Source organism: Nuphar pumila, chromosome 11 (assembly GCF_984573655.1).
Source record: "Nuphar pumila chromosome 11, dmNupPumi1.hap1.1, whole genome shotgun sequence".
Taxonomy (NCBI): Eukaryota; Viridiplantae; Streptophyta; class Magnoliopsida; order Nymphaeales; family Nymphaeaceae; genus Nuphar; species Nuphar pumila.
Genome location: NC_143259.1, coordinates 11,360,513 through 11,432,601, shown reverse-complemented (window position 1 = coordinate 11,432,601; position 72,089 = coordinate 11,360,513). Strand labels below are relative to the sequence as shown.

The following is a 72,089-nucleotide window of genomic DNA, read 5'->3' as shown; positions in this document are numbered from 1 at the left end:
TGGCCGTCTATTTTTGCATTACCAGAAAAATCTGCACACACATTGGATTCCAGTGATGCAAATGCTGATCCCCACTAAACAGAACATGCAGATCACGTTGTAGAGTTAAAAAAAAAAGTTTGGTAGGTCAACTGCACATAAATCAGTCAATCAGTCTATATATATAGGGTAAATATTGGCTATTAATGAAGGTACGGAACTAATGAGCTAGAAATCATAGGTGCAAGTTGTATCGACTCAATCTAACCACATAGATGTATTCAGCATGGTTTGTTTGCTAAGAATAAAACATTGGATCGTGCTTTTCTGATGTAGAAATGTGATCTTTTGAGTTATGAAATTTTGGCACATTGTGGGTCGTTGATTTTTGGACCCCTTTAAAAACCTAATCACATGATTCAAAACTAGTATGTGTGATTATGACAAGTAATTAGGTTTTTAAAGGGGTCCAAAAATCTACGGCCAACAATGTGCCAAAATTTCATAACTCAAAAGATCACATTTTTACATCACAAAAGCATGATCCAAGGCTTGATCCTTAGCAAGCAAACCATGTTGAACACATCTATGTGGTTAGTTTGAGTTGATACAACTTGCACCTATGATTTCTAGCTCATTAGTTTTGTACCTTCATTAGTAGCCAATATTTACCCATAATATATATATATATATATATACCGGGCCATGGGCCCAACACCACCCATAAACAGCGCTTCATTAGAGACATTCTTTGAGAAAAATGGATAAGCACTATTACACATATCACATTGTGAACCACTCCTGATACTAGAGAAACCATAACAATGAGATATGAAACAATGTTGTGATTTGAGCAAGGTTTTAAAACTCGCCGAGTCAACTCGGTGGCTCGGCTCGGCTCGGCCCTCCAACGAGTCAACCCGGCAAGGTAAACTCGATTTGCGAAAACTCGGCCTTGAATCGGGCTGACTCGGGCGAGTTTTGGGCGCTTTTTTCTTTTTTCATTTCTCAAAGGCTATGGGCAATTTTTTCATATGTAAGTGTTCATTTTTCAAAGAACAAATAGCATCATAACAATAGGCTTACCAACTTAACCATGTTTTTTTTTTCCTTCTGGGATTTAAATGGACATCGGAAGAATATACAGATACTTCCAACAGCTCCAAATTTATAATGTTAGCTTGCTGACATACAGCATTTCATTCTATACTGTCTGAAAGTAGATGAAACCCAACCAAAAGAAAAGGACCAGTAAGGCATCAAGATTTTAAAGACATCTGAGCATAATGAAACTCACACAGAGCTTACATAAGAATGACCTACTACGCAGAAATTTTGTTAGGTTAACAACCAACCAGAAGGTGTACATTGCAATATAGCACAAATTCTCTCACTTGAAAAAAGGTAACTTCGATTCTCTCATTTAAAAAAGTAACTGCAGCAACTAAATGGACTTGCAATAGAACATGGATAAGATCCTAGAAAGCTTAAGGACCATAATAACCATTATGAGATGAATTATAGTTAAGAACATAAAAATCCAACATTTGACAAATAAGACTATACAAAATGAGATTGAACGTTCAGTTGTGAGATATCTTTTATCGTATTATGCCAAATATAGTTTGCTAAGCCTTCACATAGAAGTATCACCATATGATGTGCAGAGTCCATGAAAAAAGCCAGAGAATTACTAATAAATTCTTGAAGAAATACACTGGTAGAGCCCTATATGCTGCACCAAAACATGCCAAAAACAAAGATTTACCAATAATAGGTCCGATGTCAAAACATGAAAAGCAGAGCCTGAATATGTAAACTATACTATACAATACAGATAAACGAGTAACTGCTATGAAGAGAAGTTTGATGTAGTTATCCCACTCTGAGGTAAATTTTATTGAAAGAGAAAAAAGAAAAATGTTTACAGGTTGGGAAGTTTGAGGAAAACTTCCACTGTTTCCAGCTGCTAAGTTATTGTATTGGGCATACTTTATAGGAAAAGCAGCATGTGGCATGGGAGAGTTGAATTCTATCCCTGGCTGAGCATCCATACAGGATTATTTGTAAGAAAATATGAAAGACTTGTTCCTGCTTGTGTAGTTTCTTTAGTAAATGTGAGATTTGAATTAAGAGCAGTTTTACTTGATGCTATTTTACTTATTAATCAACTAAACTAGTAATTAAGTCATTATACAAACCTTTATATGTTTAAATGACAATTTATATATTGTCTTTCTTTTAAAATCAAAAGTTAACAAAACCCGGTCCGAGTCACCGAGTTGACCCGCCGAGTCACGAGTCAATAAAGAAACCTTGGATTTGAGCATCACAGGCCTTTTATTTTATTTTTCCTTTCCATGATGGACAAACATCATGGGTGTCTATTGTATGACGCACATCATTTAATTAAATGGAAGCGACCATGAACTTAAGACATCATAGCCACTAATATGGCAAAGGTACACAGACTTAAACCAGAACAGCAACCACAAATAGTCCATGCAACACACCCCCCACCCACCCTCCAATTGAAAGAATAGCCTGGACGAAGATTCTGAACAAAGCAATATCATTGATGAAATTGTCATTTAGAAAAAAAAAAAAGAACAACAACCATTCTATTCCAGTAAGCTCTTTTTTTTTAACTGTCCGAATAGCAAACACGGCATGCACGCTGGTTTCACCTACAAGATTGCAAGTGCAAAGATTTCCATAGCTACCCAACAACTAACGGATGAAATCACACCAAAAAAAAAAAAGTACTATTGCAAAATTCTTTGTCTGCAAGGGTAATAAATCTCCTGCAGCCCTGCTCAAAGCAACCCATTCAAATAGCTTTGAGTCACACCATCATGACATATGCCATAAATATTATGCACGAAGACAACCAAATACACAACGACAATTATAAACAACGCCATTCTTATCTTTCAAAAGATCACCAACAATCATAAAACAATGGAAATCACCCGAATTTTCAATCTTAACATAGAATTCCAAGATTCATCCATCCATCAGACAAAAAAATGATAAAATTGACGTGATATTAATCATTTCCGTGTATCCTTAGTTTCCTTCCCTTGAAATTAACATCAACCAAATACTAACACCCTACAAATGAGCCTAGCAATCAGATCTACGCATGAACCTGAAATTCTGGATCCAGCGACCAGAATATCGTAACATCAACAGGAATCACACCGATACCAGCAGAAAATCCACATCAAACGACTCTTCAGAAATCAAAAAAATGCATGGAGAATCGAGTTTCAACCGAATCACGTAGTCAATACAAATCTACTGTACACACCAGATACAAAACTCAACCACAGACCAGTAACAAGACGATACAAAACCGATAAACGATATTTCAAAAACCCTAATTCCGCTATAAGAGTTCCGGCACAGATCGGCTTAGAAAGAACGAAACGATATCACAATCCTAAGAGAAGCGAAGCAAAGAAACAGGAAGACGACACATACTATTCCGGATTCATAGCGGAAATATTCGGGAAATCAACAAATTCAAGGCTTCGGGAGATAAAAGCGCCGGTGATTCTCACGATCCCGGCGAACTAGCAGGACGGATCTTCGGATCTTCGCCGGAGAAACACAGAAAGAAAGGACGAAGCTTTCCTTCTTCTTCTTCCGATGACGAGAAATAGAGGGAGATCTGAATCGAAATCGAGGAAGCTTCCCCACGAAGGAGGCCGACAAAACTGAAGAATTTTGGAAGAGGAGCAGATAGACTTTATATTTACCCAACTACAAGTAAACGCCCTTCTTTTATCGAAAACTTTCAATAATGCCCTTCCTTGGCATGTGGACCGTATCGTTAAACGTGGATATGGGTCCAAATTGATTGAGGAGAACCAGATCCGAAAACGACTAGTAGGTTTACTATTTAGCTTATTTAGTTCGGTGTTTTATATTGATTTTGTTAGCATAAAATGGATCGTGGAAGAGCAACTTATTGGATGTGGCTTTGGAGCTGGATGCAGATGGACAAAGTTCTTCTCAATCAATCAACTCTCAATATGCTCAAGCCAAAATGTTAAAGAGATAAGCAAGACCTTCAACTCAGAGAGAGAACACATGAATGTGACACTCAACAACCATATATGCCTTTATGGTATTACTCATCAAACTATCACAGACCTCTCATATTTTATAGAATGAGCATTAGTGGAGGTCCCTAATGAGCATGAATATAATTATCCCAAAAGCCTCTTTTATGTATGTCCCTTGATGTGTTTATTTCAATATAGGTTATATTTAGGTTGAATCCGATCCTATCCGATCCAAAATCCAACCACTCCAGGTTCTTTTCTTTTTTTTGTGAGGTGAGGGGGGTAGGGGTGAGATTGTGACCCGTCACCCAAACAGCCCAATTAAATTGGTTTTTAGCAAACCAGAGGCAATACCACATAACATTCTTTGCTACTTCTCATTATTCATTGTTAGGACATACTTTGTGCATCATGATTCAAATTGCAAAGCTATGCTAATATAACTTGGTATTGGGAATCATTGAGTTTTTCAACACCTGAAAGTAGTCTCATTATTTTAGCAAAAGTTTAGGCAGCTTGAGCTAGCTTTGCACCTTGAACCTAATTACATTCAATTTCATGTACTTATGTTCCTATACATATACTAGGTCAAGAGTGTCATTTTAGGGATACATAATTTTTTTTTTTTTTTAGGATCAGAAAACCTTCACCGAGAACCAGACCTCTTAATTGGCTCACCTTTCTATGAGTTATTGATAGAGCTTTCCCTCTGGTTTTAAAGACAGATTCTCCATTAATTGTTCTTATCGTGACATGCCTTAATCCAACAATAGGATGTATAGCTTGCCATCCAATTGTGGAAAGATGAGCCCTCGAAAACAGGGGTGACATATTGCATCAATATGGATCAAATAATCCATTAGGTGAAGCTTTGCATTACCTAAAGGGGCTTATTGAATCTAGGCAAATGGAAGTTGGTAGGGATGAACACGATCTGGGTTCGAGCGAGCTTGGGCAGGCTTGGCTTTAGAAGAAAATCCAGTTTTTTCAAGCTGGGGTTGAGCTTGAACAACCTTGGCTCAGGATCCACTTGACTTGAGCTGAACACTTTTAATTTAAAAATGTTTTCAAAGTTTTTAAAATTTGTATAAAAAAATCGTTTTGAAAGAGAAAAAAATGGTGGGATTTGAACTCACATCACTTTCAAAGGTGCCACTTACCCATTAAGATAAGACCTCTTTTTGTAAACACATTCTGAACAAAGTGCATACATATGTAAAATCTAATTTCTTGAGTCGAGCTTAATCGTCTTTACCGAGCTTATCCAAGTTGAACTGCCAATTCAAGCTCTACTCATTTACATGTACCGAGCCTAAACCCTTGTTCAAGTTAGAATCATTTATTTTTTTCAAACAAGTTCCAACTGAGCTTAAATAGGTTGAGCTTGGGCTAGCTCGACTCATTGTTCATCCCTAACGGTTGGCCAGTATTTAGCTCGTACCCATTTGTTTGACCTTCATGTTTCCACAAGTGGGGCTACCAATAGGCTGAGCTTAAATAGGTCGAGCCTGGGCTAGCTCGACTAGTTGTGCATCCCTAACAGTTGGCCACTATTTGGCTCGTACCCATTTGTTTGACGTTCATGTTTCCACAAGTGGGGCTATCAACAGGTCAGATATCTGACCCATTAGGGTGTATGGACACCTGACTAAATACCATATAAGTCAATGAGAATTGTCCTCCCGTAATGGTGTTGTGATCATTGGCATTCCTCACATACAAGCAAATGTTTGAAAATGAGACAATTAGTTTCAAAAAACATATTTAGGGACATTATACTCATTTTTCATGTGATTCCAAACCCAACTAATTAGAATTAAAGAATGAAAGACCACCTAACCCACACGGTTCTGGTTGAAGTTGGGGTTTGAAGTATGCAGGGTCATTAACATGGAAGCTCAAACCTGACTCTTATAATTTAAAAATAAAAGGGAGACTGTCCTACGCCTAGTTTTTGTTAAGTCCTGTTTGGACCCTTTAAAAGTTGTACTTTCAAGTATTTGTTGCTCATTATGAACCGTTAGATGTGTTTATCATTGCTTATTTATTAAAAAATAAGTTTTCTTTCAAATTGATTTAATGAAAAAACATAAATATTTTATCATCAAATTTTAGTATAATATCTACTATTGATTTGTTTACCTCTTTAAAATATTTATCTCACCATAAAAATTTTTAATCAAATACATGTTCTCTTTTGAGTAAACAATGATAAAACTCGTCTAATGGTATATAAAGATATTTGCAAATAACTTTGTGAGATCGTGCATTATATGTGAATAAGTAGGTTATTTACGAATTTAGTGGCATGTAATTTAAAACATAAATTTATGTGATTTCAAAAAGTATATGCGAAAATGTAAGATATTTGAGAGAAGTGTTTCGCAAATATATTTATGAAAAATATTTACGTATATATAAAAAATAATAAGATATTTGCATTTTTTATGGTTTCAGTTTCACCAAAAATTCACAAATAAATTTATGCGAGTTTGTGAGGTCCGCATAAAAACCCTTAGATTCTGAATTTAAGTGTCAGTTAGACCTAACCTATGGGTGGTATAATTTTATCACAATAAAACTTCAATTTTCAGTTGCAAGAAATAAAAAAGTCCCAACGCTATCTAATATTTACAATTTTGGATGTCGAAAGAATATTGATAATTAAAAGTTTTTACACGGGTCAAATTATCTCATATAGTACAATCATTTTTCATATTTTTAATCAGTAGTATAAAATAAATTAGTTATAACTAGATATTGTTCCACATTTAATTTGACTACAAGATGCAAACCATAACCATATATGTCCGGACAGATCTTATCCGATGTATTCCTTATATGGTTTGGCCTGAAAATGGATATGGGTCGTTTGGGTACTTGACCCATTTTCACCCTTATCTCTAGACTCTAGTGTTGATTATTCACAACAATGGGTTGGATCTCTACTTTGTGGTAGGGCAGCCAATGGGTTGGATCTTTCTTAGCGTCAAACCCAACACGAACCCAAATTTTTTATTAGGAAAATATGTGGCAGTGTCACACCTGTCGCCACACGGACATGTACAAACATTGTTTTTGTTTTTAAATATTATTTAGTATTTTAATAATGATTCAACATAAACAACTTATATGTTAAAATATAAAAAAATTTATTTTTTACCACTGCAGCCTATTTTTCAAAAGAAAACAAAACTCCCATGTTGGGTCGATGTTTGAACATATAAATATCAAAGTGAATAATTTTTCTGATCTTCTCAAAGATGTGATGCTGTCAGATATCCAACCGGTTCACAAGAAGGTTTATATTTAATATTAATATTTGCAAAACCTGCTATTTATGCGAATCGGTGAGGTCCGCATAAAAAAAACTTATGATTCTGAATTTAAGTGAGAGTTGGACCTAGCCTATGAACAGTACAATCTTATCACTTCAATTCTCAATTGCAAAAGTTAAAAAGACCATAACAATATCAGATATTTGTGATTTTGGATATCGAGATAATATAAAAAAAAATTTATAGATTTTTTAAGAAATCGAGTCAAATGATTCAATGTTGTTATTTTAGTTTACTCACTCTGTCATTAACACGGTTTTAGACTTTGGAAATGGGTTTGCATATGGATGTAGACAGACGGACTCAAGATCCGTCCCATACGCGACCCAGTTTATCCTAGTTGATTGAAAGACGGAAATGCCATCACGGGATACAAGAATTTCCACGCGTAGGTTCGGTCATTTGGACAAGAATTTGCATTTTTTGGGAAACTGGTGGTAGTTTGGTAGTTTTGTGCAAGAACAGTGGCATGGTTTGAACCTGAAAGTTTATGCTAATTCAAACTTCAAAGAACGCCGTCGGTGGAGCATTTGACTTTCTTAATGACTGATTCGTTCCCAAACTAGAACCTTATTCCCATTGTTATGCCCTTCCTTCGTGGGCAATAACGTCATTTGGAAAGCAGTCCTTGCGTGTCCAAATCGTGAAGGAAATACCAAAAATTACGCCAAATTTGACCTTATAAGAGACCAAATTACTCCTGCAATCTTTTTCTTTTTTTTTCACATAAAAGTTTTTTATATTGTTAAAAACACAATGTCAAGACGGTCATCATAACGATGGCAATGGACACGGGCGAGTGCGAGAAAACAAGCTCTCTACCCCGTCCCGGACTCAAAATTTTGTCTTCTATCCACGGGTCCCATTCTTACATAGGTTTTGATTCTCACTTTCATACCCGGTTCATTCCTCACCCCAAATGAACATAAATTCGGACGGATCTCTATTTTCCCCGATCCACTATCATTCTTATTAGAAAAATATATATGAGATCTAAATGTTATTTTATAAAATATTAAGGATACAATAATAATTTTAATAATGAAAATCAAGGTCGAGGCAGGAAAAAGAGTAAGTCCACCCTCATCTCCATCTCTTAAAAGGTTTTGATTTTCAACTTCATCCTCGGTTTATTCTTCATCTTCACTCCAAATAAGATGGGTTCCAATGGATTCCCAATTTTTTTCTAATCCACTACCATCCCTAATCATAAGTAGGGCAGACAGAGCCAACATAGCTAGGTCTTTGATCCTTGTCGCAATTTCTCCGTGTAAATATATATAAAAAAAAAGCACACACACATAAGTTTAAGTTGTGTAATTAAACATGCATTGCCGTCATTTTGAATTGGGTTGTCATTAACTCAAATTTGTGTTAATAAGATAAAGTTACTAATTTGCTCTCAGAATAATAATTTTTGTTTAAAAGAGTTTTAAGAAACAAACTTATTTTTTTTACTATTAACCTAACCAAAAAATACACTTATGTTTTGGCAATTGCGCTGCTTATTTTAACGGCAATTTTGATGCAAATAAATCCTATTAATTAATCATGACAAAGCTGGGGCGAGGCGGACACCTACCAGTTTAATGCGCAAAGTTTAAGTGTGTTCTTTTTATTTTTTTATTTTTAATAACCTGGGGGTTGATCGACTGACCACCATCACTTGGCTCGATTAGGCCTGTATGGGCATGATAGGGCATGGAAAGACAAACCTCTTGACTGGTTTCTATCACCACCTGATTTGTAATCACTAAGGGCGCGGTTGTGTGCTACGAAAAGTGGATTATTTTTTTAGAAAACTCATCGATGGTAGTGCGCTTCTGCAGGGACCTATAGTGACAACACAAACAATAGAAACCAGTATTTTCACGAAAAACCCTTGACAGGCATGCCATTTTACAAGCTGGAGGTGGGCTTTCCGCAAAAATGGTTCCCGTGTTGAGGGTCCCATTTCATTTTCATGGCAGTGGAATCTACAATAAAAGATAAGATTCGAAACGAGATACGTAAGAAGGTAGGCGTTGCATCTATTGAAAATAAGATGAGAGAGAATCGTTTACGATGGTTTGGACATATTCGGCAAGGCCTAATGATGCTCCAATTAGAAGGATGGAGAAATGGAAAAATATATTAGTTAAAAGAGGTCAAAGTAGGTCTAAGAAGACTTAGATGAAGATGATAGGAAATGATATGAATGCTTTGAACCTCACTGAAGATATGTCATTAGATAGAAATGATTGAAGGAGAAGGATTCATGTGAAAGACCCAGAATGATTTTCTTTTTTGGTTCATATTGTCAACCCCAATTGTTTGGGATGAAGGCGTAGTTGTTGTTGTTGTTGTGACAATGGAATCTACGAAAGGATTGCCATACAAACGCCCCCCAAGTTCAATCCTCTCTAACTCCAGCTTGCTAACAAAAAAAAAAACTAAATAGCCTTAGTCACCTTGCCCACTGAAGAGTATTCTTGGTATTAACTTTTCAGCAACAGATGTCAATGCGCGTCTCCTTGTGGTGGGACTTTATAGGTTCAAAACTCGTTGTACCTTGAATACTAACTGGTGGGGTCTGCCTAACCCCAGCTTGACTTTCCAAAAAAAACATTTATAGGAACCTTTGTGGGCAAGTATATATATATATATATATATATATTGAAGTTGTGCAATTTCTCGTTTTTCAAAAACTCACAAGAAATTGAAAGCATTTCATAAATCTTGTATTTTTTTGTCAAAATCTTGGCAATAAAAAAATAAAAAAATCTAAACTTTATTTTTTATAAGAAAATATTAATAAAAAGTATTTAAAAATAAAATACATGATTGTTTCATGATAAATAGGTGTTTAAAATGTAAATATCGCATTTAAATCAAGGTATTTATGTTTTTTCATAAATCTCGTGATATTTTGAAAATCTTGCAAGAAATTTCCGTTTTAAACTTTTAGGCAATTTCTCGCGATATTATCGCCATATTTTCATAAATCTTGCCATATTTGTCACTATGCAGGTCACGTTGTGACGTAGCAAGTTCAAAACCCAATGGTACCTTGTACAACAGGTGGGGTCTGCCTAACCCCTACTAAAAAAGTAATTATTTTTTCCTACACCTTATTGGGAAAATAATCACCTATACGACACACCTTCCTTTGTCGAATTGCCAACATTCCTCTTGTGAATGGCATTGAAATATGGTGTTGGAGCTTTCAACTCTATTCCAATCCAGTGTTTTGGCAATACCACTGCCTCCAAACAGCAGAGTGCATGACATCACACTGGGCAAACGGAGCCTTATTAATTGTATCATAAGGAGTTGGGTATATAGAAAGAGTTTGAGATACTGTAATCTGATCTTCATCGAGAGATGATGGCTATTTTGGTAATTCAAAAAAATCAGCTCTCCATATGTTATACGCCAACCGTTGAAAGATCGTCTTCCAGTGGCAAATCATAAAATTGCACCAAACGTTTAAGTCAATCACTAATCTAGTTTTTATCTTGAATTCAAGAATTTTTTTTTCGACAGAGAAAGCTGGGGTTAGGCAGACCCCAACCAACCAGTTATACAACCATACCATTTAGGGTTCGAACCTGCAACGTCCCAACACAAGGTGACGTGCACTAACTGCCCCTGCCAGATAAGCGGAGCCCCCTTTGGTTGAATTCAAGAATTGGGAAGTCAGATAAGTTGGCGGGATGTTACGAGTAAGAAACCCACAAAGGGCGTTTAGTGGGACCTATCGGCCCTGAATCGATTGACCAACCATTCAGGTCAATCGGCCAATACCAATTCTCAAGTGAATCATTCTAGGTCGGCTAAAAAAATTTAAAAAATATTTTTTGTCAATCAGAACACATGACATGTATTAAACCATTAAAACAGTATTTAAAATATAAAACAATTAATTTTAACTATTTTTTTTTACATTTATTAACAAATAGCCCATATCGATTTTCTGTCAATATTATATTTATATTTATAGGCCGATACACACCAATACTGACAACATTGGACAGCCGGCCCGCTAATGGACCGGGCTGATCGGGCTGTTGATTGGACCGGCCTGGCCCGTTAGTAAATGGGCAGGGTTTTACCCAGGTCTTAACTAGCTCAGGTTTAAAGAGAAGCCCATGGTCCAACCCATTGGCCGGTATGAAGCAGGTCGGGTCCGGCCCAACCCAATCTTAAAATGCATAAATGCTTGACTAAAATTATAGGTTAATGAGAGAATAACAAGTTTCCATGCAACTAATTATTAATTAGTACAACTAATTAGGTAAATAATAATAATTAACAAATAGCAAGTTCACATACAACTAATTAGGTAAATAATAATAGTTATTCAAGTTACTATGCAATAGTTAATTTTTAAAAAAATTATATTATTAAAAAATGTAATAAATAACAGCTGGTACAGTAGCCTGTGGGCTGGCCCGAGGCCGATAGCCCATAGACCAGCCCGAGCTTGGTTCACGTATATAATGGGCCGAGTTTCAGCCCAGTACCTAATGAGCCCGTGCCTAAAATCATGGCCCAAACCTGGCTCATAGTGGGCCAGGTTGGCTTGGCCCATCAGGCTATCGGGCCGGTTGCCCACCCCCAAACCTGAAGTTTAACTCATACTCCTTCGGCCCATTTTTCAGCCTTTTTTTATAGTCAAGATGGGGTTAGGCATAAAAGGTAAAAAGGAAAAAAAGATTACGGTGCTAAGTGGATGTCAATTTGGAGGTTGGTCAACCTACTCATGATCACCCTACGCCAATATCAACCTATAGCGACGGCTCCAAATCATCACTTAAAATGTTGGAGCCATCACTATAAAAATAGTGCTGGCCTATTCTTCTATACTATAACTTTCGTCACTGTTACTTATAGTGACGGCTCAGGCAGTCGCTAGTTCCTTATGTGACCGTCATATGTTCTACATTCACTAATACTCTTAAAAAAACAATAATAACTTTTAATAATCATTATGATGCCAAGGGAGGCTTCTTTTACGTTTCTCCACATGCACATCTATATGACTAAATGACTAGGCCCCACCTCCATTGCAATGTCCAACTTAAGCAAGAAGAGTTAAAGTGGTTTGAACTCTATATCATGAACAAACTGAATGAATGAATCAATAAATAATGAACATAGCCCATAACCCCTTAAGCCTAAAAGTATATAAGAGTAACATTGGGTATGTCAAATAGATTGTACATAGATACATGTAGACACAAACACGGTCTGGATATGGGTCAGATAGTAATTTTCACCAAAATTACACATTGAAAAACCTTCAATAAAAGCCACAATTACATTTTCTTTGGCACTTTGCAAATTATCAATGATGATTACATCTTTCATCTCCCCTAGCATCATTAGCTCTTGGTACAAGTATCTCTGATGAAGCATAATATAAAATTTATAACACTGGCAGTAGTCTTAAATGTGAAATTTCCAAATCCTGACTTTTACTCTCTTTTAACTCCTTTCACAATGAAGGTATTTACAACTCCTGGTTTTGAAGGAATCCTCTCTCTCTCTCTCAGTTATGAAGATCTTGTGTTGGAATATCCGGGGACTGAATTGCCCCTCCAAACGTCTTTTCCTGGCGAGTTGGATCCGTCAAGAAAAGCTTGATCTGATTGCACTTTGTAAAACAAAGATGGCAGATATCCCGAGATCCGTCGTCTCTTAAATCTGGCGTGGGGCAGAGTTCTTCTTCAAGCCTGCGATTCAATATGCATGAGGCATCCTCATCCTCGGAAAGCAGTCTCTAGCCTTACAACAGGTGGATGAAGGTACGTTTTCCATATCCATTACTCTTCCACTTCCTTCAAACACAAATCCAGCTGTGGTCACTATGGTGTATAGTCCCCACCGTCAAAGTCGGCGAGAGGAGTTTTGGTTGGACTTGAATAGGGTCATTGCTTCATTTGGGGACCATCATATTATCATGGAAGATTTCAACTGCCTTCTGTCTTCTATCGATTCAAGTATTCTGGTGCCCTATTCGGCTTCAATGAGGATTTTCCAAAACTTTATTCAGATAAATCGGTTGTACCACGTTCCCCATGTAGGTGAAGTTTTCTCGTGGACGAATCGACGATCTAGACCATGCTTTCGTCTGCTAGACAGGGTGCTTGTTTCGTCAGATCTGCTGAGTTCTATTAATGACATTTCATGTTACCTTTTTTCACCATCTGTCTCGGACCATAGTCAGATTGTGATCCGATGGGGACAAGGCTTCACCGGCAACAGATCCTTTAGATTTGAGCAATGGTGGCTTAAGGAGGCGGGTTTCGAGTCATTAGTCCAACAATCTTGGAGTCCACCTTGCTATGCGGTCCGGGCGGCTACTAGATGCATGGTTAAACTTTTTCGCCTATCCCGCGATATCAAATCTTGGCTTATCTCCAATAAAATAAGCAAATTCAAAAATATGGAGGATTGGGAGCGTGAGCTGTCTTCTATAAATCAGTATCTCTTGGATACGACCTATATGAATGCATCAGATATTGAAAGTCTCAATGCTAGATCGGTCGAGCTGACTCTTCTAGTGCAATCTTGGCGTCTAAAGGATGAGATTCGTTGAAAGCAGCGGTCAAGGGTGATTTGGCTTAAAGCGGGTGATGGGAATACAAGGTTCTTTCATTCTTTAGCGTCACATAGGCATCGAAGACATGTGATTCATTCTATGTATATCAACGGTGTCTCCTTTTCGGGCGATCAGGTAATCAATGTTGTTACCAACTATTTCTCTAACCTGTATTCCTGCAACCAAGCTGCAGGTGGCAATATGAGTACGACTTTATTTTTGTCCTTGGATTGAGCGCTCTCCAACTCGATTCAGGGGTTATTCACCGAAGAAGAAATCGTCTCGGCGGTGCATGATTCGTCTGGGTGGAAAGCTCCAGGTTTTGATGGGTATCCAATGGATTTCTTTCGCTTATTCTGGCAATGTGTTAAGAGTGACATTCTTAGTGTCTTCGCTGAGTTCCATCGCAATGGCAGATTGCCAGTTCATGTTCACCTAGCAATTGTGTCACTTATTCATAAGGAGGAAGTCGCATCGGATATCTCGCAGTTTTGACCTATATCAGTGTTAGAGAGCTTATATCGCATTATTTTCAAGGTCTTGGCTAATAGGATGCGGTCAGCCGCTCCTAGGATTTTTTCGGAGGCGCAGTTTGCCTTCATTCCTAACAGAAGGCTTCAACATTCCTTCATTTTGGCCACATAAGTGCTGCACTCTCTAAAGATCAGCGGGGGGGCCTTTTTTACTCTTAAGCTTGACTTTCATAAAGCCTACGACTCGGTTCATTGGCCGTTCCTCTTCATCATGTTGGCGAACCTGGGCTTTGGTAGGCGTTTCTCTAGCTGGGTGCATGAGCTGGTTACCAATGCCCAGTCACAGATTCAGATCAATGGGGTCAAAGGAAATCAGTTCAAACTTGGTCGTGGTTTTCGGCAAGGATGTCCTCTGTCTCCGTTACTCTTTAACATCGTCTCTGAAGGCATTGTGGTTTTGGTTAAGAGAGCAGTGGAGGATGGTCTAATTGAGTCTCTCGGTATACAGGAGTGTCGTAGTCAGATCCTGACCTACGGAGATGACATAATTATCTTTGGAAGGGCGTCCATCCAACAAATGTTAAGATTCAAGCTTGTCCTTCTTTTTTTCCTATCGATGTCAGGGTTATCCATCAACTATGATAAGTGTTGTCTATCAATGGTCAATGCTCTTCCGTCAATGTTGGACATGGGCCAGCGGATATTTGGGTGCTCGGTATCGGAAAACTCTTTTTCTTACCTGGGTCTGCTGCTTCAAATCAGTCGTGTAACAACGGTAGCCTGAATCGCTACTATTCAAAGAGTTCAGAACAAAATATCGAGCTGGCAAGCTTCTTACCTTTCTATCGCAGGTAGACTGACTCTCATCAAGCACGTTCTTTCTGCTATGCCAGAATTTTTTATGTCTATGTTCTGGATGCCTATGAGGGTTAGTAAGAAGCTAACTCAGGTAATGGCAAACTTTCTGTGGTCGGGGCGAGGTACCAAAAACAAACGCCACCTCATAGGGTGGGACTCACTTCGACTTCCCCTATACAGGGGGGGTTGGGAATCAAGGATCCAAGGCTGAGGAGTATGATTCTCGTCGTGAAGCAGAGCTGGCTTGCACACCAACCTGGGTCCTCGTGTGCAAGCATGCTCCTAGCTAAATACAGAGGTGTGGAATCCTTGGTGGGGGCCACTAGCGTGCGTCAGCGCACAATGTCAAAGCTTCGTCGATCATGGATCCAAGCTTGGTCTGCGGTTCTGTTTCATAATGAAAATGTTGACTCGCAGTCTCAGTTCGTTGGACGCATCTTTGCTCCGAACGGATCTTTCCGCTCAAAAGAAGGCTACCTCGCTCTCCTTCCGTCGGGGGTGGACCGGTTTCCGACGAGCCTGCTCTGGGGCAAGGGTCCGACTCCGAGATCATGTTTCCTGGCTTGGCTAATGTTACACGATCGGGTGCAGACTGACAATTTCCTCAAATCCATCAGATTTCATCAGCCGAGTAAATGTATGTTGTGCGAGGCGGCCGAAGAATCTGCGTTTCACCTTTTTTGGGAGTGCTCTGTCTTTCAAAACATTTTCAAGGTGACTTGGAATAAGTCGGGGGTCAGCGTGCGCCAGGAATCGTTCGCCAGCGATTTGCTGTGGGGTCCTAAGCAAGTTCGTCATTGCAACTATTGGCGGATCATTTGGCGAACCTGACTTCTCTCGTCATGGTGGGTTGTATGGATGACTCACAACAATGCTATCTTTCGGCATATTCCGGCAGTGTTCAACAAAATGGTGAATCTTATTTTGGCGGACGTGTATGCCATTATTCGCATCAACATCCCTGATCTACATCACAATCTGCCCACTAGGACCACTCATGATCCAGGGTGACGCTCGCCGACAAACTGGAGTTGTTCCGTGTTTTTCTGTTAACTTTTCTTCCATTTTTTTTTCATTTTTCATTTCTCTTTCTTCTACTTTTTTTCCTTCGTTTTGAGGCTCCTTGGCATGTCCTGGGCCTGGTGGGTTATCTGGTAGGTTCAATGTTGGTTGAACCTGTTTCGTAATGTTGATGGTTATAGTTCGGCTCTCTCTCTCTCATGTTAACCTTTTTACCCAAATCCCCCATAATCGTCAGACATTGGATTTGGATAAAAAATAAATCTTATTAGCTCCCTAACATTATCAACTTGGATCAGATGTAAATTATTTGGATTTGGAGTCATATTAGGACATAAATTACCTATATCAAATACATATCTAGGTAAAATATCAATAAGATATTTTATTTTTATCAAATCTAACTGGATGGATTCAATCAATTGGGTACCTGACCCAGATGGGTTCTTAATAACAGGGTGAAAATGGATTGGATTTGGTCAAATCTTTGGTCCAAACCTGAGACTCTGTTTGAGATGTCAATTTAGATTTACATATTCTGTGTGTTTTCAATTAAAATCATTGTTTCAAATCAGATATATGATTGGATTCAGATCTCATCCAATTCATTTATAGCTTGCAGATGTAAGTTTTTTTGGCCATTATTATTAGGAAGCTTGAGGTTGATACTTGGGTGGGCCTAACAAAGTTAGGTGTAAACTTGTTTACCAAACAAGACAAAAGATTCAAGTGGACTTGTAAACCCAATTCCAAACAATCAAAGAAATCCATATTTTCTTTCACGTATACTTCCCTTGAATTCCAGTATTTATATTTTCCTTAACTCCCATTGAATCCTACCAAATGCCTCCTATGCAACCAACAAACCCATTTCCGATCTCTCAACTAGCCTTCTTTTTTAAAACTTCCTTCTTGAACATAGCATAACTAATAATCACGAATCATGTATCCTACTTGCCAATTTTGATGATAAATACTTTAAATGTTAAATATTAAGCTCAATAATTAAAAGTCAACGGTATATCACAAGTGGTTCCATGGTCTAGTGGTCAGGACATTGGACTTTGAATCCAATAGCCCGAGTTCGACTCTCGGTGGAACCTTTTTTTTCGTTTGTATTTGTCTTTTTGAATTTGCTCTTTTTGATGGCCTTTCCATTTCTTCGGCCTAAAATTTTCCACGCCTGCACTTATGTTTCGAAAATTCCATCGCAGGAGGACGAGGGTAAAAGTCTTGCATGCCCTCAAATATTTGAACAATGACCAATAGCTACTAAGAATCTAAAGTTTTTTTTGACACAGGCATCCATACCCCTGGTGGGAGTCGAACCTGAGACGAAGGGGTCAGCACTTTCTCCCCAGGCACGTTACCACTCGGGCGACCAGCTGGGTGGGTGCACTAAGAGTCTCACACAAGACGGCTTCTTATTCTATTTGATTTCTGCCTAACATGTTGGTTAGGCAGAAGACAAAAGAAAAACTAACAATAAATTTTCCTCTAAACAAAAAAATTCTAACCAGATCCTAAATGAAAATTTACCGAAAGGAAAAAATTGCTGCTGATATTTAAGGTTTTGTCGGCCAGTAAATTAAAGTATGTTAAACAAAAATACCAATATTTGTCACTATCTTTTTTTTTTTTTTTTGAAAGGCAAGCTAGGTTTAGGCAGACCCCTACCAGATATCTCTTAAGCCCCATGTGGCGGCAGGATTCGATCCTGGGCCTTCAGCTTGGCAAAGGACCCCCGCTTACCATATCGGTGGTATCCCATCACTATCGTTTATAAACAATACAAGGCGTGAACGTTTCATGTTTGTTTGAGTAAACAATTTTTTTAGCATATTTAGATCCTGTGGTTTATGTGTACAATCAAATTTGTTTTATGGATGGTTCATGGTCAAGTTAGCATCTAGCTAAACCAATCTCCTAACTAACGTTATCTTGTCTTTCATCTTACCACTAGTTAAAGTTGATGGCCCTGGTGAAAATAAGTTTTCCTTTCTAAAAGTAAAAAAAAAAAATGAAAAGAACAGCCATTTCTTGCTTAAAGTGTTAGCCTAAAATTTTGCATGATTTAGGGATATTTGTGTTCATATATTAGTGTAAGCATATGGGAGATAAGAGATTTGTGGATGTAAGTCACGTTAGATGGCATTGTAGAATTCTCATCCTTAAGGGCACGTTTGGAAGTGAGAAAAACTCTAATAGGAAAAGAGTTTTGAGTATGAGAAGTTTTGATATGATAACTTTTCCCTTTAGAATTTTTTTTGCTTTTTTGTGTAGGCTGAGAAAAATAGTACAATTTTTTTTTTGCTTGTTTGATTGTGCATGAAAAAGTTTTTCTCCTATATCATTGATTGACTAATAATCAATTAATTCATCCATGAGAATTCTATGAATATGATGGTAGCAAGGTCTCTTGTGGAGATGTCAGTGTTAAAGAAAAATTGTGTGTCAAAATCATGGTTGTAGGTTGTATCTTCTCAATTAAACCTTATGGATGTACTCAACATAATCTATTTGATAGGAATCATGCTTTGGATCATGTTTTTTGACATTAAAGTAGGATTTTTAAGTTATAAAATTTGGATACAATGTGAGTTATTGATTTTTAAAGGTTTATATATATATATATATATATATATATATATATATATATATATATATATATATATATATATATATATATATATATATATATATGCTATAATCACATGATCCAAAACTTGTTTTCTACTAAATAATGCTTATAGATCATATCTATAGGGTCTGATCAACTAAAAAAAGTTTGAAATTTGACAATATAAAGCTTATATTAGGTGAGAGTATGTACCTTATCATTACTATACTTAAAGAGATGCTACGGTGCTCTGGAGTACACTAAAAATCATGGTTGTAGGTTGTATCTTCTCAATTAAATCTTATGGATATACTCACCATAGTTTATTTGATGAGAATTATGCTTTGGATCATGTTTTTTGAATATAAAAGTAGGATTTAAATTTTGATACATTGTGAGAAGTTGATTTTTAAAGCTTTTAAAAAACATATATATGCTATAAAATAATCACATGGTTCAAAACTCGTTTTCTATGCTTATAGATCATATCTATGGACAACTAAAAAAGATTAAAAAATTTGATAACCTAAATCTTCTTTTAGATGAGAGTAGGTACTCAGGGAGCACCGTATCATTACTATACTATTACTTAAATTGGTGTTACATGTAAAGAGTTAATGTCACCAGTAAACACTGTTCCACAGAAACGGGATGTCCCTGCTATTATCCGAAAAGAAATGTGTACTGCTGTAATTCAACCACCCTAAAGAAAACTCAATCTCTTCTCTTCCCATCATATCCAGTCCTCCCTCCTCTGCGTTGGCAATGGGAGGCTAGACCTCCTCCTCCTTCGGTACATAACCATCTTTTTTTTTTTTCCTTATCTCCCTAGAAAAGGAAAAAAATGGCAGCTATATCTCTCCTTCAACCCTGTAATCACCTTATAGACTCTACTAGGAGCCGTTCACGTTTGTTGTTTCATACCATTAGGCCCTCCCTGTGCAGTTTTAGTGGGTACCCATGTAGATTAGAAAGGAAAATTGTGGGTGTGAAGAGATTCTTCTTGGTTCCTTGTGAAAGAAAAGATGTGTTGTTTAGGGTCCATGGCAATCAAAACGATGTTGGTGGTGTTGAAGAAGAAGAAGAAGCAGAGGAAGAAGAAGAAGAAAGCTTGCCTGAGAGGTGGGATGTTTTGGGTATTGGGCAGACAATGGTAAGTTTTTGAGTACTTTGCTTTTTCTTTTTTGTAGTTAATTTTCTATTTCTGGTGCAAAACTTTAGCCGTTTCTTGGTATGCCTGTCTGATAGGCGGTTTTTGACGTTATTAATTGCTTTTTCCTTCCTCTATTGTTCTACACGTCCCTCATTTCATGTGGGTTTATTGCCCATAAATGTTTGGAAAAGATGCATGAAGATATATGTGTTCACATTTCATACAAACAGCTGGTTTGGCGGAAGAAAGGATGTGCACTTTATCCGGAAAAGGGCAACCTAATAAGCCAATAAATAGGTCCCTATGTTTGCATTTGTGGGATATGCATAGCACATAATGTTAGCTACCTGAGTATGCGCAAGACACTGTACATGAGGCTATGATACGATCTGGCATAGGTGCAAAACTACATATTACTATGAAAACTAGGGTTTTGTTTGAGAAGGGTTCCAGACTCATTTCCCAGAAGAAATTTGGGGTTTAATCTCATATGCATAAAATCAGATACGAGGAGTAAATGGCTAAATATTCTCTGGACGACAGTGCAATAGTATTGGCAGTTGGCATGAAATGATTGGCCTATTAGCAGACTGGTTATCAAAACTATGATGCCACTGCACTTATATTATAATTGTTGTGAGTTTGTAGTGGAGAAACTGAGATTGCCTGATAGTAGTTTGAGGACTTGTGAAGAAGTTATCCAGCGGGAGTTATTATGTTTAAGTAACAAGCGTAGCAACTTCATCTATAAACCATGAGAAATAAAATCGACGGCCAGACTCATTTGCTTCTCGGGCTCATGGATGTACTAGTATAAATGTTGCTATTGCGGTTGTGATGCACACTTACAGGAGTTACAGAATATAATGTCCACAACCAAGTGACGCTGCAAAATAGTCTCAATTAGTTAGTGGTTGTTGAGAAAGAAAGTGTTGCTTACATGCTTTGTGAACAGGAGAAAAGAACAGCCTGTTAAGCAGCTTGTCCTATATCTAAGTTTGTACAAGTTTTGATCTCTAAAATTGATTATAATAATCGAGAAGTTTGATAAACCAATGAATGAGTCCATGAAATGATGTGGAGCATGACTGCTATATGATTCAAATTAGGTGCATATCAGAATAGTTAGCAGAACCAGTCACATCTCCAGTGCCAGTTTTGGGCATCATAAGCGAAGTTACAGTGCGGACCAACTAATGAATAAATGTTCGTGAAGCGCTTCCTAATGTTTGCAGCATTGAATATTATATACCTAATATCAATCAGTTTTATGGTTTTGAGTGTGACTCCTAATGGTTTAAGGGCCTTTCTGTACATGCCATAATCTTTTTCTAGTATAGGAATGAAAGCGATCCCAAGTTCAATTCGTGGGACTGGTGACATGGGGAAAATGCAGCATCATATCCTGGTATTCTTATAACTGGTCACTTGGAAAATAGCTACCTGGACCCGAAAGAGGGTCACCAGGCCTACCATGGGGTGGGATACCTTGAACATGCACAATGGAGCATGGTTTGATGATTTGGTATGTCACTGGTAGTTTAAGGGCCTTGATTTTTGTACCTTGATCATCATAGGGCAGTTGGACATATTCTTTGATACCTGATAAAGTGTGCTTCTGTGGCTTTTCTTGTATCTTTCCGTGCATGTGACTTCTAGTTACAATATGATCATTTTCTTGTAGATATTTCTTTTTCATGTTTGGCACACATTTCCAACTGCTCTTGTGATATTGTTCGCAATTGCATTATGAAATCCACTTAAATTGGCCTCTTTTTTATTAGTGTAGATATTGGCTTTTATGTTTTCAGGTTGATTTTTTTGGTATGGTGGATGATGGGTTCTTAGAGAGATTGGGTCTTGGGAAGGGGACAAGAAAACTTGTTAACCATGAAGAAAGAGGCAGAGTTTTGCAGGCCATGGATGGTTGCAGCTTCAAAGCTGCTGCTGGAGGTTCTCTTTCAAATACACTGGTGGCTTTAGCGAGGTTAGGTGCTAAGTCCATTGGTGGTCCCGCTTTGAATGTTGGCATGGCTGGTGGTGTTGGGAATGATCCACTGGGTGGCTTTTACAGGTATCCTTTTCTTCAGTTATGCCCAGTTGAACTCAAAAAAAGAGGAATGACTGACTCTAACATGGAATGAAGCTTGCTTGTTTATGATTAGGGTTCAATGAATTATAGCAAAATGAGTTTTGAAAGTACCTAATGCATAATTTTTCCAGATATTAGATGTGCTTATTTTCTTTCTACATAAAAGGAAAACGGGGCATTTTCTACTCTTTAGATGTTTAGTGATGTCTCTTTTCTTTATGCATCTATCTTATTATGTCTTCTCTTACTCTCTTTGAAGTTGGTATTTGGTCAATTGAATCATAGTATCTCTTTCTTTTATGGTTTTCTGGAAAGTGTGGTATGAAGTTTCATTTTATTCTAGAATATGATTGCCAGGGAGTTTATTGAATCTAAATTCACATTGTTTTCTCCAATTTGATCTGAAGCATGATTCTTTGGTCACTGTTTAGGTTTAGGACAATTATGACAGATTCTTTTTGTTAATTTATCATGTAAATTACTATTTACTGCACTTGATGTTGTTCTATCTGTTTGTATGTATCCACGATGTTACACAAGTTTAATGCACATGATGCAGCACAGCATGGGATTTCTGATGTTGATATACTGTACTTTCAGATCGAAATTGCATCGAGCAGATGTATCTTTTCTATCTGCACCTATTAAGGATGCAACGACTGGAACAGTGATTGTTCTTACCACTCCAGATGCACAGCGTACGATGCTTGCATACCAAGTGAGCTTCTTTGCCAATGAGAAATTTTGGACTGTAAACTTTTGGTGGCATTCCCTTTATAATTAAGTTACAGCACTTATAATTCTGGTTTTCTTCTATGATTTAGGAAGTATTGTTCCATTTTTTGTATGCTTTGTTGGGATCAAAACAGATAGCTATATGAGCTACTTTGATATTAACAAATTAAAAAGTGAAAGAGGTTCATAGTTTGTTTCAATGCAATTGTCATTTTTGGCTTCCTGGTAAGTTGATTTAACAAATTATAATAAATTCAAAAATGAATGTATAGTATTCCTAAGGAGGTGAAAAATGTATTTAAATATGTTAATGGGGTAAAAGTTGTGAATTTTGCATTTTCTCACCTACCTTTTGCCTAATTCCTGCACCTTCCTTATCTTAAAAGTCAGAAGCCTACTGACATTTTCAAAATGTCAAGCATCGCCACCCATCATGTCCATCAATATATCCATGGTTGCATATGTCAATTGGCCAAGGTACTTTTAGTAGTTAACAATGTTAATGTGGGGGGGCAAAACAGTTAAATTTCATTTTTTGGGGGCAAGTCTTTTTTGAATCCCAAGTCTTTTCCTTCTGCCACCATGATGGGGGTTAATCACAGGTGGGTTTGTTAATCTGTTTCCTATAGTGTTTTTGAATTTTCAACCGTGGCAAGTAGGTCTAAAGAATTTGGTAGAGCAGGTGGGCAAATGTAAAGTTCTGTAACAGATCCCTCTTGTATGAAAAGAAGACTTAACAAACTAAATGATGTAGGATGTGAAGGAAAATAATACCTTTAGGTCAATATTGCCAGGATTGAACACATAACTGGAAGAATTATACTTGAAAAAAAATAGTTACATAAAAAAAATGCCATATTGAATATAAGTAGCCCAATTTCATCAGTTTCATTTTGTGAGAGAGGAACTTGCATTTTTGGACTCTAACTCTAAACTGTTTGAAGACTTCTAGTGATGTTTTCATGTGCCAAGTTTGCTGCATGAATCCTTTACTTAAGAATATTTGTTTTTTGTAAGTTTTACTATTGGTATATGTCATAGTTGGACTCTATTCACGTCAAAGCTGTTATTCTTCAAGACTGAGACAACCTAGGTTTAATGGACACAGTAAACGTTTCATATTGTACCTGCTATGATACATACCCATATCCATTTCCCCCTCTTGGCCCTTACTGATTACTTGCTTGTCTTGAATTCACCTCAGTGGAATTGTACAATGACCTCAATCAACATAAGCTATGGCTAACAGTTTGAAATACCAATTGGACACAGAAGATTGAACAGTTGCCTCTTGTGAAAGCCGTTCATTGCAGATATTTCCACATGTATAGCATAGTCGAAATATAGATTTTTGCTAGTCAAATGGAGTTCATTGGTTATGGTTTCCACACACTGGAGATCTCTAAAAGCAATACCATGTGTGGCAGCTGTTAATGTTTGATATTGAATATGTCATGCTTCTATAAGCTTTGAGGTGGTGTTATCTTTGGAGAGTTCCCCATTAAGCTTCATGGCATCCATTTTCCTCATGATATGAGTTGCTGCTGACAATATATATATATATATATATATATATATATATATATATATATATATATATATATATATATATATATATATATATATATAAAGGAGGAGGGTTGCGGTAGGCCTGTGACAGCCAGCATAAAAACTTAGTCATACCCTATGAATATGAACCAATATGAGAATTTCGTTGGGGCGTTCCCTATTGAGCGACGCGCTGTACTCTATAGGCCCGGAGGCAGTGATAAATGGGCAAGGGTTGCTAGGTCGTCGCCCGGAAGTGACGCGTCACACCGGCGCCCGGGTGTGGTGTCAAATAGGCAAGGGTTCCCTCACTTTGTTGGACGGGTGGGGGTAAAGAAGTTAGTCCAAGACCATAAAATTAGGTTAGCCACTTGGAACATAAGATCTTTAACTGATAAGTTGGTAGAGTTAGTAGATGTTATGTGTAGGAGAAATATTGATATTTTATGTCTACAAGAGACCAAATGGGTAGGTGAGAAAGCAAAAGTGATAGAACCTTGGGGATATAAGATTTGGTATACCGGAATAAATAGGAATAGGAATGAAGTAGGGATTGTTATGAGTCGTGAGTTTATAGATAATGTAGTTGAGGTCCGTAGGAAGGGTGATAGGATTTTACTTATTAAATTAGTATTATGTACGGATATTATTAATATTATTAGTGTTTATGCACCTCAAGTAGGTTTAGATGATTCCATTAAGCGTCAATTTTGGGAAGATTTAGATGGAGTAGTACAAGGGATATCTTATGGAGAAAGACTTTTCATCGGCGGTGACCTTAATGGGCATGTAGGCATTAGTAGGGATGGATTTGAGAGTATCCATGGAGGCTATGGTATAGGAGAAAGAAACGAAAGTGGAGAAAGGATTTTAGATTTTGGTTTGTCCTATGATATGATCTTAGCAAACACTTGGTTTAGGAAGAGGGAGTCTCACCTAGTAACATTTAAAAGTGGGGTTAATACGAGTCAGATAGATTTTTTCCTACTTAGAAAGAGAGATAGAGGTTGTTGCATCGATTGTAAGGTTATATCGGGAGAAAGTGTAGCTACACAACATAGAGTCTTAATTTTAGATCTTAGAATTAGACAATACCGTAAAAGGGATAGACGTATGATAGATCCTAGAATTAAGTGGTGGGCACTGAAAGAAGCTAAACAAGGAATGTTTGTAGAGCGGGTAGTTAAGGAAGTTGATTGGTGTCTCGAGGAGGATTCAGAATCTATGTGGAATAAGATAGCGGGTGGCATGAGAAAGGTGGCTAAGGAGGTATTGGGTGAGTCTAAAGGCGGTGCACCGCTAGGTAAGGATACATCGTGGTGGAACGAGGATGTCAAATTAGCTATTAAGGTTAAAAGAGAGTGTTATAAAAATCTAAGTAAAAATCGTGATAATGAGAATTTGTAGAAGTATATGATAGCAAAGAAGGAAGCTAAAAAACTAGTTCGGAACGCGAGGGATAAGGTATATAAGGAGGTTTATGACAAGTTGGATACCAAAGAGGGTGAGAAGGATATTTATAGGCTTGCAAAGATGAGAGATAGGAAATCAAGGGATCTGGGTATGGTTAGATGTATCAAAGATGAAACGCAAAGGGTTTTAGTCACAGATGAAGAGATTAAGGAGAGATGGAAAGATTATTTTGATAAGCTATTTAATGAAAGTCATGCTCAGGATCTTGGAGACTTTTCAATTCCTTTTCATGAGATGAATCGTGACTTCATGCGCAAGATTCAAAAGAAAGAAAGTGCAGAGGCTTTGAAGAAAATGAAATCAAGAAGGGCAGTTGGCCCAGATGGTATACCTATCGAGGCTTGGAAATGCTTGTGAGAGAAAGGTTTAGAATGGTTGACAAATCTTTTTAACAAGATTTGGCGGACAAATAAGATGCCTAATGAGTGGAGGAAGAGTACTTTGGTGCCTCTATATAAGAATAAGGGTGATATACAAGATTGCACAAACTATCGTGGTATAAAACTCATGAGTCATACTATGAAACTTTGGGAGAGGGTGATTGAGTCTAGGTTGAGGAAGATTGTCATGATATCGGATAATCAATTTGGTTTTATGCCTGGAAGATCAACTATGGAAGTTATACATCTTCTTAGACAACTTATTGAGAGAAATAGAGAGAGGAACAAAGATTTGCATATGGTTTTTATTGATTTGGAGAAGGCTTACGATAGAGTACCTAGGGATGTTCTCTGGTGGACAATGATGAAGAAAGGTGTTTCTCTCAAGTACATTAGTATAATTAAAGATATGTATGAAGGAGTAGTAACCAATGTCCGCACTTGTGAAGGGGTGACAACTAATTTTCCTATATCGGTTGGGTTACATCAAGGATCTGCTTTAAGCCCTTTCCTATTTGCTATAGTGATGGATGAGCTTACGAGATCAATTCAAGAAAATGTGCTGTGGTGTATGTTGTTTGCTGATGATATTGTTTTGATTGATGAGTCTAAAGCTAGGGTTAATGCTAAGTTAGAATTATCGAGACAGACATTGGAAGCAAAAGGTTTTAAGTTGAGTAAGAGTAAGACAGAATACATGGAATGTCGATTTAGTAAGCAACGAAGTAGTGATGGGAGTGTAGTGAAGCTTGGTGAGCACGAAATACCGGTGGATGATTCTTTCAAATATTTGGGATCTATCATTCAAAAGTATGGAGAAATTGATGGAGATGTAAATCATAGGATAAAGGTTGGGTGGATGAAATGGAAGAGTGCAACTGGAGTGTTGTGCGATCGTAGAATGCCATTGCGGTTGAAGGGAAAGTTTTATAGGACGACTATTAGGCCCGCTTTACTATATAGTACGGAATGTTGGGCTGCCAAGAGACATCATATTCAAAAAATGAGTGTAGCTGAGATGCGTATGCTGAGATGGATGTGTGGAAATACAATAAAAGATAAGATTCGGAACGAGGAGATACGTAAGAAGGTAGGCGTTGCACCCATTGAAAATAAGATGAGAGAGAATCGTTTACGGTGGTTTGGACATATTCGACGAAGGCCTAATGATGCTCCAGTTAGAAGGATGGAGAAATGGGAAAATATATTAGTTAAAAAAGGTCGGGGTAGGCCTAGGAAGACATGGATGGAGGAGATAAGAAAGGATATGAATGCTTTGAACCTCACCGAGGACATGGCATTGGATAGAAATGAATGGAGGAGAAGGATTCATGTGGAAGACCCATATTGATTTTCTTTGTTGGTTCATATCGCCGACCCCAATTGTTTTGGGATGAAGGCGTAGTTGTTGTTGTTGTATATATATATATATATATATATATATATCAAGGACTTGAGAATTTGGAGCTTGGTAATCTTTTGAGTTGCTCATGGTCACCTTACAGATCTGTCACTTGCTGTCGTGTCTTTATGCTTCTTCATATAATTTATTGTTCCATAAAGATATTGGACTTACCAGAAATATCAAATTTCTTAAACACAACTAAGAAGCTACAATGGCAACCCTTCTAATTGAACTTTCATAATGAAAGCTGCATTGGCAATTACATCTGCAAAAGAGAGGGAGACAAATGCTCAAAAAGGACATGCACAAACTCTATCTTGAACATGTATGAAATTGAAGGGTGATTGAAGAGGCTTTATTGAGGTTTCCATTGTTAATTCTTATGTTTCAGGAATTTGCACATTACCTATGGTACAATCACATCCAGTCAGAGGGGCCTCAGATTTGCAATATAGAATTTTCTAATATGTCCAATTAGAGGATTCTCAAATATGCAATATGGCATTTCCTAAATGGAGTCATTCATAATTCTTCGTGGCTGACATTGCCTTAATATGAACACATGCACACACACGTGATCATTTCCTTGGGTATAATAATAGGATCATGTTCTGTGTATTCTTTCCTCATTTTCTTTTTCACCTTTACTCAATATATTGTTAACTCCATTATGTAATATTGGGTTTCAAGCAAGTGAACTGATCCTTAATTAAGTTGTAACTGAATCTGTAAACATAAGTGTTGAAGGTAAAGCTGAAAGTGTGCTACTATCTAGTAATGCATATCCAAGGTTGTCAAGTCATAAAAGTTTAATATTTTGATAGGAAAACTTGAGTTTTGTGATGTCACATGATAAAAAGGTAGGTATCCTATTAATATCCCTACAACAACAGCTGTTGCTGTAGCTGAATATTTTGCTATGATTTGGCTTTATCCATCTCACTGATTAAATTGTTGTGTGGCCAGGGTACATCGTCCACTGTTAACTATGATTCATGCTTGGCTGGCATGCTTTCTAAAACAACCATTCTTGTTATAGAAGGCTATTTATTTGAATTCCCTCAGACAAGGAGGTCAATCTTCAGTGCTTGTGAAGCTGCTCATAGACATGGCACTCTTGTTGCTGTTACAGCATCTGACATATCATGCATTCAGAGATACTATGACCATTTCTGGTGAGTTCTCAAATCGATTATTGCATCCAAGATAGAGTATCATGGAACTTGGACTATGTCTGGGAAGCTACGCTTGGAGGGAGTTTGGTGTTGGATAAATGAAAGCATCCTTTTGTGGGATCCATGAATATCTCCCCTCTTTGATTAATCCTTATTTGGTTGCTTAAACAAATGAGCAAAATCCTTGGCTACCTTCTCAACTCTCCCTAATGCCTTCCCTTCTGAACAGCCACTTCCAATGGAGTTTGGCCCAACTCATAAACTCCACAACTCCAGCATAATTACCTTGTTCCAGATAGATACTCGAGTATGAATTTGTTGGAAGTCACTTTTGAGTTTCATATAACTTTTGCTTGGTGATTGATTTCTTGCCATGCCCAAGTGGGATGAGTTGTCAACTCTGTTGAAATTGGAATTTATAATTTATCCCACATTTACATTTTATAAGATGCTGCTATAAGTTCATACGATCAAAAGAGGACATAATAATATTGTTGTAATTCCATAAAATAAAGGGTACCAGCTCTCTACTTTCAGCTTTCTTGCATGATCCTAATACTGCGAAAAAAGTGACAGCCATGCCCAGTTGGGGCAAATTTTTTAATTGGATTATGCTACTTTGAAATCTGCTGGTGTTTTTCATGGTACTGCAAAGGGGTCGGTTTCTCCTTTTTTGCTACTTTCTCATGGCTCTGCTCTTTTCATACTGTAGGGAAATAATAGGGAAACATGCGGACATATTGTTTGCAAACAGTGATGAAGCAAGAGCTCTCTGTCATTTCAGTGTCAAGGAGAGCCCCGTCTCAGTGACAAGATACTTGAGTCACATTGTTCCTTTGGTCTGCGTTACGGATGGCCCAAGAGGTTCTTTCATCGGCATCAAAGGTGAAGCGATATACATACCTCCAGCACCATGTGTGCCAGTTGACACATGTGGCGCTGGTGATGCTTATGCTGCTGGAATTCTGTATGGTATTCTAAGAGGAGCTTCTGATTTGAAGGGCATGGGTGGTTTAGCATCTAGAGTGGCTGCAGTGGTTGTGGGGCAGCAGGGAACCCGCCTCCGAGTCCAGGATGCTACTGAGTTGGCAGCATCACTCCCAGTGGGTTGTGGTGGCTCAGGAATTTGTTTGGATGTCCTCTTTGATCACATTTCTAGCATTTAATTTAATTTAATTTAATTTTCAACTGTACATTAATTTGCAATTGCTTTTCTTCCCTCGACACTCGTGATAAAGTGCGTCTTTCCTGACTCGGAATGATGCTCTGTGTAATACAGTACTCTCTTTCTCTCACTTGGCTGATGTGTATGCTATCTTACGCATATATCTCAAAGACCTGCCTCTGCCACCAACCGATCCTCATCTAGATGTTTGTGGTCCTTGATGAGTTTTTTGTTTTGTTTTCGGGTTTTTTCTGTTTTTTGTGTAAATGGTGTTTTCATGTTTTGATGTTGTGTTTGTGCTCGTGGGACTCGACGTTTTGTTGAGTTTCACTTTTAAGTAATGTTGATCACTTTTCGTCTCTCTCTCTTTGCCCGCTTAGTTGGTGATGCCAATTGCTTTTAGCATAATAAGATTTTCCTTTTTTGTGGTTGTCATGAGGGGAATGTATTCCATGGCCCCCCTCTTTTTGGTGCCCATAAAGACCAAAGGCGTCACACCTGCCCCCTGCGTATGTAGAAGCTTGGCAACTCCCTGGCTTCAAGGGGCAAGCCTTCGAAGTTTTACGCTGACATAGACAGCAACCATAGAAAGGCAGGCTGAGCCAGTGCCGCTAGGTCTCTGTGTGCCTGGAGCGGTTTATCCGAGTAAAAAAAAGATAATGACCAACATGGACGTGCTCTTGGCTGATATGCATCACTCTAAAATTCACCAAAAATGCTGTAGAGAGATGCCTATCTTAGCATGCTGGCTATCAATATGAATGCTGCAGCTGGGTATTTGTTTTTTGACGACTAAGGAACCCTCACAGAGAACCGGGTCACAATAAACGCGGCCTCAGCATACGATGTCAAGTAGCTCAAATATGTTGCTTGCAGATATTGTGATTCAGCACCTTAGGCCTCATCTCTTTATGTCTTTGTAAGTGAAGTAATTCTTCAAGAACGATAAATATGGCCTCCTTTTAGCTTAGAGGGCTCTGCTTAGGGATGTCAACGGGTCGAATGTAAGCCGATATCAGACCCAAGTCCAAATCTGACCAAATCCAATTAATCGGATTCAGTATTAATTTTTTATTAAAATATGAATCTGAACCCGATTAAACCCCGAATTTGGTTAAGTGTAAATATTGGGTTTTGGACTAGTCGGATCCAGATTCGGTTTCATCTTTTTTCATCCCTCTGAATCCCAATCCAAATTCGATAATGTCGGATTGGGTAATGCCTAGATCCAATCCTTTGGCATCCCTAGCTCTACTCATTTGTACGAGCAACATGTGAAAGTCACCTAGCTAAAGAAATGTCACCAATTTGAAACTCATGAGTACGCATACCAACTGTAATCCCAAGTAGGCAAGGGGGACTTGGGGTTTTTACCAATGTTGTCAGTATCGGTACCAGCCCTGTATCGTTTGGGCAACGATTCAGGTGAATTGGCGAATACCTATACTCAAGTGAATCGTGGCCAAAAAATAATTAAAAAACATTGTGTCAATCAGAATGTGACACGTGTTAAAGCTATTAAAATAATATTAGAAAATAATTTCAAGTAATTTTTATATTTTAAAAAAATAACCTATTCACGAGTGAAGCGTATTGCTTTTCTTCTGATACGATACATACACACCGATACTGAAAACATTGTTTTTTACACCAATGAACCCGCTGTGAACAGGGGTGTCAACGGGTCGGGTTTGGTTCAGACTTAGGTGAAACCAGACTTAATCAGATTTTTGGGTATGGTATCGGGTTCAGACTTGGGTCTAATCGGGTTTACTATAAGAAAAACCATACATGGGCCCAATAAAAACTACATGAACCAAATCCAGACCATACCCGATAAAACCATATTCTTTATCATTTTTACATTGAAAAATTATGGGTTTTAATCAAAACTCGGGTTCGGGTCTAGGTATGGTATAAAATTTCACAAACTATACCCAAGTTTATGTAACCTTTGGGTCCAAACCCGGGTCTTCTTATTTATCACTATACTCGAATCCTATAAGGTTTGGTTAGAGTCCGGTCTGAGTAAACCATACCCTAGGACACTCCTAGCTGAGAGTGAGTGAAGTGGTTTTCCCAATTTATTTAAATAATATCTAAATCACTAGACTCTAATTAAATGCCAAATAAATCCTGATTCGATTCCAATGAATCTAGAATACCTCTATGGTAAAAGACATTTACCTTGAATATTCTCTAGGAGAGAGAGAGAGAGAGAGAGAGAGAGAGAGAGAGAGAGAGAGAGTTTTCACAATCAGTCCCATGTGACTGTCAAAAGGAAAATAAATTCATGCCATTGCATTTTGAAAACGTTGTCCTCTTTCCAAATTCCCTGCCACTCTGCTCAGTCAAATTAAATGTTTTTAAGTATCTTTTTTTCTGTAAAAGCATCAGCCTACCAACGCAGGCTTGATTTTTTAGTTTCCCTTTATATCATTCTCTCACTAGCCAATTTCGTTGGAAAACTGGACCCTTCGGAATTTTCCTTTATCACACTATCAGAGGAATCAGTGACGTGGGGAGATCTAGGCTATTGGGTCTGAAAAGGGTAATAGCGATCGACTGGACCAGAAGCCAACTCCCGAGTCTGATCGCAGTTTCACAATGTAAGCTAAAGCCGCGGACCAACAGAAACCAAAAAAACCAAGGGGAGAAGAAAAGGAACGACTTAGGCCCCAAAAGAGGAGAGGGTGAAACATTGACATCGATCCCATCTCTCTCCCACAATCTTATTCGAATTTCTCTCGTTTCTCCCCACAAATCGAAGGCTTCTACTCGGATCTTTGATGGGTTCTCTTCGTTCTCTTTGATGGGTACTCACTCTCTCTCTCGCATTTATTTATTTATTTGTTGATTTGGTGATGTGGGTTTCTGTCAAAAATGTGATTTTCTAAGATCTGGGTTTGGATTTCGTGAACTTCTATGAGTTTATTCAGGAAAAGAGAGCTTCTCTCTCTCTGGAAGGAGAGGGTGGTGGCTTTTGATCGGGAGAATCTGTTAGTTGGACTTGGTTTAGGGTTAGGATACTTATTCATGTATCATTGCCATATATATCTTTTCAGGGTCTTCTTGAGGTGTGTTGTTGTGATGGCCTCTCTCTCTCTCTCTCTCTCTCTCTCTCTCTCTCTCTCTCTCCACACGCACGCACGCGTGCTCGAATGCACAAACGAAGTTCTGTTATTTCCCATGCATAACGAACACTCTTGAGATGTTTGCAATGCCCTCTCATTCTTGGATTTTTTCAAGATCCTGTGATTGTAAATCACAATCACAACACTTTCTGAAAGTTACTGAAACATGAGAAAAGTACAACTTGTGATTGTTCTTGCCTTGAATCTTATGAAAGTTGATAAGAATCAGGATTCCCATAACCCAAATGCAGTTTCAAGAGATTGCGGACTCTCAAATCACTGTGACCTACCTCCAAATGTGACTTCTAGAATCCGTGATGCACTGGAACACTGAAGAGCCCATCATACGGCTGCTACTAGTCTGATAAAGTTTCATCAGCTCAAGAGTCCCACATACGGTTGCTATCGATCTTGATAAGATCTATCAGAAAACGATAATCAGTGATTGTCGTTTTCTGGTAAAATGATAATTTTAGATTATCGTAAGCTATTATGTACACGTCTCATGTAATTTTGTTCTATAAATAGATTACTCAAACTCTCTGGCAAACGTAGTTCGCAATCCTCTTGCAATTCTTTCGTGATATCAGAGTCTTTCTTCTCTAACGAGTCATCCATGACAGCCTCATCATCCTTTTCGTCCTCCATGGCCCAATGGAATTCCCTCGCCAGCCTAGTTTCGATAAAATTGAATCGAGACAATTACCTGCTATGGAGATCACAACTTGAATCCGTCATGATCAGTCCGGATCTCCGTAAGTTTGTTTATGGATCCTGCTCACAACCAGGGCCCTTTTCTACTGAAGATGGAGGTAAGATCGAAAATCCGAATTACCCTATTTGGATTTGTTCTGATGAGTTGGCCCTCAGTTGGATTAAAGCTACGGTCTCTGAAGTTGTTCTCGGGCAAATCATAAGAACTAAAACGGCCCAGGAAGCCTGGCTTCTCTTGGAAAAAGCATGCGGGTCTCGATCTCCTTTGAAACTCATGCTTCTAAAGAAAGACCTCACCTTTATTAAAAAAGAGAACATGGCCATGCTGTGTGGACCGTATTAAATTTTTAACCAACTCCCTTGTCGCCGCATGTCATTCTGTAGGAGACTATAAGCTGGTATGAATAACCTTAAACGACCTTCCCCTTGAATATGAAAGCTTCATCACTTTTATTACTACCAACTCTGTTACGTATACCTTCACAAATATGTATGATCTGCTCATTAATCAAGAACGACGTGTGCTTCTTACTCACGCCAAACCTTTTGAAACTTAAGAATAGCAGCACACTGCCTTCTCTACGTTTAGAGGCAGAGGCCATGGGCGTGGTTACTATCACAGTCGTGGCAGAGGACAAGGGAGAAACGTGTCTAACAATAATACTGGGCCCTAAACGCAGGGTGGTCGTGGAGTTGTCATTTGCCAATTCTGTGGAAAACGTGGCCATGTACCCAAAACATGTTGGGATATTCCTCAAGCCTTTTCGGCTATGTCTCTCCAGCAAAACACGGATGATTTCTGGTATCCTAACACCGGTGCTACCAATCATCTCACCATGGATCATAATCAATTTTCTCAAAAGTCGCAATATCAAGGGAGTGAGCAGATCATGGTTGGCAATGGTAAGATGCTTCCTATCTCACATGTCGGTAATCTTACTCTAAATGCCCATGGTTTTACTTTTGATCTCAATAATGTTCTTCATGTTCCTGCTATCTCAAAGAACTTGTTATCTGTGGGCCAGTTTACTGAAGATAATAATTGCACTTTTAAATTCACTCCTTTTGAATTTCGTGTTAAGGACCTACAGTCGGGCACAATTCGTTTATGGGGACCGAAATCCAGCGCGAGACTGTATCCAATTAAAGTTGATGGTCCAATACAGGTGGTGGCATATGCGGGTAAAGTGACATCCTTTGATATATGGCACCGACGCCTCGGTCATGCAAATAAAAGATTGTTTCTTATTTAAATTATAAACAATATATATCTTTTAATAACAACAACAACAACAACTACGCCTTCATCCCAAAACAATTGGGGTCGGCGATAAGAACCAAAAAAGAAAATCATTTTGGGTCTTCCACATGAATCCTTCTCCTCCAATCATTTCTATCCAATGCCATGTCTTCGGTGAGGTTCAAAGCATTAATATCCTTTCTTATCACCTCCATCCATGTCTTCCTAGGCCTACCCCGACCTCTTTTAACTAATATATTTTCCCATTTCTCCATCCTTCTAACTGGAGCATCATTAGGCCTTCGTCGAATATGTCCAAACCACCGTAAACGATTCTCTCTCATCTTATTTTCAATGGGTGCAACGCCTACCTTCTTACGTATCTCCTCGTTCCGAATCTTATCTTTTATTGTATTTCCACACATCCATCTCAGCATACGCATCTCAGCTACACTCATTTTTTGAATATGATGTCTCTTGGCAGCCCAACATTCCGTACTATATAGTAAAGTGAGCCTAATAGTCGTCCTATAAAACTTTCCCTTCAACCGCAATGGCATTCTACGATCGCACAACACTCCAGTTGCACTTTTCCATTTCATCCACCCAACCTTTATCCTATGATTTACATCTCCATCAATTTCTCCATACTTTTGAATGATAGATCCCAAATATTTGAAACAATCATCCACCGGTATTTCTTGCTCACCAAGCTTCACTACACTCCCATCACTACTTCGTTGCTTACTAAACCGGCATTCCATGTATTCTGTCTTACTCTTACTCAACTTAAAACCTCTTGCTTCCAATGTCTGTCTCCATAATTCTAACTTAGCATTAACCCCAGTTCTAGACTCATCAATCAAAACAATATCATCAGCAAACAACATACACCATGGCACATTTTCTTGAATTGATCTCGTAAGCTCATCCATCACTATAGCAAATAGGAAATGGCTTAAAGCAGATCCTTGATGTAACCCAACCGTTATAGGAAAATTGGTTGTCACCCCTCCACAAGAGCAGACATTGGTTACTACTCCTTCATACATATCCTTAATTATACTAATGTACTTGAGAGAAACACCTATCTTTTAATAAGAATGACAAAATAAAAGAGTGTGAGAGTTGTCTTATTGGCAAAGCTCATAAACTCCTGTTTGGTAAATTTTGCTCTTCTACGTTGTCTCTTCTAGAACTTCTACACGCTAATGTCTGGGGACCAACTCCAGTACCTTCACGAGAAGGGTTTCGGTTTTATCTTCTTATGGTAGATGATTTTTTCCGTTTTACATGTCTTTTTTCGTTAAAGACTAAGGCTCAAGTTTTTGAATGCTTTAAGACTTTTAAGCACATTACTGAAAAGCACTTGCAACAATCCATTCGCACTTTTCAATCAGATAATGGAGGAGAATTCACCAGCCGTGACTTTGAAAAGCTTTTAAAAGACAATGGTATACTTCATCGTTATTCGTGTCCTCATACCCCGGAACAAAACGGTCTTGTTGAGCACAAACATCAACATGTTGTTGAAACCGGCCTGAGCCAGTTACATAATTCCCCACTGTCCAAGTCTTTCTAGGTCGATGCCTTTCAAGCTGCGATCTATCTTATCAACCGCCTTCTGACTCTTGTCCTTAACCGTAAAAGCCCATATGAGCTTATCCCCCCCCCCCCCGAATATAGCCATCTTCGTGTCTTTGGAGCTCGTTGCTATTCTCTCCTCACTCCATTACCGTACCAACAAATTTCAGCCTAAGACTATCCCCTGTATTTTCCTTGGCTTATGCCTCTAGTCATAAAGGCTATCTCTGTTTTGAGCCCAACCAGTCCCGCCTTTATATTTCCCGTCATGTTTATTTTGACGAGTCCACCATTGGACCTTCCCCTTCCTCTTCCCATCCTTCTTCCTCCACCCCTCCTGCGTGGGTCTTCTCACCACCCGTAATTCTCCCACCTCCTGACCCTCTTCCTCCACACCCCTCACCACCCACCGTACCTGTCGACCAGTCTTAGCCTTCATCTACTCCCTTTTCGCCTGTGATCTCTATCATCGACCAACCATCGCCTTCTTCTCCTATCTCTGAATCTCCAGTCACTCGCCCACTCGATCACACACACCCTATGATCACCCGTTTCATGACCAACTCTCTTAAACCTCGTGCTTTCTTCACTACCCGCCATCCTTTATCTCTCTCCTACTTCAACTCTGTTCTTCTTACCCCCAAACCTACCACGTTCAAACAAGCCAACCTTGACCCTAATTGGCTCACTGCTATGGAAGAGGAGTTTCATGCCCTTCGCCTTAACCACACTTGGCACCTTGTTCCTCCCCGTCCTCGTTATAACATTGTTGGCTCCAAATGGGTTTTTCGTATAAAACGGCGTGCCGATGGTTTCGTGGCTCGTTACAAGGCTCATCTTGTTGCTAAGGGCTTTCATTAAGAGGAAGGTGTTGACTTTTTTGAGACATTCAGTCCCGTTGTCAAGTCCACCATTCGAGTTGTTCTTGCTCTTGCGGTTTCGTCCGGCTGGCCTATCCATCAGTTGGATTTTAATAATGCTTTTCTGAACGGTCTTCTTTTTGAAGAAATTTATATGGCACAACCACTTGGTTTTGAAGATCTGGTTTTTCCTCACCATGTATGCAAGCTCGACCGTGCCCTGTATGGTCTCAAGCAAGCACCCCGTGCCTGGTACCAATGACTCAGCACTTATCTCCAGTCTCGTGGGTTTCGTATTTCTCTCTTCGATGCTTCATTATTTATTCTTCAAGATCGTGGATTGGCTCTTTATATATTGGTTTATGTTGATGATATCATAATTACTGGTAGCTCTATTGTTGCTATTAAGCAACTCATTCGACAACTCAGTCTTGCCTTCTCGATCAAAGACCTTGGACGCCTGAATTACTTTCTTGGCATTGAAGTTATCTATGGTCCCTCAGGCCTTCTTCTCTCTTAGCGTGCCTATGCACTAAATTTACTTGGCCGTACCGCCATGGTTGATGCCAAGCCTGTCTCCAACCCTCTAAGTACCACAACTCGGTTATCCAAGGATGATGCTCCCCTATTCCATGATTTCACCCTTTATCGCAGCATTGTAGGCGGACTTCAATACCTCACCATTACGCGACCAGACGTTGCCTTCACAGCCAATAAGGTCTGCTAGTATATGCACCAGCCCACGGTTGCTCATTGGTCTGCTGTTAAACGTATTTTACGTTATGTAAAAGCAACAATTCATCATGGCCTCTCTCTCTCTCACGGTCCTTTTCTCGCCAACTCAGTGTCTTTTCCGATGTTGATTGGGCTGACAATCTTGATGATCGCAAGTCTACGAGTGGTTTTGTCGTGTTTCTAGGGACCAACTTAGTCTCTTGGTCCTCCCGCAAGCAGTGAACTGTTTCCCGTTCAAGCACTGAAGTTGAATATAAGTCTCTCGCCTGTGCTGCATCGGATCTACTTTGGCTCAACTCTCTCCTCCACGAGCTTGGTTGTGGGTCTTCTTCACCGCCTATTCTATGGTGTGACAATCTTGGAGCCTTATACCTCGTTGCCAATCCGGTTTTTCATGCCCATACCAAACATATCGAAATTGATTTTCACTTTGTTCGTGATCATGTGCAAAAACATCTTCAGGTTTGGTTTGTCAATTCCTCATATCAGCTGGCCTATGGCTTGACTAAACCACCTCCATTTTCTCGGTTTGCTTCTCTTAGAACCAAGCTCCACGTGGTTGATCCCACGATGAGCTTGCAGGGGCATGATAAGAATCAGGATTCCGATCACCCAACTGCACTTTCCATTGATTGCAGACTCTCAAATCATTGTGACCTACCTCTAGATAAATCAAATGTGACTTCTAGAATCCGTGATGCACTGGAACATTGAAGAGCCCATCATACGGCTGCCACTAGTCTGATAAAGTTTCATCAGCTGAAGAGTCCCACATACGGTTGCTATCGATCTTGATAAGATGTATCAAAAAACGATGATCAGTGATTATCGTTTTACCATAAAACGATAATTCTAGATTATCGTAAGCTATTGTGTACACGTCTCTTGTAATTTTGTTCTATAAATAGATTACTCGAACTCTCTGGCAAACGTACAACAAAATTCGAGGTTCACAATCCTCTTGCAATTCTTTCAAAAGTTGGTTACAAGATTGACCTCGTGGCCAACAATCACTGCTTCTACTTTCTCAGCTGTGATTGTTCATTCCCAACTCGGGGGTCGCCCGTGTGGCTAGTGGGGGGTTATGAAGGTATTGAGTTGAGGACTCCGGATCAAACCCTACCGGTGCACAGGTGTGTTCGTAGCTTTCTGACGTGGGCCACGTAAGGCAGGGTGGTATGGGGATGGTTTTCTCTCGCTTGGGCAAGGGTTCCTTGCTGACCTTGTCACTACAATTTTTTTTTTATTCCCAACTGTGACCAAAGCAAACATGTTAGTTTCAGTCATTAAGAGAAGGGACTTGTTTCATTTATAATAGTTTCTCAGTGTTGTGTTAGAAAAAGTTTCAAAATATAGCATATTTGTAAAGTTTTTGGTGATTTATTGTTTTCCCACCAAAAGTGTCTTGAAAATGTTTAGTCCTATATTTAGGGAGAAATTTTTCTGGTGGTTTAAATAGAGTGTTTGTTCTCTATTATTTACTTTGGTAAACCTTGTGTGTTAGGGTGACTTGCGGCCGTTGCTGCACAGGAATAGATGTGCCGTTTTCGCACACGCTCGCGCGCGTGTACGCAAGGATGCTTTAGGCGCAATGTGGCGTTTTGATGGTGCACTTTGCACTTCGCAGCGGCGTGAGGTGCTGAGGTTCGCTTTGACCAAGCCGTCTTTTGACTTTCGTTTTTTGAAAAGTCTAGCCGTTTGAAAGACTTTAAAAATGCATTTATATAGCGCTTATAGGGCATTGTAAGTGTTCGACGGTTTTGGAGGTCCTTGATCGTTAGTCAAAGGTGGGTAACCGTTCAGGGTCATTTTCGTTTAATTTTCAAACCGTTGGATTTATGACCTTTAATCTCCTTATCACAAAATGTTTTGGCCTTCCTAAAGTCTATAAAGTTCTTCAATTTTTCGTCTTTTGATTATCAAACTTTTTGATTTTCAAGCTTTCTCTTTCTATTCTTTTGTTCTCAATTTGCCTTACCAAGTTCAAGTGTGGGAGAGGTCACCTGATCTTGCGAAGCAGTGACTCTCTTGAGGTTCAAGCCTAGTTATATCCTGAAAACTCAGTCGTAACACTCTTTTCGCATATTCGGAATTCCCAAAGTAGGGCGATTGAAGTTTTAAAGATAGCAATCTTAAGAACGTGCCTCTATGCTTAGAATCTCGATTTTCCTATATCTTGTTTTGGTCACCACTTGTTCCAACATGTTCTCTTTGCATTTGTGATTTTCTCTTTTCCCTTTTTTATGTGTTGCTTAATTGGATTCATTTTGTTGTGTTGTTATAGTGACTTTTATAATGAATTGCGCAGAAAAGTTTATATTTCTTTGATGGTGAATCCAAACTAGTGAATATGGACTAGTTTGATTTGTACATGAAGCTGAAGGATTCAATTTATACAGTTTTAAGTGTTGAACTGATTTTTCTTTGATTATGGATTATGATGGTGACGCTGGGCTGGTGATTAGAGAGATTGCTACCAATAGTGTTGACAGTTGGATCCCTGGGTTGAATGATCAAGCAATTTGGGCCACAGAGGAGGATTATAGTGCTTTGAATGGAGATTCAGACTATCTATCAGGTTCCAGCTTTGATGGGTGGCAGTCACAATCTCGATCAGGAAGTGAACCTCCTCAAAAAATATCAAGGAACTCTCAGGGAGATCCACAAGGAAGTTGATTTGGCAGGGAATCCTCATCTGTTAGTCGGTCAAAGGCAATTGGGAGGATGTTTTTTAAGACAAAACTCTGCTGCAAATTTAGGCAAGGTACTTGTCCTTATATAACAAACTGCAATTTTGCTCATGGAATAGAGGAGCTGAGGAAGCCACCTCCCAATTGGCAAGAAATTGTCGCAGCCCAAGATGAGGATCGCTCTCAGACTTCAGAGCAAATAGAGGAAAACCAGATACCGTCTTTGAGTTCATCAGGTTTAGGAGGAGAACAGAGATCTTATAAAGGGAGACACTGCAAGAAGTTCTACACAGATGAGGGCTGTCCTTATGGAGATACATGTACTTTTCTACATGATGAACAGTCAAAAGCTCGGGAAAGTGTAGTGATAAGCTTGGGGCCTACAGTTGGTAGTGGTTATGGCAATGGGAACAGTGGTGGCAATGGCTCCAATCAAAAACCCTCAAATTGGAAAACCAGGATTTGTAACAAGTGGGAGATGACAGGATATTGTCCATTTGGGAACAAGTGTCATTTTGCTCATGGTCTAGGAGGTATGATTAGTTTCTCTCAAACTTCACTCTGCGTGAAACATGAAATCTTTATCTTTTGACTGTGTGAAACATGAAATCTTTCTTGAGCTAGCCAATAGACTGTGAATCATTATTCAACCTAAACGTTGATTTTGCTTGAAACATGAAATCTCTGTGGAGCAAGCCAACAGGCTACAGATCATTATTCACCCTTGATGTTCAATATTTCCCTGCGAATCAGGATTTTAATTTTGTTCATTTAGCCTGTATATTTTTTATCGATGACTTTATTTGTTGCAAACATGCATGGTTACCAGATCAACTCCTTATAATGTTTTAGTTGCAAATATGCATGGTTATTTGGGATGCAAGCTGACTAATCATGTTTTGCTCAAGACTCAGTCTGAGTTGGGTCTGGGCAGGATGAGGTATATGGTGGATGGTCTCAAAAAGTACATTGACATGGGATGGTTGGGGCCTTCATCAAGATGTGCTTGAAGGCTGTCATTTCATGCTCTAGGTTGGATATTTCTGCTGAATGTTTTTCAATTTAATTTGAATTTTATGCTGACTTTCATGGCTACTCATGCTCTACAAGACTGCTCCATGTTTTGCATTTTCTTTGAGAATTCTCAAAATGAGATATCGAGGGTGTGCTATTTCTCCACTCCCAAACTCAACAATGATGTTTTTGGATTATGTTAATGTAGAATATACTTGTCAGTGGTAGTTTGTCTGTGGAAGCAGGACAGAATAGTTGGGGCCTTGTGATGAAAGGTATTCTGGATGCCAATGTTTTGAAGGGTGGTTGATAAGGAATCATATTGTTTCTTGTAATTGGTTCTCTTCGGGTAAATAAATTCTCACAAGTTGTATTTATGAAAGTTTTAACTGATATATCATCTTATTGCTGGTATCTTACATGCGACCATAGAATCCATCCCTGGGACTTGTCATTTCTTAAAGTAAAACTCGTCCTTGAAGAAATGCTAGGAGTTTGGATATTTGCGAATGTACAAATCATATTTTGTTGGATATTTGAGAATGTACAAATCATATGTTGTTGGCACTGTGAAAGTCTTGCTAGAGTAGTTTTTGATTAGTTTGTTACTTTTTTCATATTTAAGAATCTCTCTCTCTCTCCTGGAACAGAGCTCCACAAGTATGGAGGTGGGCTTGTGGAGATGGATGGTCGAGATTCTTCATCTCCCAATTATTCAAATCAGGCTGGATCATCTTCAAAGAGTCAGGATGGTGCTGCATCTTTCATGCCAGTTGCTCATACAGAGGTCTACAGTATGGGGGTTCCATGTCAGAGATCTGTGGGTATAAATCAGCGGCAGGGACCACAAAGGCACTTACAGAAGTGGAAGGGTCCAGATAAAATCAGTAGGATTTATGGTGACTGGATTGATGACAACGAGTGAAGCACTTAAGGCTAAGTCTGCCCTCCTCTTAATAAAATAATGGTTGGAAGAAAGAACCTTGCCATATTACATTCAAGTTGTGTGAATCTGATGACCATCATGAGCAGGAATACTAGTCTGGATCTCTTTGTTGTTATGGGTGCACACTATATTTTCCTTGTGAATCATTTAGATGGCACCTAGATCATTTAAACAGCAATGGTTCTTTCTTTTCTTCTATCTTTAGCCAGCGACACATTTCGAGGCTGAAGAAGAATGATCATTTCATTTGGCATGTCTTACAGAGTTTTTTGAGAGCACGTTTGTGATGGAGCAGGATCAGGTCATTTCTAAAATGAGTTTTAAACTCATCCGAGCATCATGACCGTTGGTTACATGTTCCTGATGGGTGTGACGTTTTTATTTCTTTTTACCTTTTTCGTTAATGGTGTCACGCCGTTAACATTTTGAATGTTAAAAAATAAAAAAAAGGTGTATGGATCTCGAAAGGCGATGCGGGGTCTCTCTCTCTCTCTCTCACGCCCGCGCCCGCCATTAACACCAGGAGGGAATCAGCCGGAGATTCCCTCTCTCATCTCTCATTTATGTTTTGTGGGTTGTCCTCTATTTGATCCCCAAAACATTCTAACAGCCTCCTGTGAGAAATCTCTGGGGGGGGGGGGGGGGAGGGAGGCGGGGGTTCTGACAGATTTGGAGGTACCTGTCTGCTCGGATGCGGTGAAGACGACAAGACTTCTTCTAGAAGCTCTTTGGGGTATGTCTCTAGCCCATTCTGTGTGTTTCTTTCCATCAGTTTCCCTTATTATCTCTTGTTATTTTGTTTTGTTTCTGATGGATCTGATGCGTGAATCTTGCATGCATTCTTTCATATTGTGTTCATATATTCGGAATATGTTGTGTTTGATTGTTCTCTAGCATGCTTCATGGTCGTGTCTTGCTTTCTATGGGGAAAGCAGAGGGGGCTATTATTGGCATCTTATTAAAGTCCAATCTCTCCCATTTGGTTTGCACCTTATCAATGTTCTATCTCACCCATTTTTGACTCTTTGCTCCTCTGTTTCACTTTCTCTCTGATATTTTTTCCTTTTGGCCCAAAAGACTGGTTCATACAACTCTATGATCATACATACAGTTGCTTTCTTATCCTTTGACTGCAATATTTGGGTCAACCATTCTTTTGCTAGTGTTAGGTCCCCTTGCATCTTATCATATGCTTCTGTTGCTTGAAACAAAACAAACTGAATTATTTCAAGGTTAGCCATGACAGCAAAACAAATAAAACAAAAATTTAATACCCTCAAGATCCATACTTAGGATGATAGGAACTGACCAATTCCTTCCAGCAGAACCTTCTGCGTGGCTTCTAGTTCAATCAGCCTATCCTCCATGTCCTTAAAATGGATCAACAGATCTGCAAAAGTTGTTCTATTGAACCATATTTTTAACTTATTATTTCAAGAGAAAACCTTCGTTTTCATGACAGCAAATCGTAGTTGGCTGATTCCAAGTTCTACATGTGCAAAAAACTCCTTGTTTAACCTGCAAAATTTCATTATATTAACAGAATGAGTAAGGCTGTGAGCAAATTTATTAAGCCAGAAACACTGAGAATGAGGTGCCATCTTCCTGCATACATGACCACCTCATAACACAATATTATCGTTTCAGTTCATGGAAAAAAAATCTTTGAATGCTAGCAGACTAATTTTTATGGTTTACATAGCATTAGTTCCACGCATCATAATCTGGTTCCTCATACAATTTCTAAACTAAGCCAATAAATGTACAAAAGCACAGATCTGTTAATGGAGCTAACATGTCAACAAAATTCAGGGGAAGAGATTTGAGAAAAATCTACTAAATTCTTCATGTTTGTAGAATATGATATCTAGATTGTTAGTCACACACACACACACACACACACTATATATATATATATATATATATATATATATATATATATATATATATATATATATAAACCAAATGGTACCTTACCGGGGACTGGCCCCCAACTTGCTTATGCCTCATAAAAGGATAAAAGGGAAAGAAAGGATCCTTGTGCATTTACCAAAAATTTCTTGGGGGTTCACTCTCAAGTTAACTATAGGATCACACATACACACATGATTGGGCTGATGTTGCTAAATTGTACTGTAAATGGTAGATGGAAACATCATAAAGTTCAAACCTTGAAAACATCAATCTACAATCTAATTCTGAATCTGTTCACTAAAATTGAAGATGAGTTTTGAACAAACATAGCTCAGTATACAATATAACAATAGATTGTTCATCAAAATCCAAGCAAATTACAAGAATCATGAAACAAATCCAGAATTAGTAGAATTGAAGAGTGTGAGGACTTGGGTCTCAATCTTGCAATTTCGTATTCAATCTCCCAAACTTAAGTGTCGAGGAAGTATTCGACGAGCCCGGCATCCATTTCCGGCACGACGTGAGCCTAAAACAGGGAGTGTTTTGCTTATTGTTTGAGGTGGCTATCTGTTGAAGTCGGTTTTGTGGTCGAGTTTGTGAAATATATATTTTCCTTATTGATGATCTTAATCCTATGTTTGAAAAACCATGATGGGAGTGATCAAAAGGCTATTCAATACAATGTCATGGAAGTGCTAAAACAGGAAAAACCATGGTTTTGTGGAGTTCTCTCATCATTTTTTGGGAACTGGTGTATATATTGAAGTATACTTATCATATATGCTTTTGGGATTATTTAAAGGGGCTTTATGGTCATGCGTAATGCTTATTCATATCATCATTTCTGATCGTCTTGTTGATTCAGTTATGATTATTCTCCTTTATCATGATTTTGGTTGTAGATGGGAGTTGATACCTCAACATATACAATGGATGATGCACTTTTGGTTCTAAGTTTCAGAAAGTTCCAAGTGTTGATGCTTGCTTATGCTGGAATTGGATGGGTGGCAGAAGCAATGAAAGTGATGCTGCTTTGTTTTGAAGGAAAATTCATGAACTAACTTATACAATGTAATACCATTTATTTTTACTTCGTAAGAATGTGATGTAATGGCATTTCTTTCTCAAAAAGATGAAACCATGGAACAAGTTTTGTATTTGAAGTGGTTGTATTGCAACTGTGGTTATATCATATTCTAATGATCACTTTGTTTTTATTTCTATCTTTATTACATGTTATCCATATTTGTTCCAAAGTAATGGTTCACATTTTCTACTTTTCTTTTTAAATTTTGTGTGCTTAGATGAAAACTTTTTCAGTATACCTGAAACCAGATATAATTTGATGGACTGCTTTGGTTTTGGGCTATATTGAGAGTGGGAATGCTAATCTAGCATTAAAAATTTAAAAGTATGGTCATCCCGATCAGTTTTCTTTAACATCCGCACTAAGAGCTTGTGCAGATCTTGGTGCACCAGCAATAGGAAAAGAAATACATGGTTTATCAATTAAAGCAGGGTTAGAGGGGCAGTTCAGTTCTATCTGTCACGATTACGATGTATTCCCACCATGATGCACTTTTTTGAAAAAAAAATCACCTTTCTAAAATTTGCTGCCCAACACTCTTGGACAAGTTCCGTTGGAAGCTTGAAGGTATACAATGAAGCGAGGCCAGGGGTTCGTAAGCAATTCAACTTGAGAAAGCAGTCTGATTTTGCTTCTTAACAAAGTGAATTCAAGCTCAAAACTGAACTCATTTTCTAAACGACCAAACTCAGAGCCCATAAAAAGTTAACATGGAGGTATAATATGTGTTTTGCTTATTTCATATTAAAAGAACCACCATTTTAGTTCCAAATTTCACTTTATCATTTTTCATTGGAGTAATTTACACACCAATGCCTACTATTCATCACTAATTCAGTAACACAACCAGGACCCAAAAATTTTGTGTAGTGAAATTTGAAACTAAAAGGGTGTTTGTTTTATAAATGTTTATGTAATTTATTTGTCTCAACTTCTTTTACTTCCTGTGGAGTCACTAGATCTAGCAATGCTTCATTTTTATGTGATTCTACTGTCAGGTATGGATGGACATCAAAATCATCAGCTGCACACAACTCTTTTTGGAGAAGATCATGAAGGAAGTTGGTGGCCTCATTCAGAATATCTTGTTGGTTTGACGTTGGATCCAAACAACAGACCCGTTTCAATTACAAGATCCGCTCCCATGGTCAAGATTACATTTGGGTTAATAGGAAACCCAACCATAAGTTGAGAATTTTGTTCCACCGTATCAGCCACTTATATGGGACCCTTTCCGAAGTTAACTTTAGGAGTCCTCCCCTCGCAAGATACCTTCTTGGCATCATATCTTCTGCCTTAGAAAATGAGCAAAGCTCCACTTTTACCTTCCTTTAAAAACGATTCACTAGGCCTGTTTCAATTTGGCTCTCCTGTCTCCTGATCGACCTTTCCTGATGAAGCTTACCTGATTCCAGTCCACTCTAAGAACTACGCATTTGAACCTCCACGATGGAATCAAGATTCAACTGATCGTCCTTTTGATTTTCTGTATCAACTGGAATTAAAACTGGATTTTCATTCTCCTTAATATTCTGTTGAATAACCATGTCTGATTATCAAGCACAACAAATCTATTGGATTCAGACTGGTTATTAGAGTTAGTAGACTTCGGGCTCCAAACCTTCTTGGGTTTCACCTTCTTAGAGTTCAAAAGTACATGACAGTTTTCCTTAAAAAGGAGTTTCCAACTACACAAACAATATTGAATTACTTATAGCTGAGAAGACGAAACTGATCTTTGGAAAAAGAAAAAAAGGAAAAATCACTCAACCGCCAGTGTCCTTCAGGGTATGTTTGATGGCTTATCCAGGGTTGGACAAAATGAACAAAAAAGACAGAACAAACATTGGTTCTGTTCGTTCCTTAACAACTGTTCCAAGTCCAACTTTGTTTGGACCGTACACAGATGCTATGTTCCAAATGTCCGTTGTTTGATGATGATGTGCAGACAACTTGGACAGTCATGGATAATGGGTCAAATTACTTCGCCGACCAGCACAAACATTCCAACGGTGAAAGCCATGGCAAGAATCCACACCAGCGGCCCGGCCGTCTTCTTCTCCCAGCACATGGCCGAAGGAGGCCGCCGCCGCACAGGCCCGGATTCCCAGCGAATGACGATGGGTGGAAGGATGCCAATGCCATTTCCGGTGAGAAGAGGACGAACGCCGCAACCCAATCTTGTTTGCTTGCTTAAAATAGAATAGAATATATCCATAATCTGTGTTGCTAGAGTACTCCTGGGCCAACCTGAACAATGTCTTTACAGCCGACTCTATCTATCATCTCTATGTTTTCGACATCAAAGAAAAGCCAATGGAAAGACAATTCTGTATGATAGTTTTTTGTATCGGCCAAGATGCTTTATGTATTTGAAGCATTTCAAATGGATGACAAGGATGTGAGAGGGTTTCTTTATCTTCATCCTAACATGTGTTTCCTACAAGCGGCATCAAGGAGCTTTGATTAAAAAAAAAACAAGATAAATCACAAGATAAAAAAATTACACAAGGCAAAAAGATCGCTGGTCAATAAAAGATTTGATTTAGGTAGTGTATCATATGTTTTTCAACCTTATGCTCACCAGCATTGTGCTTGTTTTGTAAGATTCCCATATTAAGAAACTGAATACAATTTTCAAGCAACAAGAGGAAGAACTTACCAAGCAATAAGGAAAAGCAAAAAAAAAAAAAACAAAAGATGTAAACAAATGGAAGCAGGTTTGACAAAGGGTTCAAAGACATATGAAACAACTTTAAATTGGCTATATTTTACAAATGACAAATTTTGAGCTACCAACAAATAAGCAAAATGAGTTAAACAAGCCTCCCACCAACTAAAGATCATGCAATACAATTACATTTGTTGATTGAGAAGAAAGATCAAGATAAGGATGTAAACACTAAACCTGCAACCTTTATCACAGAAGAATTTATCCTCAGCATTCAATGTCTCAGTAAACCGAAATTTTTGAGACAAGTGATAGAACCGTTCTTTTCAATGTCAAGGCTCAAATCTAAAAATGTCTCATCCCTTGTTACTGTTTCACACAGCAGGCACCTTGTTTCATTGGTGAGGATACCTCAAAAAAAAAAAAGCAAAGTTGGGTTACCTTCCAGAAGGGATGAACAACGACCTCAATACCTGATGCATATAACTATGAACAAGCTAATTTTGTTTCTTCACTCTTTGCAGAAAACATTTTGGAGCAATAACACCGGTTTTCTTCTTCTAAGAGCTTATCTGCATCAAATTTACAAACTGCTAACAACCTGAAATAATGGCATTCCAGGACCCCATCTCGTTTGGAAATTTCAACAAACACTTTGTGAGCATCTTCAAAACACCCACATTTGCAATACAACTTGACAGAGATAAACAACGCAAGTAGTGAGTCCACCATCACCTACATGAGAGATAACTCTTCGTCATCTTGCACAGCCCTTTTTTTTTTCTTTTCCAAATTATGGTATCTCTTTTTCTCTAATTTTTCTAAGTGGGTTTCCCTTATTTATGCATGTTTTCTGTTCCATTGCTGGGTTTGTTGGCGATTGTCCTCCTATGCCGCAGATGAAGATAATGGTGGAGGTGAATTCTAAAGCAGGGATATCAGAGGCAGAAACAATGGCTAACAGGAAGACCAGTTGGCATTACAGGGAAACAGACCATGGTAGCGAGAAGATCAATATGCCCTTCATTGATTTCCTTGGAGTTGGATAATCGATCGGGTGGTGAGAGAGAGTTCGAAGAGGCCAGCCGGACGAGCTGTTGATATATATATATATATATATATATATATATATATATATATATATATATATATATATATATATATTTACGTTCCGCCTGTTCCTGTTATTTTTGTAACAAGGGGTATGTGGGACAAAAAAGACACTAAATAATGGACGCGGCGGACTGCGTTCCAAGCGTCTGCCGCATCCCACGTTTGTTAAAAAATGTGAACTTTTTGTGATTTTTGTCCCCCGTGACGTGCCGTCAAACATACCGTCAGTGTACCACTAATTACAAGAACAAGTACGTCAAATTCTTAACAGCTCTAAGTTGATACATAATTCAGTGAACAATGCAAAAGACACTGCGTGAAGAAGGAAAAGAAAGAAAGAGAAAAAAAGAAAAGAATTTTGTTTCAAACAATAAGAAAACAAAACAAAAGTATATATCTATTCTTGAGGCCTACTGTTGGTTGGTGTCAAAAAGAGTTCCCACCATCCAACTTCATATTTAGGATAAAGGGGCATCCCACTTTCCTAGAGCTGAGAACTTAAGATCTACTGGATAACAAGCCAATGCTTCCGATAGACTCTCGGCTGCATATTTCTGCTTGTAGAACTCGATCTAATTTCAGCTTTAATGAATCTGCCAGAAAATAGCACTTGATATTAACATACAACAACAACAACAACGCCTTCATCCCAAAACAATTGGGGTCGGCGATATGAACCAACAAAGAAAATCATTCTGGGTCTTCCACATGAATCCTTCTCCTCCAATCATTTCTATCCAATGCCAGAAAATAGCACTTGCTATTAACATAAAAAATAATTATTCAAAGATAAAGGCACGCACTACAAGTAAAATCACAAAGCCCACCTTTTGAATGCTTAAATAAATAATAGAACTTATTAGATACCAAAGGCAGACTTGGAAAAAAATTTAGCATCAAATACCAACAACTTCCTTCTGATCAACTGAATCCTTTAGGTGGAGTGATCACAACATAAGAAAGCCCAATGTTCAAATTGTTTTAGTTAGGTGTTTTATGCTTAAGATTAGTAATGCGGATTCTTCAGAGAGAAAAAAAAAAGGATTGAAATCGAAAGAAAAGAGTCAAACGGCTAATTTACTTCAAAGAAGTATATGTTCTTTGGAGTATGAACTAAAAGAGACATGCTTATCAGAATCAACCCTATTGAGACCTGCTTCAAAGAAGTACACTGCCAGGGCCTCATTCACTGGAACTGTACACACTATTGGGACCTGCTTATGAGAATCAACCCTAAAATGTAAATTGGTCTTAGACATAGCTGTAGAGCTAAAGCATTGTGTAATTCTATTAACTAGTCTGGAGCATGTGATGAAACTGCAAGCTTTCTATATGCACTGAATTCATTTTCTTCCTTACTCAAATCAAGTAAGAAACTCTCGTTAGGATTCTTAACCAAAATTTGTTTATAGTTCTCTAGATCACTTATTGGACCAGAAGGTGCTGTCCCCAACCCCCCCCCCCCCCCCCCCCCCCCCCGCCCCGTTTTTCTTTTTGTTTTTCCTTATCATTTCTGGACTTCATCAACGTTTGTGTTCATTCTTGCCCTTAATATAGAAACATCAAAATGAGTCCTTTCCAGGATGTTCTTTGTTTCTACCAGCAGATAACCCCATGAAAATAAAGTACAGGTCACTTCTTCAACAAAGACTGTCAGTCGAATTAATGTTGACATTTGAATAAGTTGCTCAACATGGTTGAACACTCTTTTAAGGTTGATAACATCATCATTAGGAACATTTCAGATAACAACAAGAGCATAAAACATATCCTTCTCCAAGAAATTCAGTGAATATAGAATGATACTGAGAGTCATAGAAGATTGTAGAACAGATCCATAAAACATATTAACTACATTTCTTTAATAATGAAATAGTAACTACATACAACTAAGAAGAATAAATAGATGAATTACTGCAGAAAGAGATGATATTCTTATCTTAGGTCCCCATGTGCAAAGTGACACCGAACATGCAACCTGAATCCTAACCATTACATCCCTAATAAATATGTAATAGAACTTCTCTAATCTAATACATGGTTACTACCAAATAAAGAATAAAGATAACCTCAGTAGGGTCTCTGACTTGCAAACCATATAATAAAACACTAAAAACTAAAACCATTAATTTCTTGCCTACGTTGTGAGGCCTTAGGAGAAACTAATTACTATATATACATATATATAGATATAGATATATATAGAGAGAGTAATGTGTAGATTTCAGACCATTTATCTCCTAGACAATCCAAATCCCTTTAGAAAACATACAATTGTTTTTTGTTTAATCTAAACCCATAGATGTGATCTCTATGCTTTATCTGGTAGAAAACATGTATTAGTTTAAGCATTTTTATGTTTAAATGTGTTTTAGCTCAACGAAAAAGGCAACCACATATATTGCACCAAAGATTTCATTAACTAAAAATCAATAATTTATGTAAAATTGATTTGGTCCAAGTTCTTAGTAAATGATGATAAATGCAGCAATGGGTTTGGATTAAGCAAAAAACTTACACAAATATATTTTTCAAAGAGGTCTAGGATGGTCTGGAGATAAATAGTTTGGAAGCCACAAATTGCTCTCTCTCTCTCTCTCTCTCTCTCTCTCTCTCTATATATATATATATATATATATATATATATATATATATATATATATATATATATATATGTGTGTGTGTGTGTGTGTGTGTGTGTGTGTGTGTGTGTTGAACCTAGATTTTTATGGGTTTTCTATTCTATTCACTTAAATCTGACTGTACGGATGTGATCTACATGCTTAGTTTATTAAAAACCAACTCTTGAATCATTCAGTTATGATGCATAAGTAGGATTTTTTAAGGCAAAAAAAATTAACAGCTTAAAAATTTTATAAATATTCAAGCATCTAAAAATTATATTTTTTGTCGAAAATATACAATCCAATAGTCTATTCCTACCAAGTTCCCTACGTTGAACACATCTGCATGGTCGGATTTGCAAAAAAAAAATTACTAGAAATGCCTAGTTCATGAGGTAGTTCTCATATCTCTAATGGCCATATATATATATATATATATATATATATATATACCTATTCCCTAATTGGGCGAACAACAAATGCAAGCGTCCCAAAAGGGGTAGGCAGCTACCAATAAAATCTGAGAGTACACGTGCATTCTTTGGGGCTCGATCAATGGCCCTACCAATAAAATCAACAGCAAAACCAGAGAATTCCAACACAGCAAAGCAAAAAATAAAAAAACTCAACAACATAAGAAATTTAAAAGGAAAAAGTCCAGTGATTCAAACAATTACTTACACTCGGGAAGGATATGTAAGAATCGGGTAAAGGGCTCCTTCCTCCCTTGCTCTTAGAGGTGCATCGATGGGTACTCGGCAACTCAGGCAATGGGAAGAGCTAATAGACAGTGGCTAGTTGGCCAATACTTGCACAGAAAAAAGATGAACGAGAGAGAGAGAGAGAGAGAGAGAGAGAGGGAGAGAGAGAGAGAGAGAGAGAGAGAGCTTCTGGCTGGTTCTCTCCTGGCGTTAATAGCAAGCGAGAGAGGGAACCCCAGACTGGTTCCCTCCTGGCATTAATGGCGGGCGAGAGAGAGAGGGAACCTCCGGCTGGTTCCCTCCTAGTGTTAATGGCTATAAAAGCAAGACACGACCATGTAGCACGATAGAGAACAATCAAACGCAACATATTCCGAATATATGAACGCAATAGGAAGGAATGCATGCAAGATTCACCCGTCAGATCCATCAGAAACAAAACAAAACAAAACAATAAGAGAAACTAAGGGAAACCGATGGAAAGAAACACACAGAATGGGCTAGAGACATATCCCAAAGGACTTATAGAAGAACTCTCGTCGTCTTCACCGCATCTATGCAGATGGGTACCTCTAAATCGGTCAGAACCCCCCCCCCCCGATCGACCACCCGATCCCGAGGCCAGCTGAAAACACCACCGGCGAACGACAATGCTCCTACTCTGCCAGCGGCGTTGGCGAGGTCGCTGGCGTTCGTCGGCCACCTCACCTCCCCGGCAAACGCCATGAAAGGTAAAGGGTTCTAAACGAAAAAAAAGGGTTGCAATTTTTTTTAACCATTCCATCGGCAACAAATCATGGTTGTCGGTCTCCAACCTAGATAGTCGACTGCGAAGATTGGCCGATGGTGACAGCGACCACTATTTGCCATCACCGATTTGTCGGTGGAAGACAGAGGGCCGTTTCGGTTTCTGATTTCTCAGAAATCAAAAGCCTGAAAAAAAAACTGAGTCGCCGTCCTATGATTACAAAGAACGACTCCGGTGAAGGCCGGCGGTAGGAGTGGCAATCGGGTCGGGTTGGCGGGTCAGCATACCTCAACACGAACCCGACCCGACTGTGGCAAACACGAACCCGACTCATTTATTAAACGGGTAACCCAACACAACACGGTTAACCCGTTTAATAAATGGGTCGGGTCAGGTAAATGGGTTGGCGGGTTAGCGAGTCGGGTTCAGGGTTTTACCTTGAAAAGTTTACGGGTTGGCGGGTTAGCGGGCGGGTTGGCGGGTCGGGTTCGTGTAAACGGGTTGGCGGGTTGACTCGTTTACGACACGAAGGATTAATATTTTGAGACGGGAAGGGGGTGGAGGTCCAAAGTCTCCCTGGCCACGGGGATGGACTAGGGATAAAGGTTAAATTTTGAGAGGGGGCCACCCTGTTGCACTGCCATCCCATTTAGTTTGCACCTTATCTGTCACGGGCTTTAAAGTGAAGGCCCCCATGACATAGCTTCGGGTAATCATAAACACCGAAGGCAAACCTTTTAAGCGCACAAGAAACACACAACACACGCGCACGAGCAGAAGCAAGAGTATGCATATGTCCAAACACAAAGAGAGAGAGAGAGAAGGATGCAAAAAGCTTCTTTATAGATACTTGAAAGCAAAGTACATCAAGAGGGGAAGAGAGGGTCCGAATACACGGGGTTCTTAGGCCGTAAGGCCTAGTGGGGCACTCTAGAGTGAAAAACATGGCGGTCCGGAACACGCTCCCCTGCCTAAGTTGGTGCCATCCTTGACGCCAATTGGTCATGGTAGCCTTCTACAAGCTGTCAATGCTGAAACATGTTGCTGACCTTTTCCTAGGTAGCTTCACATTCTGGCAATCCCTTCCACTGCACTAAGTACTTTTTGACTTCCCCTAGATAGTTGTTGGAATGGTTGATGATGACATCTGGCTCTCTGCCTGATACACTAATTGTTGAAAGAGCTTACTGCGGGATTGGAGCACGTTGAGGCATGTTCCGTTGAGGATCTCCTTCATCTTCGTGGAATGGCTTCAGGTTGCATATATGGAATACCGAATGCACTTGAAAGTTTGCTGGCAAGTCCAGCCGGTATGCCAAGTTCCCCACACGTTTGATAATTATGAAGGGACTATCTGTAACGCCCCAAAATTTCGAACCTTATAAATTCCATGAAATAGTTGGAAAATTCCTTTTCTTTACAGAGTTTAATTCTAAAATCAGCGGAAACGATTTTTTTTAAAAGAAAAAGGACAGGTTTGACAACCTTGGGCACGTTAGCGAGAAAACAAAGATTTACCATGGACGATCTGCAATAATACTTAGGAAACCATTTCTTTTATTTAAGAGAGTATCAAGTTTGTACAAAATTTGGGTTTCCTCAAGGGAAAACCGTATCAAAAACCAAAATGTCCAGGAGAAGAACTACGAGCAGAAACAGTGGATCCTTAAATCATCTCGCAGTCGCGCCATCGCCTGATGCACCTAATCGTCACCTGTACCCATGAAATGGGTTAGTTTTGCGAAAAACTAGCAGGAGAGTACAAAGACAAAAAGAACTAAATTAGGCATAGATAATTTATGCAGCAGGTAGTAACGAGCAAACTAAGTAGATAGACTGGAGGAATAAGCTAAGTACAACAAACTGAAAAAGGGTGTGCATGCTCAATTTAGTTATTACTTGATAACCGGCCATGCGGGTACATACATGACACGTGAGTCGAAAAGTCGAGTCCAAGCCGAGTGTTCATTATGTTAAGTATTTTAATATACCTCGGTTGTCTGACTGAATCCTATTCCTATGAAGACGACCGATGGTCGAGAGAGTAAGTCCCCAAGGCCTGATAGGGATGCATCCAACTTCTGCAGAAGTGTTAGGCTAACTTATGTAGCCCCTATCCCTCCCCCTAACCTCCGATGACTGGGGAAAAATGGGTCTTTTGCCCTTTTAAAAAGCCATAAAAGGTCTGTCCATCGGAGTTGGTACCCTTCGTCCTCTCTCTTGACGAAGCCAAGTTGAATTGAGCGCGACGGAGTTTCTTAGCCGTTGCCTCATTCTTCATGCTCTGGTCCATTAGACCGAAACGAGCATCTTGCCTATGAAGGCGATCCCATTTTTTTTATATGTGTTTTCAACAATGTGCACTAAGCATCAATCGAGGTCATAAGACTCTCTCATCCAAGCGTCGTAGTACTAACATGTCTCGCATGTTCAAGAAGTACACTTACGAGGAAAGGGGATACAGGTCCTTAATAGGAGCCTCGGGAGTGTGTTTCGTAAAGATATAATGTTTGTAAAAGCTACTTTAACATTTCAAATCTTTCGAAACGACACACAACTTGCCAACATATGGCATGTGATTTTCTCGAATCTGACATCCGATGACGTAGTGTCTGGGTGCTATGTAAGTCACGACACTGGTTTTGGTAAATGGGTTTCACAAATGAACCTATCACCCAACAACTTGATCTTGCTCCAGATCAAGGGTTTTCCCAAAACATATCGGGTAGAAAGAGGAATAGGTATTCCTCCCGAATACACTGAGTCTATCCCAAAACATATCGGGTAGAAAGAGGAATAGGTATTCCTCCCGAATACACTGAGTCTATGGCAAGGCAAAAACAAAAGACAATAATGCGAAAAAGGAAGTGCCTGAGCGTGAAGCGCGACGACAAACAGGAACTGCGAAAGAAAGGGACAAGGATCACGAAACCGCGTCCTTGAATTAAAAGACAGTAAGTAGTAAATACGAAAGCAAAAGCCTGGGCGCAAAGCGCGACGGCAATAGAAAACAGGAAGTGCGCAAGCAAAGGACAAGGACCGCGAAACCGCGTCCTTGAATTAAAAGACAATAAGCAGTAAATACGAAAGTAAAAGCCTGGGCGCAAAGAGCGACGACAAACTGAAATAGGAAATGCGAAAACAAAGGACAAGGATCGCGAAACCGCGTCCTTGATTTAAAAGTGTACTTATATACGTATAAGTATATAAATATATCATTAAGTCCTTTCGATCATTAATTATTTAAGCTTGATTTAATTATTTAAGTCCTTGTGCAACTTCTCCTACCTTGGGGTATTGCGAGAATGGAGTCGTCTACGAACGTAGGTGATTGTCGGTTTAGTTCGTAGGGCGCGAACATGCTCCATTGAGTAAACTGCAAAAATATGTGATTTTAGAAGGCATAAACGAGCAAAGGTATAGAGGAGACTCGGCTTCTCCAACCTCGAAAGGAAGGGGGGATTCCCACCCCCTTCTGTTGGCCTGTCAGAAGGCAAAATGAGAGAGAGACGGGGTCGCAGGGGCCAAATGGCCCCTGCCGAGCTTTGCTTGACAGGAAAAGGGGCAGGGGCCAGAGGCCCCTGTCGGTTAGAGAGGGGCAGGGGCCATCGGCCCCTGCTGGGTCTCAAAAAGAAAGGAAAAGGGGCAAGGGCCTTAGGAGGCCCTCGTTGGATTTTTTTTAAAAAAAATGGAGGGGCATGAGCCGAAGGCTCCTGCCAGGTTTAAAAGAAAAAAAGGGGCTGGGGCCGATGGCCCCTGCCAATGAAACGAGGGGGGGAGCGCAGGGGCCAAAGGCCCCCCCTGCGGTTATCTAAGAGGAGGCAGGGGCCAATGGCCCCTGTCGTTTATGGAGAAAAAGGGGGGGGGGGGGCAGGGGCCATTGGCCCCTGCGGGACTAAAAAGAGGGGCAGGGGTCGATGGCCCCTGCCGGAAGGTGAACAGAAGGAGGGGGGGCAGGGGCCGAAGGCCCCTTGCCGAAAAGGTAAGCAGAGGGGGGAGGGGGAGTCGCAGGGGCCTTTGGCCCCTGCCTGCCGCTATCGAGAGGGAGACACAGAGAGGGAGGAGGGGGTTACCTGGGCTGCCGTGAAGGGGGGGGGGGGGTTCGCCGGGGAGGGTGGCGCCGTGAAGGGGGGTTGGCCGGCGTCGGCAAAGAGAGAGAGAGAGAGTCGGGAGGTCGGGGGAAGAGAGAGCAGAGGGGAGAGAGACGAGAGATGAGAGAGAGAGTCGGGAGGTCGGGGGAGGCTCGTAAGCCTTCCCCTCTCCCCTCTCGCCTTTTAATAGGGAGGGGCGCACACAGGGCCCGCCCCCTGTGTCGCCGGAGGTCCCCCTCCCTCTGCGGGCTGCCAGCCCCTCTGAAAAGGATTTTCGAGGGGCTGGCACGGGTTGGATCCGGGTCGGGTCTGGACCCGACCCGGGTCCGATCTCTTTTAATTTTTTTTACTGGTTTTTACACCATTATACTCGCGAATAAGGCCTCGGTGGTGGCCCCGAAAGATAGTTGTGTGGTCAGGAAAGAGCTTGACCAATATTTTGTCTCCAACACGAAATTCTGCTGGACGACGCTTCTTATCTGCCCATTTATTCATGCGCTTCGTTGCATTGTTTAGATATGCCTTCGCCAACTCTGTCTGATCTTGCCAATTTTTGACAAACTGGTATGCATAAGGTGCTTTGCCACGTCCTCGCACAACAAGGGAGTGCGGAGTCTGCGGCTGTTGTCCGGTTGCGATTTCAAATGAACTATGGTCGGATGACTCGCTCTTTTGAAGGTTGTAGCAGAATTGAGTCGCATCAAGTAAATCAACCCAATCCCTTTGGTTGGCACTGCCAAAGTGTCGCAGGTATTCCTCCAGCATGCCATTTATTCTCTTTGTCCGTCCGTCGGTTTGGGGGTGAAAACTTGTGTTGAAATGCAAGTTTGTCCACATTAAGCGAAAAACTTCTCGCCAAAACTTGCCAGTGAAGCATGCATCACGATCACTGACGATGCTCTCTGGAATTCCCCAATGCTTGATTACATTCCGCACGAATAACTTTGCAGTATCTGCAACTGAGCAGGTGGTTGAAGCAGGCACGGAGACAGCATACTTCGAAAACCTATCCATAACCACATAAATCGAACTGCATCCTTATGCATTCGGCAAGCTCATAATGAAGTCCATGGTTATGCACTCCCACGGACGACTTGGCACAGGTAGGGGCTCCAAAAATCCACTAGGTCTCTGATTAATGGGCTTGTCTTGTTGGCAAATCAAGCAAGTCCGCACATAAGCATCTACGTCATCGCGCGTCTGCGACCAATAGAATGCACGTTCCAACAATGACAAGGTCCTCTGTTGCTCTGGGTGACCCGCCCAAGTAGTATCGTGGCACTCGTGCATCAAGCGCCTCCTCAAGATATCTTATCACCGAACATATAGATGATCGCCCACAGCGCGAAGCAAACCATCCTCTAGCTAGAATCTTCGCGTCTTTCTTTCCTTCACCGATGCGATCAATTATTGAGCCATTGAGTCACTTTTTGAAGCTTCACGCACTTGTTCAAGAAGATCGCTTGTCGGTTGGTTCACACTGCCCTCTCAAGCGAACAAAACTGCAAGTTTCGCCTTTTGACTCAAGGCATTGGCTACAACATTGGTCTTGCCTGACTTATACTCGAGGATCATATCAAATTCTGCCAAGAAATTTTGCCAACGCGCTTGCCTTGGACTCTGCTTCTTCTGAGTTTGGAAGTAGCTTGTTGCAATATTATCGGTGCGCACAACAAACTGCAACCCCAAAAGATAGTGTCTCCAGGTACGAAGACAATGCACAACCTCCAACATCTCGCGTTCGTGCACAGTGTATCGACATTCAACGTCATTCAACTTTCAGCTTTCAAATGCAATAGGATGTTCTTCTTGGAGCAACACCCCATTAATAGCAAAGTCAGACGCATCAGTCTGTACTTCAAACGGTTGTCGACAGTCATGCAACTTTACCACTGGCTCCTCGGTCAAGGCATGCTTCAACCCATCAAAAGCCTTCTGGCAGGCATCAGACCATAGCCATGGTCTGTCTTTCTTCAACAGATCTGTGAGCGCAGCCGCAATCTGGGAGTATCCCTTGATGAAACGCCGATAATAATTTGCAAGCCCCAAGAAGGAGCGCAACTCAGAAACCTTAGATGGCGACTCCCATGATTGAATAGCTTCAATCTTCTTATGGTCCATTTTGAGAGTGCCTCCCCCCATAATATGCCCCAGAAAATGGACTTCCTTCTGGCCGAATAGGCACTTCTCTCGCTTGACATACAACTCGTGGTCCTTTAGAGTCTGAAACACAATCTAAAGGTGCTAAACATGCTACTCCATCGAGTCGCTATACACCACTATGCCATCCAAATACACGACGACAAACTTGTCAAAGTGCGGGTAGAAGATCTTATTCATTAGGGTCGAAAAGGTAGTGGGCCCGTTCGTCAAGCTAAAGGGCATGACAAGGAATTCGAACGCCCCATATAGCATTACACATGTAGTTTTTGGCTCATCCCCTTCTGCAACTCTGACTTAACAGTAGCCAGATCTCAAATCCAACTTAGAGAAGACTTTTGCCTTTCCAAGTTGATCAAACAAGTTTGCGATCAAAGGAAGCGTGTACTTATTCTTTACCGTCATTTTGTTCAGTGCCCTATAGTCGACGCACAACCGCTTCGACCCATCATGCTTTGCTTGAAATAGCACGGGCGCTCCAAATGGAGCTTTGGAAGGTTGGATGATTCTCGCTTCGAGCATATCATCTAGATGTTTGAGTAATTCCTGCAGCTCAAGAATTGCCATACGATAAGGAGCCATTGCGGGTGGCCGTGCACCCGGTACTAATTCAATCTGATGATCTATCTCCCACCTCGGAAGTAGCTTCTTCGGCATCTCGGCGGGTATAACATCATCAAACTCCTTCAATACTGACGCTAAGGCCTCTAGGACATCCACGACTTTTTTTGCCTCATTTATAGTGCGGATTGTGACAAGAAAAGTCTCATCATCGCTTTTCATGCCTCTCTTCAACTAGAGCGCAAACACCAAGCGCTCACAAGGCTTCCCTGTCATCGCAGTAACCATGCAGGGCTGACTCTCACTCTCAAAGCTGACAACGTTGAGGTGGGGCATCGGTACTGCCTTGTTGCTTCTCAAGAATTCTATCCCGATGATGACTTTAAAATCATCTATAGGTGCGACTGATAACGCGATCCTTCCTGACTAGTTATGGATCTGCACTAGTATATCTCGAGCGACGCCGTAGATGGCCTTAGCCTCTGAATTAACCGCTTTCATGCGGCACTTTTTTCTGTTCCCACTGTAATCCCAACCGTTCTGCTTCTTCACGTGAGATGAAGTTGTGCGTGGCACCAGTGTCTACCAATGCCTTGGTAAGTCTTCCGTTGAGCAGAAGTTCCAAATACATCAATTCTTTGCATACTGTCAGTTCCACAATGGTTGTGACGTTTACTGCATTCATCATCTGCATTGCGCCAATTGTTGGCGCCTCTGCAGGTTGATCATCTTCCTTATCCTGAACAATATTCGCAACTCGGAGTGCGCGGTTATCTTCATTCCCTTGACCGCAGTTTCTATTGGGACATGTATCCTGCCAATGATCCCCATGGCAGACACGATAGTCACAACAACGATAATTGCCGCCTTGAAAGTTATTCCAATTTTGATTATTTTGGCCATCTTGTCGGCCATGATTCTATTGGTTTTCCCGACCAGCATTTTATCCTTGGTCGTTTCTTCAGTTGTCCCTTCGATTGTTGCGATTATTTCCCTGTTGTCTGCCTTGAAATGCAGGGTCATTTCTATCAAGCTCTGCAAATTTTTCTGCAACCACAAGCGCCTTAGCTAGCGTTGCAGGATTATGCCAAATGAGTTTTTGGTTTGCTCATCCTTGCAGCCCATTGCCAAAGTAAAACAACCGATCCTGATCATCCATTCTCTCCACTTCCAGCATTATCGAAGAGAATGCCTTGACATAGTCATGCACTAACCCTGTCTGTTTCAATGCCAACAACCTTTTGCGGGTCATTTTCTCTTGACTTTTAGGTAGAAAATTGTCTTGCATTTCCTTCTAGAGGTCCTCCCATGAGACTATAACAACCAATCCTCGTCGAACATCACCCAAGCGACGTCTCCAACAGAGGGTCGCTTCATCCGCAAAGTACATTGTTGCGGTCCATAACCTATCTGCATCCTCTTCTATCCTCGCAACTTCTAAAAACTGGTCCATCTCGTAGATAAAATTCTCGAGATCCTTTGAGTCCCGCATGCCTTTATACTTTGCGAGCTTAGGTAGCCTGTAACGTGGCCTATCCACGTATGTCGCAACACCGCCAGTTGGGGCAGTTCTCAACTGCCGCTTCAACCGTTTATTCTTTCGTCGAACAACATCCAATTCAGCAGCCATGATGTTGAACCGACCCAACAAATCATCAAATCTGGTAGAAAAGTCCTCCACCGAGTAGTTAAGTTTAGTGGCAAGACTTTCCACCGAGTCTTTCACTCCCTCTATTGCTGTCTTGATCTCTGCATTGAGATCATTAAAAGCGACACAAGTTCCATTAACCAACTTCTCCATGTTGGTCATTGACCCAGTCAGCTCTGCAACATCGCGCGAGATGGCTGACACCCGATCATCAGCCATGAAGTCCTCTTCAGCAGGAACCATGCTGCTTGAAGGGGTCATGGCAATCTTCTTTGGTGCCATTGTCACTCCTAATGTCAACCTGGCTCTGATACCAACTTGTCACAAGCTTGAAAGCGAAGGCCCCTGTGACATAGCTTCGGGTAATCACAAACACCAAAGGCAGACCTTTTAAGCGCACAAGCAATACACAACACACGCGCATGAGCGAAAGCAAGAGTACGTGTATGCCCAAACACAAAGAGAGAGAGAGACAATGATGCAAAAAACTTCTTTATAGATACTTGAAAGCAAAGTACATCAAGAGGGGAAGAGGAGGTCCGAATACACGGGGTTCTTAGGCTGTAAGGCCTTGTGGGGCAATCTAGAGTGCCAAAGAGGTATACACATCATAGCAAAAAGGTGAAAAATATGACGGTCCGGAACATTGTCAATATGGTTTAATATTTTTTTTGAATGGCAAGCTGGGGTTAGACAGGCGACATATTACTGGGGTTTGAACCTGCAGCGTCCCACTACAAGGAGATGTGCACTCACAGCTCCTATCAACCACGCGGAGCCCCATTGGTAAATATGGTTTAATATTTATTCATAGATAAATGTCAACTAATATCTAAATATTCATAAGTGTGAAATACCTAATGTTCTTTTAAGCTTTTATGAGAAATCTTCTCAAAACCAAACGTTCAAGTTGCTTAACACATGCCCCAAGGGTGTTGGCGTAGTGGAGTGGGGCCTTGGCTGTTAGACAGGCAGTCAAGGTTCGATTTTCATGGGTGTCGCCTTCTGTACAAGCCAACACGTAGCATAGGCCCCAGAGGCAGGGGTCCTAGCCGCAGAGTTTTACGCTGTCAGCACGATGTATGGCAGGCTGAGGCAGCATGACCAGGTCTTTGTGCCAGGTGCGGTTTCTTCGGGTTATAAATCTAAAAAAAAGTTGCTTAACACATTCAAGTGACACCTTTTTAGTCCCATATTGATGGTGAGGGGGGAGAGAGTCCCACACCTTTGGCTATAATAAGATCTTCAATCGGAGGCCGGCCAACGTGCGGTCAGTGATGGGTGGGTGTTTTTTTCCTTGGACTATCCAAAAAATAAATTCATTCCCTTTTGGGGAGTGCCCATACTGCTAAATAAAACAAGAGCTTCCCTAAAAAAAAATGCCTTAATGTTGTAGCATAGGTCATGTTCACTTGTTTGTTTTAGAATTTATTCTGGGTTGCTTGCATGGCCAGCAGGGTGGTTGTAAAGGTGTTGAGTAGAAGACTATGGATCAAATCTCGGTGGTGAAGGGATTTTTCTGTAGCTTTCAGAGGTAGGCTGTGGTCATGGAGCCCCACCCAGGGTTTTCCCTCCTCGTCATAAGCTCTGGAACAAATATCACGAGATTTATGAAAATCTTGCGATAATATCATGAGAAATTGTCTGAAAGTTTAAAACAGCAATTTCTCACAAGATTTTCAAAATATCATGAGATTTATGAAAAAAACATAAATACCACAATTTAAACATGATATTTGCATTTTAAACGGCTATTTATCATGAAAAAACTGTGCATTTTTATTTTTAAATATTTTTTATTAATATTTTATTATAAAAATAGTTTTTATATTTTTAATTTAATTTTTATTGCCAAGATTTTGCCAAAAAAACATGAGAATTATGAAAAAATTTCAATTTCTCATGAGTTTTTGATAAACAAGATTTTGCCGAAAAAAACGTGTCACTATGGGCATAAGAAAAAAGCCACTAATTCGTGATAAATTGAAATATATCGGTACTTTGAGAAAGGCGTGTTTTAAAATGTGAAAGTTTCAGTTTGTTAATAAATGGTGTTTTTTTAACGAGATTAAAATATCATCCAATTTTGTGATTGCATCCAAGGAGGCACATGGGTCTCGCTCTCTCTCTCTCTCTGAAAGAAAGGACGAGGACGTTGCACACGCTGAGACATACAGACATAATTTTAACAATTAAAAGCTATATTTTCCAATCGTGATTAGGAACATAACATGCGATTTTCATTTTTTCGTGTCTTTGTCGCTTGAGTGCTTGACACTGATGCTATGAGTGGTACTGGCCAGATTGGGACAAATTTAATGGTTAAAGGCTCCATGATTTTGATTAGCTAAGGATTTGGTGTTAACATTCAAATAGCTTGACATCTAAGCATCACCTGGTTCCCTAGTATATATATATAGGGGTGCACACGAGCCGGGCTCGAGCAGAGCTGAGGCTCAAGACTCTCGGCTCGGCTGAAAAGTAAAATGCTCAGGCTCGGCTCCTTAGCAGTCTTGTTCGAACTCTGCTTATAGGTGATAGCTGATCTTATTATTTATTTTAGGGAAATGTTAAGTACACACAATTGAAGAAATGAAAGTTCATCTTTTTAGGAGAAAAGAACTCCACAAGAGGACACCCATTTCCAATTCCGTTGACAAGTACAAAAAAATACTGCCATTCTAAAAGGCAAAAACAAAATAACCAAATTAGGAGACGCCGTTAAAGCCTTCAGTTCCATTGCTGAAAAGGAACAAACTCTCAAAGAAGAAAGCACAAAACAAACTCTAATTACAAAACTTGGCTAACTCGACGCAGAGAGAGAGAGATAACCTGAGAACACTAAAACGGTTTTCGACTGTTCCTTCACTCTGCAAAGGCACAATCTCGTCCTTCATCGCCCTTCGGATACACAAAGGAACTGAGAAAAGGAACTGAGGAGAGGACGAAAAGCCATGAGTGAAAGAGGGGAGGAATAACCGAATACAAAAAGCCAGAGGTGAGTTACTAACCCTAGCAGTAATTAACTCTGAACCATTGATCATTATGAGATCAACAGGTTCGGACAAGCTCGAGCTTACGCGAGCTCAAGCTTAAACAAGCCAAGACAGTATACCGAACTTGGCTCGTTTGTAAAAACGAGCCTGTACCTTGACTCATTTAGTGATATGGCACACACGAGTCGGGCTTAGACCGAGCCAAGCTTGGGCTAACCCGACTCATTGTGCACCCCTATATATATATATATATATATATATATATATATATATATATATATATATATAAAGAGAGAGAGAGAGAGAGAGAGAGATCTTGTTTGGAACACTGTCATGCTCGGGTTGCTTAAAGCTATCCATGTCGCTCAAAAAGAACACCATCTACACGATGTATACCATCCTACGTGTAGTGATCCATAATGATTGGATAATGAAAGATCATAAAGACAACCATTCCTCCCACCTACCGGGCGATGCCAATAATGAAAGGCTATACCAAAGAGCAGATGCAGCAGGTCAGAGGCAACTGGATGCTATAGAGATGGACTGCATCCAATTCCTATAGTTAGATGCCTCACCAAGGGATCACCATTGTGTTGCTGCCATGAATGACCAGACTTACTGCCCAAGTTGACACCGGAGTACGCTCAATCCCTTCGCACTAAGCCCCAAACTTGACTTGGTTTACTTTGAATTGGCTACGATCCAACCAAATCCACATGAATCGGCAGACATACAAACTCTTGAGAAGTTTGGTCACAACGATAATTCCCATTGAGACAAGAGGTCTAGAAATGCCTTTGTTTTAGAACTGAAATGGCCATGCACATCAGAATCCCAAATACCGGCTGCGTAGGTGGGGACAAGGATTCCCATATTCTTGTTGGTACCAGCAAAATAGAAAGCATAGACTAGATTTTGGGAAGACAGGCAGGCATGCATGCAGTATAAAGAGTGCACGGGATGCAAACAAGAAGCACGTTATGTTCATGAAAGAAGGAAAACTACGGGCAGATGTTGAGATACCTAATTGTACATCTCTAGACCAAAAAAACAAAAATAGAAGGAAAATGACAACATTCATCATTGTTAAGTACAACTGATAAAATGATCTTTTTTTTTGTTTTCCTTGACTCTTTCACTCATTCATTCTACTGCTTCAAAATCATCAAAACATGGTGCTGAAAGAAGAAATGCCTGCAGATGCTTACTTGACGCCCAGAGTAGGAAACTGACCAGGGTCTTCAATAGAAGGGGTTGCCACACTGTTTGCTTCACCTGGCGGGAAGCCACCTCTGAAGGCACGGTCCCCACGCCCCCGACCACGCCCACGTCCTCGGGGGCTGTAGTACCTCTCCCCTTCAGCAGGCTTCAAGAATTCATTTATGCTAAGAGACTTCCAGAGAGCAAAAAATGGATTTGATCAGCAAGGTGAACTGATAAGCTAAAAAATTGAGAATGTAAAATATACAGGGGAAGGGCGTAGCCCTCTCTCTCTCTCTCTCTCTTTCTCAGTTTGTTGAAGAAGACTAGAACAGGTTCTCTCTCTCTGTTTGCTCTCTGTTTTGTTCTTCTCTTTCCCCCCCCCCCTTTTGTCTTTCTTTTTTTCCTTCTTCGCTTTTCTTTTTCCTTTTTTCTATAGTTTATGTTCAGTTATATATATATATATATATATATATATATATATATATATATATATAAACTGATAATCTTGTGTTTCAGTTATATATTATATATTCTGTGTTTGTGTGTGTAATTCATATATAATTTATTTGACTGTTTCGGAGTTATATTTCTAGTTGACTATTTCTGAGTTATATATATATATATATCATGTATGTATATTTGACTATTTGTTCTTAGTATCTTTTCTCACACACACAGATGTTGATGCACACGCATATATCTGTTTTCTGTGTGTAAATATATATAATTATATATATTAACATACTATAAGCATATATTATATATGACTATATGTAATTATGTATATGTATATATTGTATAGTTTTTGTGTGTACTGTTTCTGCTTTATATTTCTTTTTGTCTCAATTATTATTTGTTTTCTTATCTTTTTCACACTTCACACACACATATATCATTTATGTAAATACATATAATTATATATATTAACATATTGCAACAATGAGATTTTTTTGTCCTAATTCTTGGCTATATATAGTTTAGTTTTAGGATCTTTATAGTTTAGAGATGAAGATTAACATATGCGTTGGTTAATAAATGTGTAGTTTTTAGTTATCATGAACTATCAATAGTTCAGTTATGACTTATGACATTTTAGTATGACTTGGATGTGAATTTAATATTGTTAAGGCTTTAATTGTGTTTAAATTATTTAATTACCTTTTATTTACATTGTCAGTTGCATGGTTTGTTTATTCAATTGTTTATTTCTTCTTATTTGTCTATTGTTTATTTTATGTCTATTGTTGTTAATTTTTTTGTATACATGATTTTATTTTTTGTATATTGTTTATTCACATTGTTAGTTGTATGGTTTGTTTATTCAATTGTTCAATTATTCTTAAATTTTTTGAGCAGGTTATTTAATATAATTTTTTTACAGTGTTCGACCATAAGTGTTTTGTCTATTGCTTATTGTTGATTGATTTTATGTTGTATACATGTTTGTTATTGATTTTAGCAGTTTGTTTACATATCTTTGTATATTTTTTAAAAAAATTTAATTGTGGTACTGACTAGTCCGCCTAATCCCCTACTAGTCTTTTAGGGGCTCACTGACTAGGCACCGCCTACGGCCTTGAAGGACCCATATCACGATATCCAACTTGTCGTTTAAAGCCAAAATTAGAAGGTATTAAGGAATTAAATGGAATATCACTGTTATCAGTGTCATGGTGCCCCCAATGTTGAACAAAAAACCTACATTAGACAAACATGAGTTGTCTGAGGCCTTGAGAGAAATTTTGTAGAAAACAATGCAGAGGATGTTTGGGAATTTGTCAGTTACAAATATTGCTTATCTCTGTGCAGACTCTAAAAAGCACATGAATCCACAAGAGGTGGTATGACTTCCTGGTGAACATTGTGCACCAACTTCTTGAACTGATTGGTGGTAGCATAAATTGTCATTTTTTTTGAGCATGTGAAGATAAGGAGTCTAAATTGGTTTTGTTATTGCTTACCAAAATTCTTGAGCTCTGTTATTCCAATAATTGCATTTGCTTTGCTTTTGCAAATTTCTTGCATGAAATGCAATTCTTTCTTGACAAAGTAAAAAAAAGGACAAAACTGTCCTTAAGCCTACTCGGTAACAGCCTAGGCGAGCTAGGCAGTAAAAAAAGGCACCACCGCCCAAACCCAGAGCTGCGCCTAGGTGCCGCCTTTGACAACTAAGTATGAGTCTATTATAATTCTTGGCATCTGAAGGCATATTTATCAGACATCAAAGTTAACTCTATTACTTGAAGACACCTTTGGATAAAAAATTCTGTAAGATATTTTGGCAGTTGTGAATTGAGCAGAAACCAAGATTGGTAACAAAGAGCTATCACATTACATACTGCATTTCTCTGTGCAAATCTGTTGGCTTATTGCTATGAAGAAAAGGAACTAAAATATGAGAACTAATATTTTGACAGATTGCTAGGAGACAGGTTCATGTTTTCACCTTTTTAGACTTTTCATCTTTCTCAGAAATATCTTTTCGCCTAGACAGATCCTTGTCAGAGCGCTGCAAGACAACATTAAAGAAAATAGCTTTAGCATACATCAACAAGTCATGTATAAGAAATTGGAAACAGATTTGGAGAATCCATCAGCAATGCAGAAAACTACCATCCTCACCAGTTGGATGAAAACATCATCGTCCTTCTTAAGTGAAAGCTGCTGCATTGATTCAAATTCTTTGTCTAGATTCACTTTCCTCTCTTCTTGCTTAAAAGCTAACAAGTTCTTTCTCTTCTCCTCAAGTATCTTCTGATACTCCTCCAAAGTCATCTCCTATTAAATAAAAGACAAACCAGTCATACGCCAGCTATGTAAAATGTGTACTTTCTGGAGGTGCTCACACCCGTGTCGATGCGGTAGGATGCATGTATGGGTACTGGTACAAATGGGTTAAACCGTTAAAGCAGTTTTGGATGCAAACCCAGACCCAACCCATTTTCCTGAGTGATCAATATCTAGTCAAACATGAGGGGCCACTTTGTCCATTTTAAGGTGCATAAAGGGTTGTTTTCATCCATACTTGTTTATTTTGCAGTCTTTTACATCATTTTTGTATAACCCAGCTATTAGCTGTGAAGTCTTCATGAAGTGTCAAATGCAGTAGGACATTCTTGAATTTGGAAAACTTAAAACAAAATTTCCTAACAAATACATTAATAAAAAGGCAGTATCAACATATGTAGACCCTCTTTACCAACTGAAAAGGACTCAACAGCTAGTCTCAATGCCAAAATCAGACATGCATAACAGATCAAAGGAGCATAAACCAAATGTTAGTTTTGCTTGCAAGGCAATCATTAGAAAACAAAAGCACCAAACCATCCAAACCAATCCGGATAGTTTTTAAGAATCTCAAAACTTCTCACTAGCAGCTATAACTTGTGCTACAGGAACAGAAAAAAAATTTCTTACAAACTTTTTGCTAGAGACTTGAGCACAAGGGCACGTCTTCCAAGTCACTAGCAACAGCAGCTAGTGAAGCCATGAAAAATTATCTCAAAGAAGGTTGTGTTAAGGCATCCACAGTAATAATTTCATTCTAAACACTTATATGTTACAAAATATTTATTGATGTATATGCTAATGAATATGGAGAAATGAAGGCAACAAATTGTGAGCACTATTATCCACTAGGACCACTACAAGAAATTGGGTGACACTTGTCAGTTTCACTCACAACCAATGTTGTGAAAAGTGTTGAGGCGTAGCGTAACGCTCCACCAAAAACTGAAGTGAGTCGTAAAGCGTAAGCCTCAATTTAAAAAAAAACCTTAAAAATATTTACAAATACAAATAAATAAATAAAATGCTTTATTGATGAAGCAACAACCAATAAGAAATAGAAAATCTCAAATAAATACCAAAAAATATGAGATTAACATGTAAAAGTAATATTAATGCAACAACTTGATCTATGTAAGTATCTAAAAAATAAAATATGAGCTTTAAAGGGAATTTTTTTTGGAATTTGCTTGATCTGAACTTAAATATATACTCTCTATATCGTGGCAGGAAACATGTATTAGTTTAAGCAATTTTCATGCATATTATGTATTTATAGTTGTCACCTGCCATATTTAGGAGATCATGCTACCAAGAGATAAACATATAAATAATTACAAGAAGAAGCATGAGTTTGTGGCAGCTCAGGTAGGAAAACTGTATTTAGCCTTGCAATTCCAGCACGGCTAACATAAAAAAAAGGCTAAATGTACCTATTGGCATGGAGAGAGAGAGAGAGTCGAGTTTGTAGGCGAGAGAGAAGAGGGAGAGTCAAGATGAAGAGAGAGAGGGAGAGATGAGATGAAGAGAGAGAGTGAGAGTCAAGACACTAGAGAGAAAAGGGAGAGTCGAGATGCAGAGAGAGGGAGAGTCGAGAGGTGAGAGAGAGTCGAGATGCAGAGAGAGTCAAGAAGCAGAGAGAGAGAGTCGAAAGGCGAGAGAGGAGAGTCATGATGTAGAGGGAGAGTGAGAGGCAAGAGAGAGGTGAGAGACCCGACCTCGAGCTTCTCAGCCCCAAAATCTTCATCAAATAGGTGGCTTTGACCCCATTCGACTTGAGTTAACTGAGGCGCGCCTCATACTAAGGCGTGCCTCGCCCTGAGGCATACGCCTTATAACCCATGAGGCATGTGCCCTAGGACTTTTGCGCTTTTTACCTATGCCTAAAGGCACAAAGGGCCTCACCTTGAGGCGAGGCGAGCCTTTTGCGCCTTGAGGCGCGTTTTTAACAACAATGCTCACAACATTGCCAGTTTGATTGCTAAAAACAAGCAAGTCAGACTATCATTTAGGTATTTCTGGCTTATCTTGAGCAGTTAAATGGACTTATATCATTAAAAATATCAATTATGGATTTAAATTTCCAATCCAAAATTAACTTTCTAAACAAAGGTAGGACCATAGAGTGATTTACCACAACAGATCAGACTGTTAAAATTAGACAAAACTATACAAGACAAGAACCCGATAGAAGATAATCCAACACAAGATAGAGGTCAGGGTTTAATCCAAGGTTCTTAGAAGGTTTTACCTTGTCCTCTGGTTCTTTATCCTCTGGTTCATTCTGAGGAGTTTCCTTGCCCTCTCTAGCAGGTTCTTCTCCATCAGGTTCCTTTTCAGGACTAAACCTCTTCTCATTGTCATTAACAAGTTCCTCACTTTCCCTAACCAAACAAAAGTCACAATAACCAGAAACAATAAATGCAGTGCAAAAAGCAAATAAAAAAACATCTGGAAAATGAAATTCAACAACAAAACAATCATAAATCCATCAGCTGAACATTTCAAAAAGAACTGAAAAAAGTTCCTTACTGAACAAATCCTTCATCAGTTGGAGTTCCCCAGTTTCTGCGGCCAGCCCCTTCACGCTTAAATTCATTTCTGAAGAATAAAAAGTCAAATCCTTAGAAATGTAACTATATAGATGTGTTTGAACACAAACATATATTCACTTAAGGTATAACTAAAAAGAATATCAACCCGCGCCCTGTTCCACTATGACGATCGAATGGCCTTTGTAGACGACCAGAGTCTGCTGAGTCAGCATTAGTGAATCCTCCACGACGAGC

The 72,089-nt window shown here is 39.4% G+C and overlaps 4 protein-coding genes, 1 long non-coding RNA gene and 1 other non-coding gene across 6 annotated transcripts in view; 4 read left to right on the top strand and 2 right to left on the bottom strand.

Moving 5' to 3' along the window:
• The window catches only part of LOC149821958 (ras-related protein RABD2a-like), an 11,062-nt gene extending 7,416 nt beyond the window's left edge, over positions 1–3,646 (bottom strand). Inside the window, exon 1 of the mRNA XM_089980462.1 lies at positions 3,466–3,646. Coding sequence (XP_089836588.1) covers positions 3,466–3,479 — 14 coding nt within the window. The 5' untranslated portion in view covers positions 3,480–3,646. The remainder of the gene's footprint in view (positions 1–3,465) is intronic.
• A 13,712-nt stretch (positions 3,647–17,358) lies between these two features.
• Positions 17,359–17,430, top strand: TRNAQ-UUG (transfer RNA glutamine (anticodon UUG)). Its single transcript has one exon. It is a non-coding gene; the product is annotated as a tRNA-Gln (tRNA).
• A 2,249-nt stretch (positions 17,431–19,679) lies between these two features.
• On the top strand, positions 19,680–30,432 carry LOC149821956 (uncharacterized). The gene is made up of 5 exons (XM_089980461.1): positions 19,680–20,100; positions 21,912–22,174; positions 22,793–22,910; positions 28,700–28,908; positions 29,621–30,432. The coding sequence occupies exons 1-5, from the start codon at positions 19,792–19,794 to the stop codon at positions 30,072–30,074; spliced, it is 1,353 nt and encodes a 450-aa protein (XP_089836587.1). The 5' UTR covers positions 19,680–19,791; the 3' UTR covers positions 30,075–30,432.
• Positions 30,433–32,754: 2,322 nt separating this feature from the next.
• On the top strand, positions 32,755–43,479 carry LOC149821955 (zinc finger CCCH domain-containing protein 56-like). The gene is made up of 3 exons (XM_089980460.1): positions 32,755–32,889; positions 40,649–41,563; positions 42,695–43,479. Exons 2-3 carry the CDS (start codon positions 41,065–41,067, stop codon positions 42,967–42,969), a joined length of 774 nt encoding a protein of 257 aa, XP_089836586.1. The 5' UTR covers positions 32,755–32,889; positions 40,649–41,064; the 3' UTR covers positions 42,970–43,479.
• A 143-nt stretch (positions 43,480–43,622) lies between these two features.
• On the top strand, positions 43,623–46,124 carry LOC149821954 (uncharacterized). The gene is made up of 2 exons (XR_016425851.1): positions 43,623–43,723; positions 45,810–46,124. It is a non-coding gene; the product is annotated as an uncharacterized LOC149821954 (long non-coding RNA).
• A 20,145-nt stretch (positions 46,125–66,269) lies between these two features.
• The window catches only part of LOC149821953 (RGG repeats nuclear RNA binding protein A-like), a 7,281-nt gene continuing 1,461 nt past the window's right edge, over positions 66,270–72,089 (bottom strand). The window contains exons 2-7 of the mRNA XM_089980459.1: positions 72,001–72,089; positions 71,833–71,901; positions 71,552–71,684; positions 69,136–69,291; positions 68,960–69,022; positions 66,270–66,703 (exon numbers count right to left, since the gene is read on the bottom strand). The exon at positions 72,001–72,089 is cut by the window's right edge and continues 227 nt beyond it. Coding sequence (XP_089836585.1) covers positions 66,515–66,703; positions 68,960–69,022; positions 69,136–69,291; positions 71,552–71,684; positions 71,833–71,901; positions 72,001–72,089 — 699 coding nt within the window. The 3' untranslated portion in view covers positions 66,270–66,514. The remainder of the gene's footprint in view (positions 66,704–68,959; positions 69,023–69,135; positions 69,292–71,551; positions 71,685–71,832; positions 71,902–72,000) is intronic.

What these genes read in the sequence shown, in the direction of transcription:
- LOC149821955 (XM_089980460.1), top strand. Translation starts at nt 41,065, where the DNA reads ATGTTTTTTAAGACAAAACTCTGCTGCAAATTTAGGCAAGGTACTTGT. An exon ending in TTTTGCTCATGGTCTAGGAG is followed by an intron (nt 41,564 to 42,694) that starts GTATGATTAGTT and finishes CTCCTGGAACAG; the next exon opens with AGCTCCACAAGTATGGAGGT.
- LOC149821956 (XM_089980461.1), top strand. Translation starts at nt 19,792, where the DNA reads ATGGCAGCTATATCTCTCCTTCAACCCTGTAATCACCTTATAGACTCT. An exon ending in GTACGATGCTTGCATACCAA is followed by an intron (nt 22,911 to 28,699) that starts GTGAGCTTCTTT and finishes TTGTGTGGCCAG; the next exon opens with GGTACATCGTCCACTGTTAA. An exon ending in AGATACTATGACCATTTCTG is followed by an intron (nt 28,909 to 29,620) that starts GTGAGTTCTCAA and finishes TTCATACTGTAG; the next exon opens with GGAAATAATAGGGAAACATG.